The following is a 71,617-nucleotide window of genomic DNA, read 5'->3' as shown; positions in this document are numbered from 1 at the left end:
ATATATATATATATATATATCATATATATCATATTAAACAAAAAACAGGGGGCAGAGCAAAGAGAAACACGGCCACGAGTGATTTTCAAATCAGAAAAGTGCTCAGCTGACCCAAAACTCAAACTGTGAAAGTTTTCACAGATCAGAATCGATGTTAGTGACCCAGGGAAGGGTCAGCTGACCCAAAACTGAACTGTGAAAGTTTTCACAGATCAGAAAAGCGATTATGACCCAGGGAAGGGTCAGCTGACCAAAACTATTGAAAGTTTTCCAGATCAGAATCTGTTAGTGACGTCAGTGACCCTCATTGAAAGTTTTCAATAGACGTTAAACATGAAGAACGCCTTTCTTTCACATTCCTTACTGGCGGACTTACCAAGGGGTTTACGGACAAGAGCTTTGCTGTGAAAAAATTCACAGATCAAGCTGGTGAAGATGACACCAGTTTCATTCCTCTAAGTGTCCAACATTTGGAGCTATAGCCATTATAAAATTAAGAGTCGCTACGAAAAAAAACCCTGATTTCGGCCCAAAGGACAGCGTCACCTTAATTCACAAATCATGGAGAACGATATTTGGTATTATTTGCATGTCTATGACAGCGCACTGCGTAATTATAGCCAAAAGAAATCTGAATATCAAACCGCAAACTATCTTTACTGCGGTACGTTTTACCATGTTTTGATCTGTTTCCCTGTTGTATTGTTCTCCTGTCTGTGAAATTCATTCATTCTTACCAATTTATTTTGTCACTATTTAGTTAAAAAAAAAAAAAAAAAAAAAAAAAGTACTTATAAGCCACGGTCAGTATAGAATTCGATCACTTTCTTTTGGGTTTTGTTGGAGTGGGCGGGTTTTGGAGAGGTTTGGCCGGATCAATCTGGCAACACGGAATGGGTGTGAACAAAACATTAGTGCAAAACATAAAAGCTCGTAGTTTCCCGACTGTTTGAGTGATGTGATTCCTCTTCCAGTTCGATAAAATAACCATGAACAGTTAGTAAAACTCAGTCGTTTTTAACTATCTGTTTTTAGAGCTGTTATTCGGTTTTATGTGCGGCTCAGAGACGGGAGCAGATTCCTTCACTGCAATCTCATGCTTATTAAAGCAGATATGACGGAACTCTACAGCGAAACGAGGAACATTGTTTTACTCTCTGTCTTTCTGACAGTTTTAAATGGTAAGTTAGACATTTAACTCTTCGACACTTTTGGTTTTACTTAGTCTTGCGCATGCGCTCTGACAAGATGCAAACCACAGACAGCCTGCGTCTCAATGTGCATATTCATATATAGGCCTACTATTTAGGGCGGATAGTATGTACATTGGGATGCAGGGAGAATCCTAAAAGAGCTGCAGATGAAATCTGCGCAGAACCGGTGTTACATTCGGTTCCTGAAATATTCTGTTCCACTGGATGGCGCTACCGCGAATATTAATGATATCATTCCTAGTGTGGGCAACTGTTTGATAGATTATTTCGAATAGGTGATAAAATATTCCTTTGGAATATAATCCTTTAGTTTTGATGACAGTCTTCATGCCAACAGCTACTTAAAGAATGTTATTTTTGTTTAAAATATTATAATTATGATAGGAAATTATAGTTTAGTTTCGTTTTATTTAAAGTTTGACAAGGCAGGATATTGCAGCTCAAAACCCTGAAATGTGTCAAACACAACAAATACTCAAACAACCTTATACCTGATTTAAAACAATTTAAAAAACAGTCAAATAAAATAATTCTGATAATAATATAATTTATTTCTGAGGTAATAAAGCACAAATGCAAAGAAAAAAGACAGCTACTTTACAAGATGATGTTATACTTGTTATTATCACCAGTGTCATAATATGGTTTCGTTTTGCTTTTGTGATTTTCCACATTTGTAAAGTCGCTGTCTGTTTCAGACTGGATGTGAGAGCTGAAATCTCAGATAGCTCTGGCAGTGTGTGATCTGGACATACATGAAGGCTGTTCCCGAGTGCCAAGGCCCTGTTTAAATATTTACCTCAGAACCTCACATTCAGCATTGCTTCTTTTCACACAGAGGTGTTGACTTTCACTTTTTTCAAGCACATGCAAATCTGTGCTGTAGGCTATTGGCCATTACAAGTATACTGTAGGGTTTGGTCAGAAACAAACCAAAATGGCAAGTTATTTATGAAAATCTTGCATTGCAATCCTGTGTGCAACTGTGCTGTGGTTCGAGCCGTGCACAAGGCAGGCGCAGTGCATCCTTTTGAGATAGCAATTAATTTTAATAAGACACAATAGCCTATAAACCTCAGAAGAGTATTGTGTTTTAATATGTGTTAATGTATAGGCCTTTACATACACCAGTCAATGCATTATTCTTTCCTTTTTGTGTTAGTGTTTAAAAATATTTAATTTACAACTAATTTAATCATTTATATCTTCATTTAATATTTTTTTTAAAACTTACTGGGTGTCCAATGATGTACCCGGTGTAATAATTCATAATTTCATTGTTTCTGTCTGTTTCAGAAATATATAATAACCAGTACCACAGAATTATGACACACATCAAAGCGTGTGATATAGTCTTGTATGCGTAGGACATCATTTTTGTTTATTTATTGTGACTTTATAGGCTATAATTTCTTTTTTTAATTAAACAGTTTTATAAAACTTTGTTAAAACTGTCATTTTAAAACTTTGATCAAAACATTGTTAATTTTGATTCCTGTGTAAATGCATTAATGCCAATTCAAAATAGCATTTTCGTGGTTTTATGCCGCTTCAGATTTGCAGATTTTTCTGTTTGCAGGTGTGTCTGGTGAGGTGGGTGAAACTAAGAAGCTGTCCATTTTGGAGGGAAATTCCATTACTTTACACTCTGACCTTACTGAAATACACAAGGTTGATCTGATGATGTGGATGTATGGAGCTCAGAAGTCTATTATCGCTAAACTCAGTGGAAAAAATCTGATGATTTCAATTTATGATGTTGATGACGGACGATTCGGAGACAGACTGCAGCTGGACAATCAGACCGGATCCCTGACCATCAGTGACATCAGGACCAAACACTCTGGAGATTATCAGCTAAGGATCATCAGCAACGAGACCTCATACAAGACATTCAGTGTGACCGTCCATGGTGAGTGGCTCAGGTCTAGATGTTTTATAGCCATAGGCGTAATTTGCGGGCGGGACGGGTGGGACATGTCCCTACCACTTTTTGAAAGGGTCGATATTGTCCCGACCACTTTTTGAAACCTCTACAAAAGAAACACCTCTAGTTGATTATCAGTTTGTGTTAATAATAGGCGATCTGGCGCTAGAATGTGTTGTTTTTGAAATCATGTTGAGTGCTCGTTGTCGCTGCTATCAGAGGCGCAACAGTGTTCTCTTGACGCTCGTGCACACTGAGCCGTGTTCACACGGACGAGCGCTTCAATCTGTCACTCTGTTGCAGAGACTCTCTATTTGTTAGGTTGAAATCACAAAACAAAATAGCTACACATAAACGTATCCCTGCTCTTGATATACAATCTTAATGAACATCTTTGGTTTTAATGAAAAAAAAAAAAAAAAAATCATACATGGTTGGGTTCGAACCCAGAACCTCTTGCACGCTAAACAAAAAATACTGCCACCAGTCCATCAGGACAATCCGATATCAACTACGGTTCCTCGTATTTTTTAACTAATATACATACTCTCGGGACTAATGGCACATACACATTCCTGTCCCACCCACTTTTTAAAACAAAGTTACGCCACTGTTTATAGCCCTGTTGTCTGTGTACAGAAACATTAATACCATGGTCTGTCTGTAAACTCAATTCTGATTGGCTATATAGGTGTGTAGTAAAACTGTTTAAAGGATAGGATCACTTTCAAATGAAACTTCAAACAGACATGAAGGTTTTTGATGAAAACATTCATTCATTTAGTGGACTTCAATGGGCACCAAACGGTTGAAGGTCAAAATTATAGTTTACAGTGATCCCAGTCGAGAAATAAGGGTCTTATCTAGAGAAACCATCACTCATTTTCTAAAAAAAATAAATACATTTTATACATTTTAACCATAAATGCTCATCTTGAACTAGCTCTCTTCTTCTTCTTCTCTATTAGAATTCCAGCAGTGTAGACGCTGCTAAGTGTATTACTGCCCTCCACAGGTCAAAGTTTGAACTAAATTGTCATACACAATATGCTAGTGCAAGTATATAACAATTATTTCAAACTATGATGATGATAGTTTCTCTAGATAAGACCCTTATTCCTCGTCTGGTATCGTTTAAAGCCCTTTGAAGCTGCACTGAAACTGTAATTTTGACCTTCAACCGCCTGGAGACCATTGAAGTCCACTATAAGGAGAATAATCCTGGAATGTTTTCATCAAAAACCTTCATTTCTTTTCGACTGAAGAATTGTGGTGGTTCTAATTAAGTGATAAAAAGCAGTAGATTTACAAAATAGACATATTTGCATCCACTCATCTTTGCATCAATAAAATGCACAACACATTATATTTTACTACAAAATTATATGTACTATATAATTAATTTAACTTACAGTCGTATGTTTTCCCTGACATCTCGCTATTTTGGGGCAAGTGAGTTCCAGAACATAATGCATGATGGGATACGCTTAGCTTCGAATGGCGATCAGAAGCGGTATTCAAGATAGTGTGGGTTTAGTGTGCATTAAGGGCACTGCACTTGGGCATTTTTAAGACATGGGACAGTCTTGCGCACTTTACTTCCTGTCATGTGCACATGCTCTGAAGTGGCCAAGACCGCAGGTGTGGGTATTTGGACAAGGCATATGTTTTGTATAAAATGGGGAAGTAGCAGAAGAATCAGATCCAGTTTAATTTGCCTCATGCTGTCTGCTGCTCTTGCTTCCTTGTTTGTTTGTTGCCCAAATGTACGTGTTGCTTTATTTCATGTTTTGCTTTTTGTATGTCTTTGTAGAGCATTTTTCTGTTATGCTTACTCTTGGATTATTTACTAGAGGACCTACTGTCTTGATTGCCTTTGGATGCAGTAATGTCATTGGCCAAAGGACTGTAAAAAAACATAACTTTTATATAAGAATGAAATCTATACACCATCCTACAAACTATAAAAACAAGAAGGATCTCATCCTCAGGAAACTGGCATTTGACATCTCGTGTACCCTTCCATACCTACCATTAACTCATTCTCCAGAATCCACTTATGATAGACTATTATCTCATTAAATATCTGATCAATCAGTGAAATTGGAAATCTGTTTTTGTTTTTTCTCCAGATGTGTTTTTTGCTGGGATAACAAACCAGAAAGAGGGAGAATCCATCACTCTACATCCTGGTGTTAATGAAATTCAGAAATATGATGTGATTCTGTGGATGTTGAGTCCAGACACTTTATTAGCAGAAATCGATATTACAATTCAGAGAATCTCATATGGTGAAGATTTGAGATTCAGAGACAGACTACAGCTGGATAATCAAACTGGATCTCTGACCATCACAAACAGCAGAACCACAGATTCTGGAGTTTATCAACTACAGATCAGCAACACTAAAGAGACCTTTTACAAGAGATTTGAAGTGTTAGTTGGTGAGTAGATCATGTTTTAATGATCATTTTTACATTGCAAATTATTATGCTTTAAAAAAAAAAACAATGAATTGTTCAAATTCTCTGGTAATGTTATTATAGAATGTGTGAAAATATTTATAATGTTTGAATTCATGATCAAACAGCAACTTTTTTGTCCGGGCATCAATGAGTTCTTTAATAAAACAGTACATAAATATGTATGATAGGCCTTTTTGTGTTTATGCATCAATGCAGAATCATTCACACCAGCATTGCAATGCATCGTAAAAACTATTATATTCCACAGCTGTAATATCCAACACACAGCCCTTTAACCTGAATCAGATTGAATCCCTCAGACTCATTTACACTAATGACTGTCTCTTTCTCCAGCTGTTCCTGAACCAAGTCTGTCTTCAGGTGTTTTAGCTGCACTGGTTTGTATCTCTGTGCTGCTGGTTGTGGCTGCTGCTGTAATCGTTGGTGTGTGTTACTATCGCCACAAGTACTCTCGACTGAAGGGTAAGGATTCAGGTTTCCTACTTGATCTGTTTAAGTCATTAAAAGGTTTCAAGGAAATAATTCAACACCATAAAAGTAAGAAACTGCAGGGTTCTTTAGAGAGATTGAGAGAACTGGGCATTCACAAGCTATTAAACTGCAGATTTTCAGAATAACATCAGTAGAGTTCTTGATTGCATTGTGTGTTTATTGTGTATATGATGGTTTCATTCAGTTTGTTCACTCACAAAATATATTTGTTTCCTTCTCTGGGTGCTATGAACAGATGAAATGAAGACCAAAGAAGTGACAGCGGGAGATTCTGTCACTCTACACACTGGTATAACTGAACTACAGAGATATGATAAAATACTCTGGAGTTTCGGACCTAGAGGCTCTGACATTGCTCAAATTAACGTACAGACCAAAGAGACCTCATTTGGAGATGACGAGAGATTCAGAGAGCGACTGCAGCTGAACAGCGAGACAGGAGATCTCACCATCAGAGATGTCAAAATCACACACTCTGGAGATTATCATCTGAAGCTCTTCATCAACAAAATGAGCAAATCCAAAAGATTCAGGGTTATTCTCTATGGTGAGCAGCTCCGTCACAATGTTGTTAATATTATCAGTGCTGCTACTCTAGACTTCTTGCTTTTAGTGCAGGTTATTAGAGGCCAATCACTGAAGGTGTGTTAGCTTACAGTCCTTAAATTCATGACGTTTGCAACTCATTTCACTAATGTGATGCATTTCTAAGTAAAACAGGCTGTTGAACCTGTCTGTTTCCCTGCAATATATCAACAGAAAGAGCCTCTGTGTTTACATGGAAACAGTGTGCTAAAAAGCAACATTTTGAACAAAAGAGAGCTGTGTTTTTGACCAACAGCTGGTCCAGATTCAGACTGATGATCAAAACACGGATGGAGTTGACAGAGTCCATCAACGCCCCCAAAGCCTCAGTTGTTTCCTCTTCATGGGTTCAACATTTCGTTCAGCTGTTTTGATCTATATGCTGTTTTAAAATCTGTTGATGGCGTTATTTTACATGTGCATCAGCAATGCTTCTATCACTGGTTTCTACTTCTTCTCATGTGTTTTGATCTGGAGATTCTGTTCTCTTTCAGAAGATGTGTAATAGCACCATATAACAGTCAAAACATGGATTGATGGAAAATAGAGTTAAAGGTGCAATATGTAATATTTTTGCAGTAAAATATCCAAAAACCACTAGGCCAGTGTTATATATTTTGTTCACTTGAGTACTTACTATATCCCAAATGTTTCCAACTATTTGTAAATCGTGAGAAAATTGCAATTTTAACCAAGGCTCCAGGACGTATGAGGAGTCGCCTGTCAATGGACTATATGCACGGAGTGTTCATTAGAACTTCTGTATTAATATAAGCCAGCTCGAAAACCTCCGGTGAGAGTCATTTGCTGGTGTGTTGAGCATCAGTAGTCTAATACTTAGTTTATAATCAGAATATAGTCACTTAAATAGAAAGGCATAGCATTAATTTAGTTATTCAAACATAACACGCATAAAAAAAAAAAAAATAAAGACATACCTCAGTGTTCCTCCTCGGCTAAATTCAATTCGACCATCGGTTTTCACACTTTTATGTGAAAAAAAGCTTCATTTTATTTTGTAGAAACATGGAAACACCAAAGACGCTTTAATATATTACATGTTTTAATAGACAAGGGAACAACTGTTTGGTTACATCTATAGACAGAAAACTAATTGTTGTTATATAGCTCAACACGTTTAGTCTTATTGTTTAAATCTAATTTTCTAGATTTTTTTGCGAGTACCATGCTTTACCATGCCTCAGAGAAAAACACTATTTTGTGAAGTAGCTAACATAGCATAATCAGATGCAGCTTTATTTTTAGTAACAGCATTTTCTCCATCATACAATACGTTTTAAAATTCATTCATGCCATTTATCAACACAAGCCATCCAGCATTTAATATGATACTCTAAAATCGATCTATCTTACTGCAGTGTGTAACAGTGTCTTACAGCAGCCGCCGAGCGAACGCACAGAGTAACGTTATAACATCATTTTCAACACTCTCAAATGTATCTAATATGATAAACAGAGCTGCGTTACCTCATACTCATGACTGGAAAAGCGGAAGCAGCGCCGGCGACTGTGTCATAATAAAAGTCCCGCTGCTCGTGAGGCGTGTGTTGATCAATCGCTCCAGCTCCTCATTCAGCTCCACAACACTCGGTCCTGCTGTGCTTCACACTACAGTAACGTTAATAATCACATCCATGAACATAATTTCTGCCCAACTCCAATCCCTATACCTATTCTTTTCCACCGTCCGTTGAGATGGAGACCACGGCTGCGTTCAGCTCCGACAAAACGTTTTTTAAACGGAAACGGTGGCGCGTTGAACACCCTGTTCTGATGACGCAAGAGTTGCATCTATGGCAGCTGAGAAGGCCATTCTTTGCTTAATACTACAAAATACGCTCGATGTTACAGGCACTGCCCTTGCCATCCAGAATAAAAGAGAACATCCCAATTGAGTGAAGGGATTTGTGGAAACTTCTATTATTGTTATACAACATTTGACTTGCACTTCATGATGAAAAGACAAACATTTCAGGTGAAGGATAATCCACTTCTTACCTCCGTGACTGTGTTGATCTATATTATTTTTATTGCTTGTATTAGGCTTATCAATATTGCTGATCACTGTTGTTGTGCTATATATATGATATTGTAATATTTACCAACTATTCTCCTCTGATTATAGAAAACTTTATTAAAGTGTCACATCACAATACAATAGCAAAATATATAAGTATAGTATTTTTATGTTACATTAAGCTGTCTCTTACCGCGCGGTTTATATACATCTTGCCACTGATTAGGCTGACATTTCTGACACACCCACCAAACAAGAGAAAACATATCTCAAACCCGTTGCACACCGTTGCAGACCGTTTCCAGGAAACATGTCGTTCAACCCGGAAAACGTAGCAAAGCGTTGCGCACCGGTTTGAGCTTGAACGTGCCCCACATGTCCCAATATTCCTCAATAAAACCTGATGTCATCAAGCTACGCCTTGGTTTTGAATAGACCTCTAGTGACCTCTAGTGAACAGAAATATTACATATTGCAGCTTTAACGTGAAAAATGTAGGGTGTGATTAGGGGTGTGCATTATTGACAAATTTATAGATCTATATTTTCTGAAATTTTGTCACAGTATAATGAAATATAAGCAGTGTAAAATATTGTTTGCTCATTGAGATTCAGGTTAGAAACCGGTCGGTGTGTCACATCATGATCCTGTTCCCTCCTCTCCCCTTAATTTCCTGTCTTCCTGCGCATTCCTATAACAGAAATATGTGAATTAATCAAATATTAAGCTGAATGTGCTTAATGTTGCATGTATACCTCATATTCCGGATTCAGATTTTCACCAGCTCACTCTTATTTGTTCTCATGTTCATATTTCTTCATGTTCAGTGGACTCACTGCGGTTCTCAGAGGGAGAAAGCTTCACTCTAAACACTGGTGTTCCTGAACTACAGACAGATGATAAGGTGCTCTGGAGGTTTGGATCTGAAGAAGCCATTATAGCTAAAAGAGATAGAAACACCAATCATATCTCATATAATGATGCTGATGATGAGAGATTCAGAGGAAGACTGAATATGGATAATAAGACTGGATCTCTCAGTATCTCAAACACCAAAAGCACAGACTCTGGAGTTTATCACCTACAAATCAGCAGCAGAAATAACGTCTCATATAGGAAATTTAGAGTTACAGTATGGTGTGAGTAGCTAAAGTTTTTAATGAAATTATATTGAGTATTCAGAGAGTTGTTCACCTGCACGTTCTTATGATCATAATTTTCTGTTGCATGTGGTGCCGTGACATGAAGTGGATACACTGAAAGTGAACGCGGGAGACTCCGTCACTCTAAACACTGGTATTACTGAACTAGATGGAGACAGTAAGATACTGTGGACACATGGAGACAATGACACTTGCATTGCTGAAATCAACAAAGCCACCAGTAAGATCTCACTGTATCGAGGTAATGATGTGAGATTCAGAGACAGACTGCAGCTGGATCACCGGACCGGATCTCTGACCATCTGGAACATCAGCATCGCACATTCTGATGTTTATAAGCTGCAGATCAGCAGCAGCAGAGGGAACACATGCAAAAGATTTGTGGTTATTGTCAAAGGTGAGTATTTCATGTCTTTTAATCTAATAATGATTTGTTTCAGTCTACATAACTACAGTTTAGATAATCTGAAATGAACCTCAAAGACAAACATGCTTTTTCAGAATAGAGATTCTTGAAAGTAAAGAGTAAGATGAGAAAGAAAAACAAGTACATTTTACTTGCAGATTGTAAGATCAAACATCAAACTGTTCAAAAGTTCATCAAAAGTTGATAAATAAAACTCTTAAAGCAGGACTTAAATAAGAAGACAGAAATGATCATGAAATTAATCTAAATTTTCTCTTTCTCTTCCATATGATGCTGTAACAAATTAAGAAAACAAAGAGCAAGTGAAGGAGGGAGGTTGTGCCGTACTAAACAATGATATTAGTGAACTACAGGGAGATGCTCTGGTACTGTGGATGTTCGGCCCCGACGACAATCTTATCGCTAAAGCTGATATAGAGAATAAGAGGACATGTACATATGATGGTTCTGGTGGGAGATTCAGGGACAGATTGGAGCTGGACCATCAGACTGGATCTCTGACCATCACAAACTTCACAAACACTGACTCTGGACTGTATAAACTCAAGATCATCAGCAGCAGAGAGACCAAATATAAGCGATTCAGAGTTACTGTGCGTGGTGAGTATTGATTATTGATCAGGGGCCGTATTCACAAAACATCTTAAGGCTAAAAGTAGCTCCTAACTTGCTGATTTAGGAGAAACTCTTAAAAATAATGGGCGTGTCAGTTCTAATTTTAGGAGTCCTACATTTTTGCTCTAAAAGTATTTCACAAAGCATTTTAGCGCTAAATCTAGCTCCTAAGTCTGTGAAACGTTAGGAGTAGTCAAGAGGACTCCTAAATCACTAAGACCAAATCACAAACAGTCCTAATCCACCCAAAGACACTGAACACCATTGAGACAATAGTGATAGAGCCTTGGGTGCTCAACTTTTTCTTCATAAATGCAATACATTTTGATTTATAGATTTGAATCTACGATGAGACGCAAAAAAAAAAAAAACTTTAACAAATAAATAAATATTGTCTGATTACCTGTGGCAATGGTTTTCATGAGTTCACACTTACAAATGATTGAATAGAGTAAAAAAAAAAAAAAAAAAAAAAAAAAAAAAATATATATATATATATATATATATACGGTATATAATAAGCGTATTTGGTGTGCTGTCCAAGGGGATTGAGGGATCTGAGCTTGGAATTTAGCCCAAACCCAAAGTTCTCCCCATATCCCCAGCCGAGAGTGAGGAGCGGGGTGGCGGAGGGATGCAGAAAACTGTCGAAGTAACTATAGGCGAGTCGGCTCTCATCTGTGTATATATTCCTCTTCTCAAGCTGATTAGAAAGACCATTTGAATATGTTCCTCACAAACTTTGTTTATAAAACATAATTTGTTGCTTGAATTCTGCAATCTATTGAGATGCAGACATACAAGAGGACAATTAACTGTATACTAGTTTAATTAGTGACACTTAGCCTACATTTTAAAACCTTTATGGCAACATTTTATTTTGACTATGGCAACATTTTTATTAAAAAATATTTATTTGAATAGGGCAACATTTGTATTTTAAAACCTTTATTTTAATGTGGAAACATGACACCTCATTCTACAATATTTCTATGATTAAATTGCTGACTCCTCCCCATCAGCCAATCACTGTGTGTTTACTCCATAGCAACGAGGTCAACCCCGCCCTTACTCTTAGCTTAAGACTTCAGTCTATTCCTTAGTAAAAGTTTGTCTCAGCATCTTTCTGAATAGGTTTTAAGAGAAAACTCTTAGCTAAGAACTTTTACTGCTATTTAGGAGAACTCTTAGTGGTAAGATAAAATGTTTTGTGAATACGGCCCCAGATCTCTGTGAAGAATACTACACAACTTTCCACTAAATGAAATCCATTTTCAGTAGTTAAGCTGCAAGCAGCAGTTATCTAGCCTGGTAATACCAGACTCTGCTACTTCACTTTGCTTCGTAGACAGAGTCTGGAATGGCATAATAGAGAAGTGTTTTCTCTCTCGCTAGGGGGCGCTTGTCTGAAGTTTAAAATCATTGGTTACCCGTAAGCCAATCAGATAAGTTTAGTTATGACGTATGTTATGCGCCTGTACAGCCGCATCGAAGCACAGACATCATGCATCGAACTCAAATCTATGATTGAACTTCCACTGTAAACCTGTTGTAAACACATGATGATGCGAGCGAAATACCAGAGTGAACATGGCTGTAAACGACTTTTGCAGATTATGCGAAGTTAATCTACGCATACACGGTACAATCACGGCCTCTAAACTTATTTTTGACAGAGTGAAACAAGAAAAAGTTTGTAGCCAACTCTCAAACTTAGGATTAGATCTTTTAAACACAGCTCTTTGTTCCTCACGAGTTTGTCGGAAATGCTGCAACGTAATTTCAAGATTATATCATGAGAAGAGTTGAATGTTCTCCATAACAGAGCGAATTGCATCCCGTGTCTCGTTTCCCATTTCCGCGGTCGTTTCGGTTTTCGATTTCTCTAACCTACAATGTAAAACTCGGCGCTTAGCATCTACGTCACGGCTCTCAGCCCGCCCTCTGTTCGTTGATTGGCCCGGCTGTTTCCAGACCGGTGGCAAACAGAAAGCTCTGACGCTGTATCAGACTGAGTACAGAAGCGAAATGAAATTGAGCGGAAGTAGGATGTCTGACGTAGTCAGGCTAGCAGTTATCGGGGCCAAGCGAAAAGAAGGCACAACACGTCATCCCAGCACAGCTGGGAGCATCAGACTTACTGCAACATTGAGCAATCAAAGACATATTTAGGCAAAATGACAGAAAAATCATAAATACCTTCAATAATAATGATTTAATGATTCATCACTTTCAACCAATAGGTGGCACTGTGACCGAATTTGGTGTCAATATGTCAAAGCATTGCAGAGATACAGCTTCAAGAGTGGGTTTTGCATCATGCCTCAAATTCGTTGCTCCGGTATATGAAAACAGTTTGACGCATCGACTTGAAATCCATAACTTTTTGTCTGCATGGTCTAAAGATGATACGGTTTGATTTTTGTGAAAATCGGAGGAAGGGCCTAGGAGGAGTTCGAAAAAAATTTTAGGTTTTTAAAGAAAAACGATATGGCGGACAGGAAGTTCAGCCGACTATGGCAAATTTGATATCTATGTTGTCAGCGTGACCCAAGAAATCTACTGAGACCAGTTTCACAGTCACCAGTTTACAATCGGTTAATATAGTCAAAACTTATTAGCATTTTTGTAAATTTCGTTATAACTTTTGACCACAAGGTGCGCCAAAACTTTTAGTGTACTGTCAGGGCATTGTGCCAAAGACCCATACCGAGTTTTGTAATGATACGCTAATGCATTCATAAAATACAGCATTTTAGCACAAAATTCAAAATGGCGATATGGGAAAATTGGATATCATTCGACTCGGAATGGTGCCCTGAAATTTATGATTTTTGGACAAACCCATCAGGAGCTATAAGCAAAAATAGACATTTTTTGTATCTCTGCACCAGTAGGTGGCGCTGCTCCGAAATGCTGCATGTTGCCTCAGGTCATGCTTGTGATGACGTGTACCAAGTTTGGTCTGAATACGATAAAGCGTTGTGGAGATACAGTCTTACGTCTATTTTCACAAGCACTACGTAAAATTCATTCGCATATTTTTCGAAAACTGTTTGAGAAATCAACTTGAATTCCATAACTTTTTTGTCTGCATGGTCTGAAGATGAACTGGTTCAGTTTTTGTGAAAATCGGAGTAACGGCCTAGGAGAAGTTTGAAAAAGTAGGTTTTTCAGAAAATTCAAAATGGCGGAAAATTTTTCAACTTTGGACAGCTGGTGGCGCTAGAGGGATTGAGTCAGAGACTCTAAATTAGCTATGGACACAGGTCAGACTGTCCTCTAACTGTGTGCCAAATTTCACAACTTTCCCACGAGAGGTTCTATGGGCTGCCATAGACTCACAGAGCGGAAGAAGAAGAAATGGAAGAATAATTAAAAAGAACGTAATGTTTAGTACAAATTATAAAAATAAAGTTAGAAGTCCTACTTCCATTCCCCAGTATTAAAAAGAAAATGTATAGTATAAACATATAGCAAAAACAAAGCCCATATAAAAAAGACTGATATTTGACATATTTATTTATTTATTTATTTATTTAAGGATAGCCCCTTGAGATGATCCATCTCTTTTTCGAGGGGGTCCTAAAGCACAAGGATAGCTGTTACATGTACAACATCACAATACATCCCACATTATACAACAAACACATAACAAAAACACATATCCAATAAATGACTAACAATTGTCCTGCTTAACACATCTCCAACCCTGTTCCCTCAGAATCATAAACATAAATTAACAAATTAAACATAAACATAAATTTGTCTTTGATCATATAAAAATCTCTGATATTTACACTCTGTGTATTGCAGATTTATAGAAACACTAAAACGCTCCATGTAGTTTCAACATCAACAGTCATTCACCATCTGTGGTTCTTTCTGTGTTCTTACAGGGAACAGTGTGACAGAGACAGACAGTGGAGATGCTGGGGGATCCCATCAGAGAGAGAACCCAGAGGGGATACCCTTGCTTCCAGTGAACAGCAGCAGTAGTGTTTGACAAATTCATCTTATTCCCATTATTTTTATTTATTTATTTTTAATGAAGCACTAAGATCCACCCCACATACAAACACTATCTGTTCTTTGCTGTTGAGCTGTGAAATTACTAAAAGATCATTTTGATTTGTAGTTATTACACCAGTATCCCCTGCCTAATTTATGTGATGAAATGAAAAGCAGGTTAATTTGCATGTTTAACTAGTGGCAGCTGGTGCCAAATCATTTTTTGAGGTGGTGTAACAAACTAAAAAAATCACACCGTCAGAAGCAAGGGATTGAATGTAATTGTTAAATAGCCATTTGACAGTTGATATAATGGTGCTTAGCTAAAATAATGGACGATTCGACTGTTAAAGCACGTAATACGGTACCACTAATGAGTGAATTTGAGTTGATTGTGGGTTTATTTTTAGCACTAAAGTGCCAGGACTTTGAGATGCCAAACAGTGGGATGATCTCTTGCATTCTCGAGCTTCTGAAACAGAAAGAGATTCATTGACAAGTGTTGAGAATGTAAGCAGTGATCATTGCACTCACCATTAGGCTGGACTCATTTTTAGCAGTGGCTTGTTAAAGGCGATAAAATAATCGTATTAGATTTGAGGACGCTGATTGGCTAAATATAATGTCATATCATGAACAGGTTCATCAGCAATATACTGAACTGCTAGATAGACCTGCCTCCTGTTGGCGATCTGATCATATCATATCTAAAAATCAATTTGTATAAATTATTATTATTTTGTGTGTGTGTGTGTGTGGCTCAGGGAGGACGGCACCCGAGCGCCCTCTATTGGCCAGCCATCACTGTGTTTAACCTTGAGGTCAGAACATGTTTCTGTCTTTATAGGGAAACGGTGTGTTAGGTGCTTTAACACTATCCTCTGGGACTTGGGTCTAGATTTTCCAGTATTTTCATGACACTTTTATTGCCAAAACGTATCAATCTACAAGAGTAAATTCCAAACTGTGACACTAGAGATCTAGTAAATTACAAAGGTAGCAAGAGAGAGTGTTTGTGCTTAAAAACGGCACAATATATTATTGACACTGATGTGTTTGAGTCTGTGAATCCACATGTGGTACTGATTCAGTAACAGTCAGGCTTAATCTGGTAATGAAACATGATTTTTATGATGCCAACATACTTGAACTAGAGCACAATGAAAAGGATTGTTGATAGCAGCAATATGAAGGACTTCAGTGTAATCGTATACTAAAATGTATAGGATGTTTTTTTTTTTTTTTTAATTATGCATTTCAGTCATTTTTTTTTACAACCCTCAGGGCTGAATCTTCACTTATTTCTGTCTAAAACGTAAGAAATGTAACAAATGTATCTATGTATGTACTTTAATAAATACATTGTATTCTAATTCATGTGTATGTATTTATGATTATTATAGAGTTAATTTCGTTTAACTATTAGCACATTTATGTCATTTTGCCTGTACAGTAGTTTCCATTTTTAATTATACAATGTCATTATTTTGCTGTCTTGCCGCCAGTCAATCACCATTGCTGATCGTAGTTTAGAGTATAGATACAGTTGTAAGAAAAAGTATGTGAACCACTTGCAGAATCTATGAAGATGTGAAACATTTAACAAAATAAGAGAGATCATACAAAATGCATGTTATGTTTTATTTAGCACTGTCCTGAGTAAGATATTTTACATAAAATATGTTTACATATTGTCCACAAAAAAAAAAAAAAAAGCTGAATTTATTCAAATGACCCCATTCAAAAGTTTTGGTTAATACTGTGTGTGGTTACCTGGATGATCTATGACTGTTTGTTTTGTGATGGTTGTTCATGAGACTCTTGTTTGTTCTGAGCAGTTAAACTGAGCTCTGTTCTTCAGAAAAATCCTCTAGCTCCTGCAGATTCATCAGTTTTCCAGCATTTTTTTTGTATATTTGAACCCTTTCCAGCAGTGACTGAATGATTTTGAGATCCATTTTATCACACTGAGGACAATTGAGGGACTCAAACTCAACTATTAAAAAAGTTTCAAACATTCACTGATGCTCCAGAAGGAAACGCAATGCATTGGGAGTGGGGGGGGGGGGGACTTTTGAACAGGATGAAGATGTCACAATTTTTCTTATTTTATTGAAATATCATTGTTTTTCATTTAGTACTGCCCTCTGGAAGCAACAGAAGATACTTGCATGTTTCCCGGAAGAAAAAATAAGTACATTTTACCTTGATATTTGAATTCAAAAGTTTTCACCCCCCAACACTTAATGCATCGTGTTAATCTGCAATCTGGGCTCCGAAAATTTATAGGAATTACACTACAGCTTGGTTCACAGTCACTATGAAATTTCACAAGGTCCATTCACAAAAGCATCCATGCATACAACTGTGTTTTCTTTTCATTGTCCTTCTCTAGGTGAGAATGTCCTTGTACTCATCACTGTCCTGTTCAGAGAGATAAACAAATAATGGAATGATTAATTCATGTTTATAATTCATAAACATGTTTCCGTATAAAGATATTTGCTCACACCACACACACTGTGTGTTAATACAATATAACTCTACAATAAATGTTATACAGGCAAAGTCTGGCGCTCTAATTGTTTATTAAAGAAGCATAACTTATTCCATTGCATTGTTAACTCAAAAAAGATAGAGTTGAATTCCGTGCAGCACTTAAAGAAAGAAGAGGAAGTGTCATCAGAATGATTGAGAACTCATTTCATCATCAGTCTAAACTGGGTTCAGAGATGTTCTGAGTAACATGTTTCCTAACCACAACAGTGATATCACAGCTCTGAAAACATTACAACTGCTATAATTAAATCACTATTTTAGTTATGGAAGCGTAGAGCAGCTATCAGCCATCTCAGTATTTTTTATTTATTTAATTTTTTTGTCTTGACTCTGGAATAGATGCAAAATGTCACTGTAAAACTTAATATACAGAGTTTGTTTGACTTAATTCTGATTATAGACTGAATAATGATGATTCCTTAATCACATTTATCATAATAATTTGCAGAGATGCAACAAACAAATGACCTTATATGTAATGTCCACTCATTATTTTATGCTTAGACAGTGATTCACTTTCTTGTCAGTTGCTGTACAGTTTTTTGTTAATGCATCTTTGGAAATTGTATTGTATTGTAAAACATTATTTTCCCCATTAGGGGCAATTTGTTCTGCAGCATGATATATTTTTTTTTACACCACATACAAGACAGACAAATACACAACATTAATAGCAAATTAAGAAAAAAACAAGATTGAAACTACCTCTCCCTATTTGAATTAAGCAAATGAATAGCACATGGTACAAATGAAAACCAGGGGAGGGGAGGGTCTGAAATGAATTATAAAGAGGGTGAGATATGTTAGATATAATGTGATGTGTTTTCTTTATCACCTGAATATCAAACAAATCTGACAACCTGTCACAGACATGTCAGGTTCCACCATCCACCAATCACAGCGCACTCAATCACCCGAGTACCCGAGAATATATCTGCTGGTTCTGGAGGAATCCACCTCTGACGTGGTTCTAGGGTGCCCGTGGTTGGAGCAGCATAAACCCACCATCTCATGGAGCACCGGTGACATCCTGAAGTGGGGCGATAACTGTTTCTCTAATTGTTTCTCTGAGTTTCCTGTTTCCAAGTCTCCTCGTTCCAAAGATATCTCCATCTGTGCTACCTCCATCGAAAGTCCTGTAGAGAAACGTTCCGTGGACATTCCATCCTGTTACGCCCCCTTCAGTGACGTCTTCTGCCCACAAAGAGCCTCCAAGCTGCATCCACACCGGCCATGGGACTGTGCCATTGATCTGCTTCCGGGTGAGCTAGTGCCCAGGGGAAGGATCTACCCCCTGTCAATACTGGAGGAGAAGGCCATGGAGGAATACATCAAAGAGGCCCTAGACCAAGGTTACATCCACCCGTCTACTTCCCCTGCTGCTTCGAGTTTCTTCTTTGTGGCAAAAAAGGACAGAGGCTTGAGGCCCTGCATAGATTACCGTGCTCTCAACAAGATAACTGTGAAGTTCCGTTATCCCCTTCCTCTCGTCCCAGCGGCTCTAGAACATCTCCGTGGTGCCACTGTGTTCACCAAACTGGACCTCCGCAGCGAGTACAACCTCATCCGGATACGCGAGGGGGGCGAGTGGGGCGAGTGGAAGACCGCCTTCGTCACGCCCACCGGCCACTATGAATACCTAGTTATGCCTTATGGCCTGGTCAACGCCCCCTCCGTATTCCAGGATTTCATCCATGAGGTGCTCCGGGAGTTCCTTCACAAGTTTGTACTGGTCTACATAGATGACATCCTCATATACTCCCGGAGCCTGGCCGAACATCGCCACCACGTTGCGGAGGTCCTCCAACGCCTGAGACAGTTCCACCTCTTCCTGAAAGCTGAAAAGTGCTCATTCCATCAACCATCTGTACATTTCCTGGGTTACATCATCGATCACAGTGGCATCGGGATGGACGAGGGGAAGGTGGAAGCCATCAGGTCCTGGTCCACTACATCTACCATCAAAGAACTCCAACACTTCCTTGGCTTCGCGAACTTCTACCGCCGTTTTATCAAGAATTACAGCTCCATCGTTCATCCACTCACCAATCTGCTCCGAAACCAGCCCAAGTCTCTGTCCTGGACTCCAGCTGCCACCAACGCCTTCAACGCCCTCAAAGAAGCCTTCACCACCGCTCCCCTCCTCGTCCACCCCAATCCAGACTTGCCCTTCGTCGTGGAAGTGGACGCCTCCACCACTGGAGTGGGAGCGGTGCTATCTCAGCAGCAGGGGACACCAAGTAGACTCTATCCATGCGCCTTCTCCCGCAAGCTCAACCCGGCAGAGGTCAACTACAACATCGGTGACCGCGAACTCCTAGCAGTCAAGTTGGCCCTGGAAGAATGGAGGCATTGGTTGGAGGGAGCCAAGCATCCCTTCCTGGTCCTTACTGATCATAAAAACTTGGAATACCTGCGAGCTGCTAAAAGACTGAATCCTCGACAAGCACGCTGGGCTATGTTCTTCTCCCGCTTTGACTTTATGATCTCCTACCGTCCTGGCCCCAAAAATGTCAAAGCGGATGCCTTATCTCGTCTCCATGCTCCAGAGGAAAGTAATGAAGAACCAGAAACTATCCTCCCTGAATCTATCTTCGTGAGCCCTATCGACTGGTCAGAAGAGACCTTACCCTCCTCCAATGCCTCCACCAACGCTCCGCCGGGTTGTCCAGCAGGCTTGCAGTACATCAACAGGACACAACGCACTCCACTCATCCACTCTGCCCACACGTCACTTGGCACTGGCCACCCGGGGGTCAATGAGACCCTCTCGCTGCTGAAAGAGCGCTTCTGGTGGCCGAACATGGCAACGGATGTCAGAAGGTACGTGCAGAGCTGCAGGGAGTGCACCATCTCCAAAAGCCCTCGCCATCTTCCAGCCGGCAAGCTCAATCCTTTGCCCGTTCCTGAGCGACCCTGGTCACACCTGGGAGTGGACTTCATCACTGACCTGCCTGCCTCCGATGGTCACACATGCATCCTGGTAGTCGTAGACCGTTTCTCCAAGTTATGCTGTCTGATTCCCCTGAGAGGTCTATCTACCGCCATGGAAACTGCTGAACTCATGTTTAATCACGTTGTAGTACAATCAGAGTTCATGGGGAAGGAAGGGGACAGGGTCGGCTTTTAACTGCTGACTGAGCTTTATTCAATAAATCATAAATGTCCAACAGAAAAACTGTGCAACGCACAACAGCAAAACAAATAATCCACAAAGGGCTTCTCTCCAGTCTCGGTATACACAATCCACAATGGGCTTCACTCCAGCAGTGTTGTCATGCACCAGTGGCTCAGTCAGCAGTTCCCCTCTCTCTCACACACTCCTGCTTCTCGCGGCGTTTTATCCTGTCTCCACGCCAATTACTGGAATGAGAAACAGGTGTTCATGATTTACATTTAACCCGCTCACTCACCAAGGATCTCCCGACTCTCTCTCCTGTTGCAGACCTCGCTGAACGTATTCCGATACTATGGTATTCCCGAAGACATCGTCTCAGACAGAGGACCCCAGTTCATCTCTCGAGTATGGAAGGCCTTCCTGTCCCTCCTGGGTGTGACCGTCAGTCTCTCCTCCGGCTACCATCCTCAGTCGAATGGGCAGACGGAGAGGAAGATCCAGGAGATCAGCCGCTTCCTCCGTACCTTCTGTCATGGCCACCAGGACTCTTGGAACCAGTACCTGGGTTGGGCCAAGTACGCACAGAACTCCCTACATCAGCCATCTACTGGACTCACTCCATTCCAGTGTGTACTCGGTTACCAACCCCCACTGTTCCTCTGGGACGGGGAACCAGCTAACATTCCAGCGGTAGACTACTGGTTCCGAGAGAGCGAGAGGGTCTGGGACTTAGCACACCACCAGCTGCAACGAGCCCTGCGCAGACACAGGATGACAGCCGACCTTCGTTGCTCCCACGCTCCCTCCTATCAACCGGGACAGAAGGTCTGGCTGTCGACACGGGACATCAGACTGCGTCTGCCCTGCAAGAAGCTGAGTCCCAGGTTCATTGGCCCATTCACCATCCTGGAGCAGATCAACCCAGTCACCTACAAACTTCAGCTACCTCCTGAGTATCACATTCACCCCACTTTCCATGTGTCACTCCTAAAACCTCACTACCCTTCTGTCTCTGTTTCCACAGAACCTGACGTGGCAGCCGCCGAGCCCCCCTTTCCACTCATCCTGGACGACGGTACAGCCTACGAGGTTCGTGAGATCTCGGACTCCCGGCGCCGTGGTGGTCTACTGGAATATCTGGTGGACTGGGAAGGCTACGGTCCCGAGGAGCGCTCTTGGGTCCCTAAAAATGACATCCTCGATCTCAATCTTCATCAAGAATTCCACGCCAATCATCCCCACAGACCTGCCCCACGAGGAAGAGGATGACCACCACGACGCCGGGGTCCTCGGCCCTCAGGAGCGGGCCGTGGGAGGGGGAGTACTGTCACAGACACGTCAGGTTCCACCATCCACCAATCACAGCGCACTCAATCACCTGAGTACTGATCACCGCCACCTGCACCTCATCATCACTGCAATCACCAGCACTATAAAGGACCCACACTCACACACAGTCTTCGTCCGGCCTTGTTTGCATTAAGACTTACCTGTATGCTTACTTCAAGGACTCCCAGTGATCTACTTACCTGTCTCCAGCGTCTCCCGTTCTCCTTGTGTGAAATCCTTCTGTCTGTGAGTGTTTCCAATCTCCTTCGTCCAGTTACTCCAGCGATATCCAAGAGCTTCATCACTGCAATCAGCTAAGGACAGTATTACCTCTCTGCATACCATTCATCATCTATATACCGCTATTCATTCACCTGCACTGCTGTTACTCCTCTGTTGGTATCAATAAACATCATTGTTTGTGTATTCCTGTCTCCGACCTATCTGTACTGTAACACAACCCAGGCAATTTCAGGATCTGATATGTTTTCTCAGGGCTGGAGAGAGAAAGCACCATGTTATAATCAATGTGTACAAACTCTCCCTTATGACAGTTAATATCTGCTTTAGAGACGTTCATGTAGTGTGAATAGTGTGTATATACTTTCTGTTTGACCAAACTGAAGCTGATGCTAATAATTACTTTAAAATACTTTTAAAACTGTTTTACAATTCATGAATCATGATAGTGGAAACCTCTTCAGTAACAAACCAATTTTATCACTAATAATTTAATGATTTTATTTGTAGAATTTGATGGCATGCTAAAAGAAATAACTAAAACTAACAATAATGCTCTTGTGTGCAGAAGTATAGCCTATAAACTGTTCAAAGCAGATGTGGGTTGACAGTGTGGTTTACAATATGCACTTCTTGCACTGAAGAACAACCGCTGTCCTGTCAAAGTCTGTTCCCCTTTGGTTAGTGGTTAGTGGTTATATTTAGGGATAGTTCTTAGGAAACATGGTGGGGTTAGGTTAGGGTCAGCGCTCGGCTCTCTAGAGGGAAGTTTTGAGTGAAGTGCTGTAACTATATATAAAGAAAAGAGAAAAGAGAGACTGTCAGAAACAGAACATGTCTGATAAGTGTGATCTGTGTCTGCTGGGATTGATAATTTTCTCTTCACTTCTCACAGGTAAAGAAATCTGGATTTTCTCTAAAGACATTTAGTGGAATTAGCCTGGAAAAAGTTGATTTGAACATGCTCAGTTTATTCTTGCACACATTCACGTTGTGATCTCAGAGTTGTGTATTGATACATACAGATCATACTGTATTATTCCTGATACTGGACACAGAGTCACTCAAATTCAATGATTATCTTCATATTAAGAGATTTCAACAGCTGAGAGAGTGTTGTTTGCATTAAGTGAGAAAAAAGGACTGTAGGATTTGAATTGTCTGATTTTTCTGCTGGTATGATTTATGTTTTCATTTATTAATATATAATGGTCACTCAGATGTACTTTGTTTCAGGTACTGGTGGAGTGAATGAGACACATGAGTTCATCAGTTCTGGTGAAAATGTCCGTCTGCCCTGTAACAATGCTCTTTCTGACTGCAACTCAACTACATGGATCTATAACAGTATCAGACATTCAGCAGCAGTTGAACTGATTAATTTAGGGATAAAGAAGAAAGACACAGAGAGCCATGAGAGACTGAGCCTGGGGTCTGACTGCTCTCTGAACATCAAGAACGTCACAAAAGATGATTATGGATCTTACACCTGCCAACAATTTGTGAATGACAAACAACAAGGAACTGATGCACTTGTTTTTCTGCATGTTCTTCATGGTAAGTTTATGATTATGTGGTCAGTGTAAAAAGGGCAAATTCTTCATTTAAACTCTCAAGATTATTGAAGAGTCTGTGATTTGTGTCTTGTGTTCAGTTTCAGTCTCTCCATCATCCTCATCATCATCCTCATCATCATCCTCACAGACTGAGATCAGTCCAGGTTGCTCTGTGACTTTCTCCTGCCAGTTATATGCTAGATTCTCCTGTGATGATTTGGTTCATCATGAGGGACTTAAGTTGTTGTGGGTGAATCAGGCTGGTGTTGATCTGAAGACAGACTCCAGATACCAGATATCATCAGATCACTGTATCATCAATCTGACTACAACACTCCTGAATGAAGATGACAACAGAGAATGGAGATGTCAGCTTACTCACAGAAATCAACTCCAGACCTCAGTCAGATACACTGTCAAGAATTCAGGTGAGAAAATAATCTCATGAATCAGTTCTGGAAGACTCTCCGTTAGACATGCTATTTATAATAATAGATAATGCTAAAGTTATCTTGTATCTAAAGGTACATCATCACTGTCTTTCTCACATCAGTGCTTTGCAGTGACTTTTCTTCTGAAATCAGTCCCTAGACATAATTGATTCCTCTGTGAAGACATTATGAGATGGAGTACAGGGGATCAGGAACTTTGTGCAAACTGACTATAATTAAATTTGTCAAAGTGCTAAAGAATTTTTTTTTCATTTTGTTCAAGAAATATTAAAATGAATGTCCAGTACAGTCTACATTCTAATGAAAGTTCTATAATGATAATAATGTCTGCAGTTCACTGTGATTGACTGAACTCAAAGAAGAAAGAGCTTCATGTGATTAAATGTTTACAGATGTTTTCAAACCTGCACTGTAAATAATGATGAATGAACAAATTGTCAAAGTCCAAAAATATAGGCTCAAGTGTTATTTGCTGCATTATGTTTGAATTGAACTAACAGATGTGATCCACAGCTGATACAGCATCAGAAACTGTCATCTGTGTGACTGCTAGAACATTATTCAGAGGTACGACACGTCAGTCAATAAATGCTTGTGAATAATTATTCATAGTTTAATACCCTTGACTTCAGTCATGTCCAGTTTCTCTTCTTCTTCTTCTTCTTCTTCTTCCAAACGTGTTTCCTGCAGTGATTGTGACCATTGTTGAGATGGCAGTGTTTGCTGCTGCTACTGTGATTCTTCTTCAGATCATCTGGGCAAGAAGAGCTGGTGAGTTTGAGCTTCACACAATCTGATGATTCACTCTCATCTGATCTGGAACAATCATGGTAAAAACACATACAAGAGGTCAGTCAATGCTTTTATTTTGCAGGGAGGAAGGACTTGCAGCACCCAGAGGAAAGAGCGATGCCTACAGTATTACAATAAAATACTGCTGAGTTACAAGAGCAAAGTTACAGTTTTGTTTCAGTTGCTAACATACTTTTGTCCAATCTGTAGTCACATTTTCAAAACTCTAAACACATTTAGTAGAACATCCGTCTGTTGTGACCATACCATTAACACAATTCATGTCGTTGTAACGAGGTCAGTAGATGTGGGAAGAAGGAGGCGGGAACCGGCGAACGTTCAACAAAAGTTTAATTCAAAATAAACAAAGAACAAAACGAAAGTAATGCCGGCAGACCCTCGCGGACGTCTGCCGGCCACACAAACATAATAAAACATAACGTAAAGTCCAGGCCTGGTCCTCTCTCGTCCTTCACTGATGTCGCTCCTCCTTTTATGCCTCTGGAGCTCCTCCGTGAGAGACTCGAGGCCGGCGCGCCTCGCAGGTGATGCTCATTATCACTCGCGTCACCGGCCTCGTGCCTTTCCTTACGGCTCTCGCCCGCCCTGCTCGTCACAGTCGTTTTCACCATAATACAGTCATTTAACATGTTTCTAAAATGCTTACATTTTCTTTTCAAATAAGCTAACTCCATACCAAAATCATGGATCTTTCTCATCTTATTTGCAAATGCTTAAAGTCAGAAATGAAGACCTAATGTTCCAATCTTTAAATATAGGATAAAACCTCTACTTCTGTAACAACAGCGGTACTGAAAAAGTACTGAAAAAATATAAAACAAATACTGAAACAATTGATGAGCATTTTAAATTAGCAGATCACTTAAATATTTAGAAATAGCAGATTCATCAGCTGGAGGCACAGTCAGGTGTTTAATTTATTTTCATTACATGGACACAGTAAAATAGGACTCCTTTGAATCCGACTTGTTCAATGTGGATGAAGAACAACACAGAGGAACAGAGAGAAAATAATATCTGGGTGAAGGAGAGGAATAGATGAAGGAGAATAGGAGGAGTTGGATCAGGACAAGGGAGAAGAAGAGGTAGAGGAGAGGAGGAAGAATGTGTGCTGGATTGTGCATCTCTATGGTTTTCCCCTTCACACATGTAGAACCTGTGAAAGCTTATTTCTGCCATGAATAGAAAATAAAAAAAGGGAATTGTGACTTTTTTCTCTCAATTCCTAGTTTATAATCACAATTCTGAGAAAAAAAGTCAGAATTGTGAGATGTAAACTCACAAATGCAAAATAAAAAATGTTTTTGATAAAAAGTCACAAATCAAGCATTCTGCGTCAGTTCAGGCAGGCCTCGTAGTCAAGCTCTGCTATCAGCTGATTCGCAAATTCCAACCCCACCCATATCAGCTGATCCGATTTCTATGGACTCCATTGGCAACTCTAAAATAAGGCACATTACTTAAACACAGCTTCCGTCTCTCTGCCTGCTCGGCTGCTTCCACTGCACACTGCTTGAAACCCACCTCCTCCCCAGCTCCTCCTGAAACTTGTGTCTAACTAATCAGTGTAATTCTGTTGTCATTGATGCATGCTCTGCTCTCAATAGGGGGATCTTCTGCTGCTCTCCCAGTTAAAAAAAATGGGAGGTTGTCCCCAGAAGCTGCTGCTGTTCCCGGTCTTAGCTTTCATGGAGCTCATGAAAAGGACGGGGAATTTAGAACAGAGCCGTACCGCCAAATGTAACTTTTGCAAAATATGACAATAAAAATTTGACTAAAGTTTATCTCTTGTAATTTTTGACTTAAGTGGTCCTAACTGAATTACCTTTTACAGTTTTTTCCAACTGCTTACACACAAAATCTTTTCATGTCACACGATTTTTGAAACCCGACACTCAGCAGAACCACACACCAAATCTGCAAAACCACACAATATTTCTTGGCCTTTGACTCATTTTTCAATTTCATAAAACACTTTTTGCAAAACACAACACACAATTCTCTATGTAACACACAAAAATCTAACAGGAAGTATATTGATTTCCTTTTTCAAACACAACCAATCAAAATGCCACACTAATTCATCAGTGCCTCACACTAACTCCTCACATGCACAAACACTTATTGCTTTACTTAACACCGTCTAATTGTGGCTTTAGAATAAGCCTATAAATAGGCCAAAGGTCAATTTATAGTTTTTGAACAACTATTCTGTTGTCTATTTGCTTCCATATTCATCATTTCTAAACCCTATTGAGGATTTTTTTTTCTCCACATGGTGTTGGAAAGAGCATGATCGTTGTCCCTATGTCAACATAACATTCTTTAGGCAATGGAGGAGGCATGTGGAGACACTGATGCTGCTTCCATGTGAGTTTCATGTTTTATGGGGACATTCCATTGGCATAATGATTTTATACTGTACAAACTGTATATTGTATTCCCCTACACTAACCTTACCACTAGACCTACCCATGACAGAAAACATTCTGCTCTTTAGATAAATCTTTAGATGTTCAGAAAACATAATTCTGTATGATTTATGTATAAGCTTGTTTCCTCATGAGGACTTTAAAAGTGTCCCCACAAAGTCAAAATGCACCGGTATTACTTTAACTGTGGGGACATACACACTATTGTCACAGTTCCCACTGTTCCCGGGCTCCATTACCCATCATCCTCCTTGTTTCATCACCTGCACTCACTTCCTCGTCATCTCCCCATCATCACTCATCACCTGCACCTGGACATCATCATCTGCACACCCCTTATAATGGACTCACTCCCTTCACTCCTTGTCTGTCCTTATTGTTAGTTTATGTGTGTATGTTGTATCTTTACTCCTTCGTTGATTAAAATACCTGTTATTGTGGAAGTCCGTGTTTGCCTCGTCTCTACAGCAACCTCACACGTAACAGAAGAACAGACCGCTACCGACAGGACTTCTGCAACTAAACATGGGTATCTTCCTAGTTCCTGTGCCCCCAAAGAGCCGCGGATGCAAGCTCTCAGTGGAGGACCGTCTTTGGACTTTCAGGCAGGACGGCCGCCCGCTGGAGAAGTACGTGGAGGAATTCGCTGAGCTGTTTTCTGAGGGGTCTGGACGAGGAGACGATTCGATATATTGAACCTGAATGCCTCTTTTCTAGTGTTGTTTTTGGCAGCCTGTTTTAATTTTAGTTTTAGTCTAGTCTTTGTGTCAAGCTGTCATTTTAGTTTTTATTAGTTTTAGTCATGTTCATACTCTTTTTAGTCTAGTCAAGTTTCAGTCGACTAAAAGTCTGAGCATTTTAGTCTTATTTTAGTCAGAATTATCCATGACTATTTTAGTCTAGTTTTAGTCAACGAAAACTGATGACATTTAGTCTAATTTTAGTCAATGAAAATTGTATTTTAGTTTCTTTAGTAATGTAATTATATTTAACCCAGTCAATGTAGTATAAGTACCTAGTAGTATACCAGGTACTCTTATTCTCTTTTAGCCAAACCCATTTCAAACAAGGTTATCTTATTATATTATTGTTAAGTATTGTTAGATAATACTTTATAATGCCTTGAGATGTCTCTTATAGTAAAGACTCATAACTCCAAAACTGTAGCAAGGAGAGTTAAAGGTATGTATCATTTGATAGAACACTTTTTAATTTTTTAGAAAATATAAATTACATTTACATTCAGACATTTTCATGCTGAAAAAATGCTGATAAAAGACAAAAAAAAAAAATATTTTTTAATATATTTTTTATTTTTTTTATTGACATGGAATAACTCAGGACGGCAATAAGATCAGAGAAAAATTATTTTTTGGTGATGCGCTCCTACATGTGAGCTGCATCTGGTTCAAATTTTGTGGAAATAGCATATAAAATATAGTTTAATAAAGTGTTATTAATTTTTTCGCAGCCAGATGGCGCCCACGGGCGGTAAACTCCGGTTTAGAGGCACTTCTCAGCACTCGTTAGGAGTTTTTCAAAATGGTTAGATGCATTAAAAAGCTGAGCTTCTAAGCTTTAAGGTTATACCTATTTTGTGTTATTCCACTTTGGAAAATGAACATGGATGGTTCCAGGAACATTGGATACACACTGCATCCCGGAAAGATGAGAGACATGTTTTTAGCCAAGTATGTTAAATCATTCCGTGAGTAATATCTTGTGATCAATCCAATATATTATGTTGATTTTGGATTCATTTTAATCGTGAGAATCTGCTTTATGATGTGCTTTTTCTATGATCTGTGCATTTTACGCATACTCCAATTTGGGAACCACTGTTCTAAATAATGCTGTGAGTGGGGCTTGAGAAAGTGACGTCGCTCTTCGCAGTGCGACCTGATGCAGCTCCTGAAGTGAGACACAGGAAACAGAAATACTGCAAAATAATAATATCGCGACTAAACGAGACGAAATAACGCTATAACATTTCGTCTCGTCTCGTTTTAGTCAACAAAATGAAGAGACATTTTAGCATAGTTTTTAATTTGTAAACCACAATTAGTCTCGTTTTTATTCGTCAACAATATTGCATTACACATTTAATTTTAGTCATCGTCACATGACCAGCATTTACATTGCGTCACGTCTTGTTTTCGTCACATGATAAAGGTTTGTTGACGACGATATTTAGTCATAATTTTCGTTGACGAAAGCAACACTACTCTTTTCCCTAGTCGAGTCTATTAATCTGATTCTCTTTCTAAATGGTTCCAAGTTCGAAATTGAAGAGGTTCAAATGAAATCGTATTCTCCTCGTCCGGTCCTCTCATAGACAGAGGCGGCCTGGCCAGTTCACCAGGCATTGATTTCCTCCACCTACCGCTCCAGTGGGCATTCCCCGGTGGTCCTGTCAGACCCGCAGCCCAAGCCGCCTAAAAAGAGGGCCACCGTGAAGTCCAGATGGCCCAAAAGGATGACCGCTGCCTCACCTGAGCCTCCTATTGAGCCTGCCTCCAAGCCTGAGCCCTCACCTAAGGAGGATGGATGGCTCATAGACTTTTGGGCGGAACCAGCGGTTCCAGCCTTCCTCGAGCCCGCTCCAGCCTTCCACGAGCCCACTCCAGCAGCCTACGAGCCCGCTCCAGCCTTCCACGGGCCCGCTCCAGCCTTCCTTGAGCCCGCTCCAGCCTTCCACGAGCCCGCTCCAGCCTTCCTCGAGCCCGCTCCAGCCTTCCTCGAGCCCACTCCAGGATTCCACGAGCCCGCTCTTATTCTCCTCGAGCCCACTCAACCGCTGGGCTCAACCGCTCCAGCCTTCCACGAGCCCGCTCCAGCCTTCCACGAGCCCGCTCCAGCCTTCCACAAGCCCACTCCAGGATTCCACGAGCCCGCTCTTATTCTACTCGAGCCCACTCCAGCCTTCCACGGGCCCGCTCCAGCCTTCCACGAGCCCACTCTTATTCTCCTCGAGCCCACTCTTATTCTACTCGGGCCCGCTCCAGCCTTCCACGAGCCCGCTCCAGCCTTCCACAGGCCCGCTCCAGCCTTCCTTGAGCCAGCTCCAGCCTTCCACGAGCCCGCTCCAGCCTTCCTCGAGCCCACTCCAGGATTCCACGAGCCCGCTCTTATTCTCCTCGAGCCCACTCAACCGCTGGGCTCAACCGCTCCAGCCTTCCACGAGCCCGCTCCAGCCTTCCACGAGCCCGCTCCAGCCTTCCTCGAGCCCGCTCCAGCCTTCCACAAGCCCACTCCAGGACTCCACGAGCCCGCTCTTATTCTCCTCGAGCCCACTCTTATTCTACTCGAGCCCACTCCAGCCTTCCACGGGCCCGCTCCAGCCTTCCACGAGCGTGGGGGTGGGGGGGGGTGTACCCATACCCGTACCCATACCCGTACCCGTGGGTGGGGAACTCATGGGCAGGGTTTCGGCATTGCCATGGCCTTCCAAGGCTCCAGACCCGCCATGGCCTTCCAAGGCTCCAGACCTGCCATGGCCTGCCAAGGCTCCTGACTCTCCTGACCCGCCATGGCCACCCACAGCCTTTGACCCACCCTGGAGACCTCCGTTCCCGTCTGTGTCTCTCCCCGCATCTGCGTGAACGTCTCCAGGGCACCCACCCCCTGCCCCGGTTGTTCCATCAACAGCACGGGGAGGGGGAGGTAATGTCACAGTTCCCTCTGTTTCCGGACTCCATTACCCATCATCCTCATTGTTTCATCACCTGCACACACTTCCTCGTCATCTCCCCATCATCACTCATTACCTGCACCTGGACATCATCATCTGCACACCCTTTATAATGGACTCACTCCCTTCACTCCTTGTCTGTTCTTGTTGTTAGTTTATGTGTGTTTGTTGTATCTTTACTCCTTCATTGATTTAAAATACCCGTTATTGTGTGTGGAAGTCCATGTTTGCCTTGTCTCTACAGCAACCTCACACGTAACCACCACTCCCTTTTTTTTTGTACAGTCTTTTATACTGTGCAATACAAATGCTTGCAATAAAAAAAAAAGTTTCAATCTTGCTTTCATCCTTACCATGAATTTTCTTAACATTTCTCTGCTAATTACTTTCAATCTTGTACAGAAATGTACATAGAAGCTTATGAAGAGCTTTAACTTTGAATAACTGTGTATATGATATATCCAAAAATAGAATATTATGGCAAATGTTTGCTTTTGAGATGTGTTTGTGATAGTTTGCAGTGTTTTATTTTGCAAGAGATGTGAAGCATTTTGTGTGTGCAATTCTTGGATTTGTGTGTAAAGTTTTGAAAAAAAAAAAGAGACAAAGTTTTGAAAATGTGTGTAAGCAGTTGGAGTTGGAGTTGTTTTTTTTTTTTGTTTTTTTTTTTTTTTATTCTGTGGTGGGGAAAAAAGCTCCCATAATTACCAAAGACCATGTGTGTTGGATTTGTTGTTGATCAATGGCAGCAATTTTATGTTTTCATAAAATCTTTACAATTAGAGTCTGACGCTCTATTTGTTTATTAAAGTAGCATAACTTATGCCATTGCATTGTTAACTCAAAAAAGATAGAGTTGAATTCCATGCAGCACTTAAAGAAAGAAGAGGAAGTGTCATCAGAACGACTGAGAATCCATTTCATCATCAGTCTAAACTGGGTTCAGAGATGTTCTGAGTAACATGTTTCCTAACCACAACAGTGAGATCACAGCTCTGAAAACATTACAACTGCTATAATTAAATCACTATTTTAGTTATGGAAGTGTAGAACAGCTATCAGCCATCTCTCTCTCTCTGTTTGTTTTAGCTAAAGGGAAAGATCCTGAGGGTCTGAAATGAATCATAAAGAGGGTCAGATATGTTAGATATAATGTGATGTGTTTTCTTCATCACCAGAATATCAAACAAATCTGACAACCCAGGCAATTTCACAATCAATACTTTACTGCAGTCATTTACAACTTTTGATTCTTTTGTTTGACCTTTAAAGAGGCAAACCAACAAATCAAAGAAAATGTTCAAATCAATTTAATAGGATATGCTTTATAAAAAGCAGTTATCAATGTCATGTCAATATTAAACTTCCACAGACAATTAAGTCTTTGTTTGCTCATCTTACACAGTCTGTCAGTATTCTCTACAAAATGTAATTTATTATAGCAGGTACTTATATCTAACCAATCGAATGATTATTGACAATCACACATGGGACTTCTGCATGATTTTGCCACAGATCGATGCACATGTAATTGGTTTTCTCAGCATTCAGAAGTAGACCAGCCTCTCCACACAAATTTACAAAATACTCGACAATAGGCCATGTTCCCTTTCCTCACCAACCAACAAACTTACAGTAACTATGTCATCAGCAAACTAAAAATAGCAATCATGAGTCTCATTTAGTCATTTATACCTGATGAAATGTTTTAGAGTTTTACATGACTACTAAAAATAATATTCATTATAGAAATTTCCATGACTTTTTAAGATTTTAATTTCCAGCTCTAGAAACCACATTTAATATTCCCTCATATATCCAGGCTCCCAGTTTTGAAGTGAAACTGTGTGATGGTGTTGATGCTATGGCAACACTCCGTGTGAACCGGTGTCTGAAGCACATTGGCTACGGCAGTCCATGAACATCATCAGCTCTTTTGTCTTCAGAAATCCGTTTATCTGTCTGTGCGTGTGGATTTAACCTGCATGCTGTTTTTAAGACAAAGTGTCAAACAGATGGCTAGTTGGTTTAAATGTGCGTCACATCAAGGAAATGCTTTATTACAGTGATGAAACACACGATGTGTGTCGTGTTTAGGAGCAGAGCACGCTCGGTCAGCTCTCGATGGATCTGGCTGCTCAATGTGATCAGTTCACAGGAGTTGAGACGGATGTTTTAGGTAAGCTTGTCTCCTCCCTCTCTCCAGGAGTTGATGGATGTGATGACCAGTGCCATGGCCAGATTTAAACTGGTCGATGGAAAAGAGGAGTCTCCTCCTGCTAGATCTGTGTCTCTGCCACAGTCAGGGTGTTAGCAGTGTTAATAAAGGAGCCTGGATCTGATATGTTTTCTCAGGGCTGGAGAGAGAAAGCACCATGTTATAATTGATGTTTACAAACTCTCTGAAGACAGTTAATATCTGCTTTAGAGACACTTGACCAAACTGGAGCTGATGCTATTAATTACTTTAAAATACTTTTAAAACTGTTTTTGAAATTATGAGTCATGATAGTGGATACCTTTTCAGTAACAAATCAATTTTATCACCGATAATTTAATTATTTTATTTGTAGAATTTGACAGCATGCTAAAAGAAATAACTAAAACTAACAATGATGCTCTCGTGTGCAGAAGTATAGCCTATAAACTGTTCAGAGCAGATGTGGGTTGACAGTGTGGTTTACAATATGCACTCCTCTCAATGAAGACCAACTGTCCTGTCAAAGTCTGTTCCCCTTTGGTTAGTGGTTAGTGGTTATATTTAGGGATAGTTCTTAGGAAACATGGTGAGGTTAAGTTAGGGTCAGCGCTCGGCTCTCTAGAGGGAGTTTTGAGTGAAGTGCTGTAACTATATATAAAGAAAAGAGAAAAGAGAGACTGTCAGAAACAGAACATGTCTGATAAGTGTGATCTGTGTCTGCTGGGAATGATCATTCTCTCTTCACTTCTCACAGGTAAAGACATCTGGATTTTCTCTAAAGACATTTAGTGGATTTAGTCTGGAAAGAGTTGATTTGAACATGCTCCGTTTATTCTTGCACACATTCACGTTGTGATCTCAGAGTTGTGTATTGATACATACAGATCATACTGTATTATTCCTGATACTGGACAAAGAGTCACTCAAACATCTGATTATCTTCATATTCAGAGATTTCAACAGCTGAGAGCGTGTTGTTTGCATTAAGTGAGGAAAAAGGACTGTATGATTTGAATTGTTTGATTTTTCTGCTGGTGTGATTTATGTCTTCATTTATTAATATATAATGGTCACTCAGATGTACTTTGTTTCAGGTACTGGTGGAGTGAATGAGACACATGAGTTCATCAGTTCTGGTGAAAATGTCCGTCTGTCCTGTAACAATGCTCTTTCTGACTGCAACTCAACTACATGGATCTATAACAGTATCAGACATTCAGCAGCAGTTGAACTGATTAATTTAGGGATAAAGAAGAAAGACACAGAGAGCCATGAGAGACTGAGCCTGGGGTATGACTGCTCTCTGAACATCAAGAACGTCACAAAAGAAGATTATGGATCTTACACCTGCCAACAATTTGTGAATGACAAACAACAAGGAACTGATGCACGTGTTAATCTGCATGTTCTTCATGGTAAGTTTATGATTATGTGGTCAGTGTTAAAAGGGCAAATTTAAACTCAGATGATGATTGAAGAGTCTGTGATTTGTGTCTTGTGTTCAGTTTCAGTGTCTCCATCATCATCATCATCATCATCATCATCATCATCTTCATCATCATCATCATCATCATCATCATCTTCACAGACTGAGATCAGTCCAGGTCGCTCTGTGACTCTCTCCTGTCAGTTGTATTCATATTCTGGATTCTCCTGTGATGATTTGGTTCGTTTTGAGGGACTTCAGCTGTTGTGGGTGAATCAGGCTGGTGTTGATCTGAAGACAGACTCCAGATATCAGATATTATTCTCATCAGATCGCTGTATCATCACTCTGACTACAACACTCCTGAATGAAGATGACAACAGAGAGTGGAGATGTCAGCTTACTCTCAGAAATCAACTCAAGACCTCAGTCAGATACACTGTCAAGTATTCAGGTGAGAAAACAATCTCATGAATCAGTTTCAGACCCTCATAATGTCAGTAACACTAAGAACTATTAGCATCACTGAAGCAGAACAAACTGAGGGAACAAAAGCTTCTTTGACAGAAGAGTAACTCAAAGCATCGCTTCAAATTAATAAACTGCAGTCAAGTTTAAACAGTCAAAAAAGTGCTGCTGGAAATAATGAAGGAACTGAAACTTGAGTCCTCTAGTTAGGAATGTGGGAAAATAGCCATTCTTCTTGTTTAATTGGCTATTTAAAAAAAAAAAAAAAAAAAAAAAAAAACTTGCAGTCTGTGTCAATGCAAAATCACTTGTTTTAGATAGTGCCTGATTTTTGAAAACTTTGTGAAAACACATTTTTTAAAAAAATATTTCATTGTTTCTCACAGCTCTGTCCTCTATATCTTGTGAAATAATGACATACAAGCTGTGCTGATGAATGAACAGTCCAAGCCATCAGATAAATCAGCTTTATAAGACAAAAAACTGACATCTACCTGGGCCATATTAGGCTCAAAGACTATTTGGGGTGCGTTTCCCAAAAGCATTGTTAACCAAATATAGTCAGCTGGTAATGACGAAACTACAGAAGAAAAGGCTTTTAAAAGTCAAACTGGTTTGTAATAAGTGAAGCTGGTAATGCTGGTTTTGGAGCTGGTTATAAAATCCGCATCACACATGCCTCAAAAGTATTAATTTTCTTCATGACAAATAATAATAATTATGCTATTAAATGTGCCATTTATCATTTCATTTGTAGTAGTTGTTGAATGTAATGCTGAATGTGTCTCTCTATAGGCTCTCTCTCAGTGATTGTGATTGCGATTGCGATTGTTGCCGCTTCATTCGCTGTTCTCCTTCTTGTTCTTATTCTCTGGATGATTCGTGAAAAAAGAGCAGGTGAGTTTTATAATTCTTCTAGACATCAAATGTCATCCCCATTAGAGACTGTTTGTCTGGTTGATCATAAATTTTCTCATGACATTATGTTTCAGATAACAGAAGAGGGACTGATGACTCTGTGGTGAGTATTGTAGGTTGATCCATGAGATATTAGTGTATATAAGCTCTGCTCCACAGTGGATTTGAACTTTGTTTCTGGTCTAAAGTCACAAATAAGAATAAATAAGATGGAACCAATTAAGCAGTCAACATTTCCATTCATCCTACTGCCAGTGAACAATATGATTAATCTTCAATAATTTATGTTTTCTTATGTGTTTCAGTTACTGTTGTAATTTTCCTAACATTATATAATATGACAACAGGATCTGTCATCATAACCTCATGTCTGTATAATAAATTTTCACAAAACTTACAGATGAAGTTTTACACATATTTTACCTGAAACATTTACAGCACCTGTGTAAAGCAGTAGTGATGGAAGGGCCTTTAATAGTTTGGTTTGTCATATTTCCATTGATGTTTAGGAGCAGACAGATGATCATGTGACTTATGCTGTGGTCACTGCGTACAGTAAAAACCAAGACAAAAAGAAGAAGGTGAGAAACACTTCCTTGAATTTCTCCAGCTTCTCTCAACATGATAGTTTGTGTTTTCTTCTTATATGCAGTTCTTCATGAATTAAGCTCAAACATCATGCTGTAATAACTGTATGTTGAAACAATAACTGTGATATTCATTCAGGTTCACCGCAATGATAACATGACTTATGCTTCCATTGGAGGAGTGACAGCTGGAGCTCAGGAAAACTACAGTGAACTTTATGCCTCTGTGAACAAGATCCATCACAAATCAGTCAAATAATTATACAAAAACCACATGAGCAGAAGAATATAAATTAATATAGTCAACTTCTAATGGTTTCATTCAGCGCCATTATAAATACTTTTATGTTAACAAACAAGTTCTGATTTATTTGCAGTTATTGGTTATTTTGGTCAGTTTGACATGTTTTTTGTATAGTTTCTGTCTGCTTGTTGATCAGTTAAAGCCAGTGTCTTTATTATTAATACAGAGCTACAGGTTTGTACAAAGTCTAGAAAACCAGGACAGTTTTACTCTCTTAGATGATTCTCATTAAATCATGTATTTTCTTGAGCAGCTAATTAACAGTCAGCTTGCATTAATTATGAGTACAGGCAGAGCTTTATGATGTAAGCATTTATCACAGTATGACAAGAATGATAATTTGCCGTTTGAACCGTTTGAGCAGCTGCTTTCAGCAGTGCTTAGATTTTATTTGTCAATAATAAAATAGCCTATGTCAAATGTGTATTTGGTGAAATATATTTTGCATCATTACACATATTTTCTTGTGCAGACTCAGTAGACGTAACAACCTCCTGAGGAACCTCAGATTGTACGGACTCAAAGCTTTACAGATACAGATGCAATGGATTCTGACAGTTTCTAGATGTGAGTTTTAGCAAATCTCTGTCAGTGAGCAGAATGATCCCATGAATTTCAATCATCATTACATTATTAAACAGTCAGCACATACTATGCAAAAGCCCTTCCTGCACACTCAGTGTCTGAATTCATTCACTTATTTTCATTTACTCCTTCAAGTGTACTAATGTTGGGAATAGTGAATGAGTGTATATACCATTAAAATAAGCTAAAACAACAACAATCCTCTACAACTTTTGGACAATCTGGATATATGAGGTATCCTAACTTGGGGTATAACTAAATTGGGTTTTTCTTGACCTGGTTAAGTCATGTAACTAATCTTTGAGGTTATACCAAGTTCTAAATTATTTTTATGGGTAGAAATTGTGAGTGATTGTGTGTTTATATTAAGGTTTTCAATAAAATTCACAATGTCATACAGAAAGCTTGACCAACTACGGCCTAAGTGGTATCTTTGTTCTCTATATTACTAACAAGACCAATGTCATGACAAAAGCAGGCAAAAGTTATAAGCAGTTTTAAAAATGTCATTATATTTTCTGACCACAAAGTGGCACTCTCCTGAAACATTCTGAGTATCTTCACAGATGTGTTGATGACACATTCAGATTTTCATAACAACATGCCAAGGCATTTATTATTGTTCTACAGATGGGCAGTAAAATTTATTACAGTACATTATTATGCAAATCATGATATATTTTCAATTGTAATTTTACTTTTCTAAATTAAATCCTAAATAATAATAAAAAAAAAACTTTAACAGAAGGTTTCTTAAACTTTATTAACAGTGAATTTGTAACAGTTTGACTGGAGATGATACAGCTTTTGTTGGGGAAAAATCAAAATTCAAGCTGCAAACTCTCTACTAAATGTAACTCTACATTAATTTCATCATATAATAATCAGTAATTTAATTACAAAACATGTGGATTCATTCTGGATGCTATGCTAAATGAGTCTCTCTCATACTGTACCCCCATAAAAGTACCCCATGGGGCCGGCGTCCATAGAGTAACTCGAATGTGGGAAAACCCGTGGAGCTTTGGGGGATCCCTCACATAGCAAAAACAGGGGCTCCAGCCATTTATCCCAATTTTTGGCATCCTCGTGAATGAACCTCCAAATCATGGTTTTTAACGTGCAATTAAATAGTTCGACCAGACCATCTGTTTGTGGGTGATAGAGGCTGGTGCAAACTTATTTAATGCCCAATAATTCATAAAGTTTACACAAAGTGTATGACATGATTGCCGTTCCCTACGAGAGATTATGCAAAACAGCATACCCACTAACATCCGCAGGCTTCTTTGTACAGAATATGTGCTGTGTCACGGGTGCACTGGGCTCTCCCTCACCAGCGTACTCAATCGCTCCCTCTCTCCTCCACTTGCAATCATCTGAATCACCTGTTCAGTTCAGCATTGTCTGATATTCGTGAAGGATTATAGACCTGTTTTCCCTTGAGAACAACTTACATGATGCTTATTTGGACATTCGTTTCCTCAGTATGTGGGTTAGCAGTCAGTTGAAAGATTATCAAGGATTTACCTTTAACTTTATCTGCTTTTCCCTGCTCACTGCTAGTTGAGTATTTATGTTATTTATTTGAGCTTCTTGGAAATCGTATTTCTGTTAATCTGTTATTCTAATAGTGCTTTCTGTTTTCTTTACAGACTCCTTGTGCACTTTGTCCACTACCTGTAATTAAAAGTTTCTGATTGTACATGATGAAACACTTGGAGTGTGAAATCTGAATATGTGTCTGTTTTTGTTTAATGAATAAACTCCTGCACTTGGGTCCATATCCTTCTCTGTGTTTTCTACATCATTACACTGTGAGAAACTTGCTTTGCTTGATGTTACACTTACATTATGTGGACTTGGCCACCGGTATTTTCCTTACAAATGCTCTATGAAGGCATCATTTATGTAGTTTGACATGCTATGAAACTCACTGACAAAAGGCTTCTTTCAATTTCAAATGCTCAAGTGCGCTACGTGAAGAGTGCTTGTGCATTTGACTCGAAATGAATGTGAACACAGTTATGTCTTTTTTTATGTAATTATTTTAAAAAGTACTTATAATTAAAAAAAGATTTTAAGTTTTTCAAGTCAATAAACTTATTAATAAGAAAAAAAAGTAGATCAAGAATTGCTTTGGAATCGGATGATCGTGGCTCCCAGAATTGGAATCGGATCAGATCCAACCCCTAGTACCAGTTCTGCTGGTACCAGCTCTCCCAAGTCCATTGAGATCAACAAACTTGGTACCAACAGACTTGGGAATGCTGGGGCCAATAGGTACCAAGTCTGTTGATCTCAGGTCCAGTGGTCCCAGTGTATCCAAGTCAAGTGGTCCTTCCACTATCATCATTGCTCCCTGTGATGGCAACCACCATCTTGTGTGCTTGGGACGTACATATGTCTGCACCTCTTTCTGAGGTGGCAGCGTCCACTGCAGCTCCCTCTGCACTCTCTGTCTGTCCTGTCATGGCCAAGGAGGCTGTCCCTGAACTCTCTGTGCTCCTTGTCATGGCTACAGAACCATCTCTGAACTCTATGTGTCCCCTGTCATGACCACTGAGTACATACCTGAACTCTCTGAGCTCCCTGTCTTAACTCCAGCTCTGTCAGCCACACTGTGGTGGTCTTTTTTCCTGTCATGCTGGGCTCTGCTCTGGCTCCCCACTCTGCCTGCTCCAGCCAGCTCTCCAGCTACACTGGCACCTCCCTGGTCTTCAGGCCCATTTCCACCTCACAGGCCTGGCCCTCTTTGAAAAAAATGGAACTGAAGCCGTGTTCATTCCGTAAGTAGAATAGGTAAAGGCGTAGGACATACAGCGTAAGCATTTTGAAGAATACGGAAAGCGGAAACACGTGCAAGGCGATCATTTGTGTTTATAAAGCATATACAGTTGTATTTTTTTTTGAAAATTACCAATGGTTTCTCTAGATAAGTCTCTTATTTCTCGTCTGGTATCCTTTAAAGCCCTTTGAAGCTGCACTGAAACTGTAATTTTGACCTTCAACCATTTGGAGGCCATTGAAGTCCACTATAAGGAGAATAATCCTGGAATGTTTTCATCAAAAACCTTCATTTCTTTTCGACTGAAGAAAGAAAGACTTGAACATCTTGGATGACATGGAGTGAGTAAATTATCAGGAAATTTTAATTTGAAAGTGGACTAATCCTTTAAACTCTTTTTCCTTTAGGACTTATTCCTTTTAAATCTTTTTTGAAATCAAGACTTGTAGTATATTATTTCTAGTTTAATTTTCTTTTTACCTATTTATCTTTTAGTGTTCTAATTATTTATTTGAAATGTTTTAGATTTTAGGTTCCTTAATTGAAATCTACACTGGCCGTGAATCCGCTGAAATTGTTCAATGGTTTCATTGTAATTATCCGTTTGCTTCATGTTCTCTCTCTCCTGATAGGTTGGCAGTGAACTCCACCTCACATTCTCTTAAAGGCAACGTAACATTCCACTATGTACATTTCTTACATTCACAACATAAGAAAAATAACAACAAAAAAAGAAAATATACTCTTTTTGATCATTTATGAAAAGTTTTAACTTTGCATTTATGAATTCAGTTATTAACTTACTTTTTTTTTTAGTAACCCCTCTGGCTTACCTTTTTTTGTTCTTATTTTATTTGTAATCACTCTGGGTTACACTAGAGCACCTCAGTGATTTCAGAAGAATGCTCAGTGATTTGATTGTGGAACTGGATCTGCGTCAATGTTTTCAGTTCTGCTCCCCTTTTCTCCTGGTTTGTTTTATTTTGGTTGCTGTTACTAAATAAAATTCACCTGCACTTGAATCTTGTTTTCTCTTGTCTGTGAAAGCACCAGATGTTACAATTCCATAATCACCATTATAATCATTGGCAGAGATACAACCAACAAATGACCTTTATATGTTCACTCATTATTTTATGGTGGTGATTTCCTTTATTCTTTTATTTGTTCAGTTGCTGTGTGGTTTTTTGTCAATGCATCTTTGAAAATAGCAATCATGAGTCTTATGGTCCCTCTCCAAGTGAGATTCAGAGCAAATATAACTGGTGCAGTGTGAAGGTCAGACAGAAAACAGAAACACTGATATATCAACATTGATTTGTCAAGAGAATATGATGCCGATTCAACACTTTTCCATCATGAACTGTGATACAGTGTCAGTGAAATGTCAGGCTAAACACTCGTCAGATAGGAAGAGGTTAACAACCACAGGAGGGGCTAATAGTGTTTAAAGATAGAGCTGTAACTATATTTAATGAAGAGAAAGACTCCAGAAACAGAAAATGGCTGATAAGTGTGATTTGTGTCTGCTGGGACTGATCATTCTCTACTCATTTCTCACAGGTAAAGAAATATGTTTATGATCTATAATACATCATAAATGATCTTTATGATGTGAACATATATTCAAAAACTGATCAGTTCTTTATATTATTCTGACATAGTGTTTAATAAAGAGTTTAAACATAGGCTACTACGTGTTATTTTGAAATTCATGTCATGGTGTTAATACTGTTTTATTCCTGAATGCATTGATATAATGTGTGTCATAATTGTCATTCAAAAATCTTTAATTTGATCAGTTTTTTTTTTTCCTGCCATTTCTACCTTAGTAAAATTCTATTAATTAGAAATTTCCAATACTTCTATTTTTTTTTTTTTTTTTTTTTTTTAGTTTTTAGTTTTTATTCATTTTAATGACTTTTCAAGCTCTAGAAATCAAACTTTTTATATTCTCTCATATATCCAGGTTTTCAAAGCTTGTGGGAACCCTCGGTCTTAAATAAAATGACAGTTGTTTAGAGAATGAATTAAAATAAGAAATAAAATGCCAGTTTACATCTTGGTTTTGAGCTGGTTTGCCTCATTTTAAAACACAATTGTCTCATTTTAAGGCTGAGGCAGAACCATTGCATTAGAGGCTAGTTCATCCCACAATGGAGTTGGAGATTACAACACACTGCTCATATATTTGTTTTGGATTTTCTTTATTTCTTTATTTCTAGATTTTAATGGCATGCAGGAAACTGCTAAAAGAAAGAAGCAAAACTAACAGTAATGTACTCGTGTGCAATAAACTGTGCTCAGACCAAATATGGGTTGACAGAATGGTTTTCAATATGCACTTCTCGCACTGAAGAACATGTTTTTACACCCGCTGTTGTGTCAAAGTGTGTTCCACCATAGATTAGTGGTTATGGTTAGGGTTAGACAGTGAAACATTCAACACAACCAACAGCAGTCCTCGCTCGGCTTTCTAGAGGAAAGGTTTGACCTGATGTGGTGGTTACAGAATGACTAGGTTAAAACTGCCTGAGTTGTTATTTTTGAACACTTCACCATAAGTTGCTCTTGATGGACAGTTCCTATTACAGTAAAAGTGTACTGTAAATTACATTTGAGCATCAATGAATAAGAATTTGAGTGATATTAATAAGAGAGCTGTGAAGCAACACGTCCATTATGCATTGGCACAGTGTCACTGTATATATCAAGGATTTAAACACTCAGTCTGTCAGATCAGAGGAAGTTCACAAACAGAGGAAGGGCTAATGATGTTTAAAGATAGAGCTGTAACTATATAAAGAAGAGAAAGACTGACAGAAACAGAAAATGCCTGATAAGTGTTATTTGTGTCTGCTGGGACTGATCATTCTCTGCTCACTTCTCACAGGTAAAGAAAAACTGTTTATTCTGGAGAGTGTTGTTTGCATTAAGTGAGAAAAAAGGTTTTGAATCTTCTGCTTTTTGTACTTGTATGATTTATGTCTTCATTTATTAATAATGAATGTACTGTGTTTCAGGTACCGGTGGAATGGATGATGCTCATGTGTTCATCAGTTCTGATGAAAATGTCCGTCTGCCCTGTAATAATGCTCTTTCTGACTGCAAATCAACTACATGGATCTATAGCACATCCAGGCATTCAAAGGCAGCTGAACTGACTTTTTTAGGGATAAAGAATGAAGACACAGGGAGACATGAGAGACTGTTTCTGGGGTCTGACTGCTCTCTGAACATCAAGAATGTCACAAAAGAAGATTATGGATTTTACACCTGCAGACAATATGTAAATAAACAAAAACAAGGAACTGATGCACATATTTATCTGCATGTTCTTCATGGTCAGTGTTTCTGTGAATTATTTGATTATATGTTCATTTTAAAAAGACACCATTCTCCCTTTAACCGCACATGTTTGCTGAAAAGTCTAAAGTCAGTTAAGTGATTTGTGTCTTGTGTTCAGTTTCACTGTCTCCATCATCATCATCATCATCATCATCATCATCATCATCATCATCCTCACAGACTGAGATCAGTTCAGGTCGCTCTGTGACTCTCTCCTGCCAGTTGTATTCATATACTGGATTCTCCTGTGATGATTGGTCCCATTCTAAGGGACTTCAGCTGTTGTGGGTGAATCAGGCTGGTGTTGATCTGAAGACAGACTCCAGATATCAGATATTATTCTCATCAAATCGCTGTATCATCACTCTGACCACAACACTCCTGAATGAAGATGACAACAGAGAGTTGAGATGTCAGCTTACTCTCAGAAATCAAGTTAAGACCTCAGTCAGATACACTGTCAAGTATTCAGGTGAGAAAATCTCATGAGTCAGTTTCAGACCCTCATAATGTCAGTAACACTAAGAACTATTAGCATCGCTGAAGCAGAACAAACTGAGGGAACAAAAGCTTCTTTGACAGAAGAGTTACTCAAAGCATTGCTTCAAATGAAGTTTTAACAGTTCAACAAGTGCTGCTGGAAATAATGAAGGAATTAAAACTTGACAGCAAAAATTTAAACTTTTTATGTAATGTGATGATCAAAGTTAAAATATGATTGTCATATTCTACATTATGAATCATCTGAACTAACATTCATCCTTTACATTTCAAAATAATTCAACAACAGAAGTGAATCCAGTCCACATCACAAACTCAACTATACAAGGTAAAAAAATACGCTGTTGCGAGTTTTACTAAATCCTCTCTTGTCAATGTTACTTAACAAATGCATGTAATTACTTTATGCATGTCATAGTTGATATGAGCAATGAAGGCCAAGAACAACATGATTCTGTCTTCTAACTTTATCTGATTATGAAGCTACAGCTGCAGTTTTTTCAAGGTCTTTATTGATTCTTATTTTTCATGAAAATTGATGGAAGACTGAAAAATGCATTTTTTTTTTTTTTTTTTTTTTTTTTTTTTTTGCTACTTGTTCAACTGAATGTACTGGAATCTACTCAATATAATTGAGCTGATATTACTTAAGTTCAAACAGAACTTTTACTTTTAATTCTAACATAACATTATCAAGTAGAAAAAAAAGTAGGGCTGCTGTAAGGGATGGGAGTGGGACAACAGAGTTGGAGATCCACGTGCAGGCTTTAATAAACAGAATGAGCGTAGTCGAACAGGCAGAGGGTCAAACATCAGCAAACAGATACAGGAAGGCAAGGCAAAAGAGTAATCCAAACACAGGCTATGGTCAAGGCAGGCAGCAAACGATCATCAAACAAGGAAAACAGTCCAGGGTCAAAAACACAGGCAAGGCTAGGCAAGGACAAGGAAACAAGGCAGGAATACACGGAAAACCGTAATCACAAAGCACAAGGTAGAATACAGGCAAAAGTAATACTCAGCAATGTGTGTGTGTATGAGTGCAGATTCATGGACTGGTGCGGTCACTGATGGGAAACAGGTGTGAGTGCATGATTGGTTCCTAGATGGGTATTTGTTAGGGGTGTGACGAGACCAGTATCTCACGAGACGAGACGAGACTCGAGATTGAGTTCACGAGACGAGACAAGATGGCGAAATACATGACTAGAAAAAATATTCTGCAGGTGTATTTGAAATGTTTTAACTAATCATTTTGTAATGAATGTCATTTCAGTTCTACTTTCTGAGACTGAATTATCATATGCAGTAAAAGACAACAATACTCAAGCACTGTAAAAGGTTTTGCCACTAACTCAACTGACTGGCTTCTCTTCAGATCTTACTGTACATGATTTATGAGCTTCTACAGCTTTTGACCTCCTAACTGAACTCCTCTCCACAAACTGATCACAGAAATAAAAACAGTATAAATAAAAATGGTAACACTTTACAATAAGGTCTCATTTATTAACATTAATGTATTAACCAACATCAACTAACAACAAGCAATAGCCTATATTTGCTACAGTATTTATTAATCTTTGTTTGTTAGTTGATAAAAATAGTCATTCATTGTTAGTTCATGATAGTTCACAGTGCATTAACTAATGTTAACAAATGAAACCTTATTGTTTGTACTAGTAAATAATAAGAAGAGAAAACTGTTATTCATTTTTATGGTAACACTTTACAATAAGTGCAACCATAATCGCACTCTCTCAATATTCAAAGATCAAATAAGACCAAATTTTTCTTTGATACAGAGCTAGGAGATGGTTACAACTACACTGCCCAGCCTAAAATAGGTTTCATATTGAGAGATATTTGCATTCATCAGGGAGCCGCTTTCAAATGCGGGGTATTGAAATCACGTTTGAATGCGCGCGCGCGTTTACTTTCACTTTCAACGGTCGCGCGTACTCTGTAAATATGGAGCGGCGGCGACCGTTATCCAACTGAATTAAATGTTTTTTTAATTTAAATACAAAGCAAAACGACAGTGGAGGCATAATGTAAACGTAGCGGTGGCATATTCTTTCCTAATCATCCTAACACTCTGTCATGGCAACATCACGAGACTACTTTTCGCCTCGACGAGAAATCTCGTCACAGTTTAGTCTCGCGAGATCTCGTGCCACGAGATCTCGTCACACCCCTAGTATTTGTGGGAAATGGAGTCCATATGATGAAAATAGAACACTGACCCAGGGCACATGAATCAGAGCCCCCCTCAAAGGAGTGGCTTCCAGACACTCCTAAACAGTCCAGGAGGGAGGTGGAGTGGAGGTGGACCAGGGCAGATGACCAGGGCAAAGAAGGCAGGGGAGACAGCCAGGGCGAAGGAGGCTGAACAGACGACCAGGGCGACAGACTTGAAGACCACCATGGTTGAGTAGATGACCACCACTGCAGCTCATATGGGCTTGAAGACCCCCACAGCGAAGCAGACGACCACCAATGGTAAAGATCTGGTAAAACTGGAGACCACCATTTCTTATTAGGTGAAACCGAAACATGAAGCCCTAGGGCCATGACAGTGCAGGCAGGGAGCTCAGAAAAGCCCTCCAGGGCTCTGACTGGAACATCCTCTCTGGTCATGTAGCGGCGAGCAGGCAGTTCAGGAACAAACTTTGCGGTTGCGCGGGACAAATGGACAGTTCTGGTACAACCTCTGTGGTCATGTCGAGGAAGACAAGAAACTCAGAGACCACCTCCATAGTCGTGTCAAGGCAGACAGGGAACTTAGGGACGACCTCCGTGGTCGTGTCAAGGCAGACAGGAAACTCAGGGACGACCTCCGTGGTCATGTCAAGACAGACAGAAAACTCAGGGACGACCACGAGGCTGGATTCTAGGACTGGGACAGACACTGGACTGGACTCATGGACAGAGGTGGACTCAGGAATGTACTCATAGATTGAAGCAAGCTCAGGAGCAGATTCATGGACTGGTGCGGGCTATGGAACTGGAGCTGATAGAGCTGACACAGCAAATGGCTGTGGCCATAATGGCCAATGCTGAAATCTCTGAGGGCTCAGGCGTAGCAGTCATCTCGGCTGAGGGCTCAGGCGTGGCAGCCATCTTGGCTGAGGGCTCAGGCGTGACAGCCATCTTGGCTGAGGGCTCAGGCATGGCAGCCATCTCAGCTGAGGTCTCTGGAAGCTCTGCTGAGACGTGACGAGGCTCTGGAAGATCTGCTGAGACATGACAAGGTTCAGGAACATCTGCTGAGACGTGACGAGGCTCAGGAATGGTTGCAAATACAGGAATGGACTCCGATGCAGCCAGCACGTGAACAGGCTCTGGTGAGGGAATTACTGGGTTTGGAAGTGCAGAGATTATCAGGGTCGCGATAATCTGGGTGGAAGGCATAGAACCTTGTAACGGTACAAACTCCGCTGCCACCAGAGTTCTTTGGACTCTTAAAGTTCTCTTCTTCCAAGACAGTGAATGATGAACCACACAAAATTAAGGCATAATACATAAAGTCCCTTAGACTGCAATTGAACTTCACTTCAGGATTTCAGGATTTTATGGGCTCATTTAGTCCAAAACAGAAAATGTCTTTCAAAGACACATCGTCAACTGGAACTTGAAACAATAACATAACATAAACGATGAACATATTCCTAACTCTTTGTGCTGAAGGCGTAGTAGCTGGGTGACTGGATCCATGGTTGGACTGGAAATGCTCATAAAAGCTGCTGGATCTTGGTATGGCTGAGTATTCTGTAACGGATGGGAGTGGGACAACAGAGTTGGAGATCCATGTGCAGGCTTTAATAAACAGAATGAGCATAGTCGTACAGGCAGAGGGTCAAACACCAGCAAACAGATACAGGAAGTCAAGGCAAAAGAGTAATACAAACACAGGCTATGGTCAAGGCAGGCAGCAAACGATCATCAAACAAGGAAAACAGTCCAGGGTCAAAAACATAGGCAAGGCTAGGCAAGGACAAGGGAACAAGGCAGGAATATACGGAAAACCGGAATCACAAAACACAAAGTAGAATACAGGCAAAAGTAATACTCAGCAATGTGTGTGTGTATGAGTGCAGCTTATAAAGGGTCACTGATGGGAAACAGGTGTGAGTGCATGATTGGTTCCTATGATGAAAATCCATATGATGAAAATAGAACATGGACCCAGGGCACATGTAACAGCTGCAACTAACGATTATTTTGATAATCGATTAGTTAGCCGATTATTTTTTCGATTAATTGATTAACATCCTGCCCAATGTACTTCAAACAAATGTGCCAACTGAATGAATGAAAGCATACAGTCCTTAATTTATTAGACTACCTGTCATAATAAAGAGAGAACACAAATATTTTAGGAATTATTAAAAACTTGTTAAAAACTCAAAAATGTTATTGCCATTTATTAAAGGGTTAGTTCACCCCAAAATTAAAATTCTGTCATTTATTACTTACCCTCATGCCGTTTCACACCTGTAAGACCTTTGTTAATCTTCGGAACACAAATTAAGATATTTTGGTTGAAATCCGATGGCTCCGTGAGGCCTTCATAGGGAGTAATGACACTTCCTCTCTCAAGATCCATTAATGTACGGAAAACATATTTAATTTAAATCAGTTCATGTGAGTACAGTGGTTCAATATTAATATTATAAAGCGACGAGAATATTTTTGATGCACCAAAAAAAAAAAAAAAACGACTTATTTAGTGATGGCCGATTTCAAAACACTGCTTCAGGAAGCATCGGAGCATAATAAATCAGCGTGTCGAATCAGCAGTTTGGTGTAATTTGACATCACTGTAAGAAGATTTCTGTACATGGTGGGCCGACCTGACTAATCGATAATGAGAATCGCCGCCAATGATTTTCATTATCAATTTTATCAATAGTTGTTGCAGCCCTAAAAAAAGTGCAGTAAAATACACTTTATGTTAGTACACTTAGTACACTTCCATAAAGAACTTAAAGTGCTCTATTTTCGTGCACTTATTTTGTACTTAATATACTAAAAATTCTTCTTTAGTGCTTCTTAAGACAATCTTAAGAGCATCTAAGTGTACTCAACTGTGCTATTTTGAGACACCATGAATATGACTTAAATGTATTTAGTTACCACTTGTAGTACACTTGAACCCATCTTTCATACACTTTTAAATATATTCAGACATAAAATAGACTTACAATGTATTTCAAATATAAGATTAATATATAATAAATATATACAAATGTATTGATAATGTTGTAGGCAATACATTCTAAATACATGTTGTATATATTTTATTATATATTTAAAAGTGTATAAAGCAGTACATTATGGAAGTGTACTAAAATAGAGTTGTCTCTCTATCGTCTCTCTCTCAGTGATTGTGATTGTGATTGTGATTGCGATTGTTGCTGCTTCATTCGCTGTTCTCCTTCCTGCTCTTATTCTCTGGATGATTCGTAAAAAAGGAGTAGGTGAGTTTTTACAGTTTATTATATTATGTAACAACAGACAAATAGTCTAAAACATCTGACTAAGTATTTACATATTAAATAAACGTGTAATTTAGACAGAATTCCTCAGCAAAAATCATGTTTCTATTCTACAGCTCTACAGTTCTTTTAGACTCTTTAGAGACTGTTTGTCTGTTTGATCATAACTGTCCCATGAAATTATGTTTCAGATAACAGAAGAGGGACTGATGACTCTGTGGTGAGTATTGTAGGTTGATCCATGAGATATTAGTGTATATAAGCTCTGCTCCGCAGTGTATTTGTACTTTGTTTCTGGTCTAAAGTCACAAATAAGAATTAATAAGATGGAACCAATTATACAGTCAACATTTCCATTCATCCTACTGCCAGTGAACAATGTGATTAATCTTCAATAATTTATGTTCCCTTTCAAATGGGAACTCGCACTGCGTCAAAGACACTTTGGGGACTGCCTTGGTATGATGATGTCTGAAGTAAGAATAGAAACTCAACAATGACAATGGCCTGCAACAGCCAGTGACGTCGCTCTAGTGCTACCGGAAGTATAAAAGGAGCACCTGGAGTATACATCATCAGCTTTTTTGTCTTCAGGTGACCCTTTGTTTGAATTGTGTTTAGGCGACTGTTACCATGGCATGCTCCTCTGACAAGCACTTTAGGAAGTGTGTTCCCCCGTGTCAGCGCTATCTGACACCGGACGATACACATCACATGTGCATTATTGTTTTGGTGAGGATCATAAGCATTCTGTTCTTTAAGAAACTGTCAGATTGTGAGGGCTTTTCCATGAAAAAGCTCCATTTGCACATGGCCCTTTTCTCGAGGGTGTCGGTCCCTGGGGGATCAGGACCTGCTGCAGCTGAGGCACAGAAGAGACTGAGATCCTGGGGTTCTCAGGTCAAGCTAGCGGAGGATTTTGAACGTCTCTTTCTCATTCCTCTGCTGTCAATGCAAGTGCTGAGCCAGATGAGGATGTTCTTTCATTAGAATCATCCGATCTGGTCGATAGCACTCTTCTGGCTTCAAGCCAGGAAGAGCAGGATGTTGCTGCGCAGGGTGAAGACATGTGGAGCCTAATCGCTGTGTCGTGCGAGCCATAACATCCAGCAGCTCATTTCTTCTCAATGCACCAGTCTCGCCCTCTCAACTGTTTGGCACATCTGTTAAGCGGTGGTTGATAAGTTTAGAGAGGCAAGGGTATGATCTGCAGTTTTTAAGAAATTCACACCTTAAACCTCAGGGGGTCCTAGGCCGCCTGAGTCTGCGGGCTATAGACAGGCCCAGAAGCAGAGTGTCGCCTCTCGGGCTCCTCCTAGTTCGCCCCTCTTTGAGTCGTCTTGGTGAGCTGTTTCATTTCTGAGGGTGTTCGGCTGAGGCCCCACTCTCTGGAGTCTCGGTAAGACAGTGACATAAGGTATTCAGCTCCCTTGTGGCCATCTTGGTGAACTGTTGGTAAAAATACAGTGGGCTGAGGCCTTTTGTTCTGGCAGCTACTTTTATTTAAAAAAAATAAACTTGTCTGAGCTCCCTTTAGACACTGATTATCAAGTGTTGGCCCTTTTGTGGCCATCCTGCTTCTTGGCATCTCTTCTCAGTGCTGTCACCTGAACCCTAAACTAAACAGTACACCAAGTGTCTGTTTCACAGCATTATAACAGTCTGTCGAGTGTTCTGCCCTGTTTCGGGCCATCTTGACAATCTGTCCCTAAAGGGGGGCACTGTTGGTTGAAGCCACTGCTCATCTGGATTTATTTAGACAGTGTTATTTTCTGTTGGCTCCTTTAGGCCACCTTGATAACCTGTCTCTTGGGTTCAGCATGGTTGACGCAATCTGACAGCAATGTCAAATGTTCGGCTTTTTGTCAAGCCACCTTGGTCATTGAATTGAGTGTGTTTGGTCTCCTCTCACTATGGAGAGTCTTTCTGCTTAGGCCACCACTTTTCACAGTTTTCTGTCTCTCATCTCTGCTGAGATTGTAGGGGTGGAACTAGATCCCCCTCATATAGTGAAAAGGCGATGGAACTTGTTTCCTTGCCTGTATTCCCTTAAAGGTATACTTATCTTTTTGTTTTGTATTACCAGACCTGAGCTCTGCTCCGTTCTTGGTTATAAGCTAAGGTTTTTGGCCTTTGGGAAGAGTGTCACTGACAGCCGTGGTGACCTGGTGAGGAAACTGGCTTCCGGTACTTTTCCATTAGCCTTCTTGTGCTTGTCATTCCTATTAGGCGGTTATTCCCTCAACATGGCGGCATGGGTATTTTGTTCCCTAAAGTATCTTTGATGCAGTGAGAGTTCCCATTCAAAAGGGAATGTCTCAGCTTACGCATGTAACCATGGTTCCCTGAGAAGGGGAACGAGACACTGTGTCTCACTGCCATGCTTCGGTTTACCCGGCCAGGTCACCTTCAGACAAATGCTAATGACGTGTACTCCAGGTGCTCCTTTTATACTCCGGGTTGCACTAGAGTGACGTCATGGGCTGTCGCAGGCCAATGTCATTGTTGCGTTTCTATTCTTACTTCAGACATTGTCACGTCAAGGCATTCCCCAAAGTGTCTTTGATGCAGTGTCTCATTCCCCTTCTCAGGGAACTATGGTTACATGCGTAACCTAGATTTTCACAAAACTTGTAGATGAAGTTGTCATATCACGCTCGTTTTACAAATATTTTACCTGAAACTTTTACAGCACCTGTGTAAAGCATTAGTGATGGAAGGGCCATCTCATAGCTTGGTTTGTCATATTTCCATTGATGTTTAGGAGCAGACAGATGATCATGTGACTTATACTGTGGTCACTGCATACAGTAAAAACCAAGACAAAAAGAACAAGGTGAGAAACACTTCCTTGATGTTGTCTAACTTCTATCAACATGATAGTTTGTATTCTCTTCTTATATATGCAGTTCTTCTAAATGTATGTCATGAATTAAGCTCAAACATCATGCTGTAATAATTGTGTGTTGAAACAATAACTGTGATATTCATTCAGGTTCGCCGCGATGATAACGTGACTTATGCTTCCATCAGAGGAGCAACAGCTGGAGTTCAGGAAAACTGCAGTGAACTTCATGCCTCTTTGAACAAGATCCATCACAAATCAGTCAAGTAATTATACAAAAACCACATGAGCAGAGGAATATGAATCTAATATAGTCGACTTCTAATGGTTTCATTCAACGCCATTATAAAGACTTGTACATGTTAACGAACAAGCTCTGACTTATTTGCAGTTATTGGTTATATTGGTCAGTTCAAGTATGTTTTTTTTTTTTTTTTTGTATAGTTTCTATCTGGTTGTTGATCAGTTAATGTATCTTTATTATTAATTCAGGACAGTTTTACTCTCTATGTCAAATGTGTATTTGGTGAAATATAATATATTTTCCATCATTACACATATTTTCTTGTGCAGACTCAGTAGATGTGACATATGTAGTGCCTTCTTCAGATCACCAGGGTACTGCTGCTTAAAGGATGCCCAGGTGAGTCATACAAAAGGAAAACGTAGGCCAGTGTTCTATTCGTAGGGAGCAGCAGTGGGAGATTAAACAAACAGACAGACAACAAAGGTAAATTCAAATTATGTTGAGAAATTTATATTAAGGAAAATATGATTCATTAAATGATTTAAAGAGTTGTATCTCTTTCAGGAAAAAAAAAAAAAAAAAAAAAAAAAAAAAACAGCAGAAAAGAAGATCAATGCAATAACAATGAGTAAAAAAACACTGAGTATCAATAAATGCAAGAAAAATAAAAAAAAATGTCAAAAATAACTTTGTTTCTGAATTTCTTCTTTTGTTTCTAAATTGTTTATCTCTTTTTAATTCCTTTTTGAGATTTAGATTTTAATATACTAGTTTAACTTTATAGTGTTCTTGTTCTAATTATTTATTTAAACTAATTTTAGGGTTTAGGTTTCTTAATTTAAATCTACAATGGTTTAAATACACTCCTTTATGTACCCATTAGCTTTAAATTTAATTTTGATATTCAAATCAGCAGTTCAAATCAGAAAAAAAAAAACACTGAAAAATACACCTTAAATAACAGAAATATTTTTTCATTTTTTTCAGACAATAAAACCCTACAGTATTTTATTACAGTTTTTCCGCTATATATAGATGGGAGACATCCTGTCTGAGAACCATTAACCTCATTCACTTCTGGTAGGATGGAACCGATTCTAAAAAAAAATCAACATATTAATTCCATTATTTCAATATTCTCTGAGACCTCAGATTATTCATAAACATTTGTATGCCTGATGAGTTTTCATACATAACATTTTGTACTGTTTAGATGCTGTCAATAGATATTTTACATTTTAATTTATGTTCCAGCGGTTCTTTGGGCTTCCAAATTCTAAACAACTATAAAAAACAATACAAAATAATATGTATGAAGACAAAACTACCAGTAAAAAAAGCTTAAACAACAACAACAACAACAACAACAACAACAAAATAATTTGCCCCTCCCTCTACAACTTATGGACAACCTGACCATTTTCTAGACCTGGTAATGTAATTATTAATCTTTCTAGTTATGCCAAGTTATAAGCTTTCTTCATGAATTTTTATGCCACCTAACACCCCGTTCATTTCCGGGTGTTGGAGATAATGTGTTTGTTAGCACTGTGCCCGCTCAAGTTCCCGCGCCCATGCAACTATTTGCTGTTATAGCAACAAGATAAAACAAACATATCACGAGTGACTCATCGCTCAAAACAATTTAACCCCTTGCCACATGAGCCGAGGCCTGGCTGGCCATCCCCGGAATGTCAAAGTGGATTATGGGGATTATAAATCGAGGTTATCTACTTCAATTCGCTCGAGAACCCCCGCGTTTCCGTGGTGTGATCCCCACCTAGGGAACACGAATGCTCGCATTCTATGTTCTGAGAAAAGTGAGGCTTTTACAGCCATTACTTCCTCGTCCCCAAAAAGGATGACAGCCTCAGGCCCATCCTTGATCTCAGGGTTTTGAACTGCGCCCTAGTAAAGTGCGCGTTCAAAGTGACCACTTTGAAACAGATCCTCTTGCTAATTCGTCCAGGGGACTGGTTCTTCTGTCTGGATCTGAAAGACACTTACTTTCACATCCAAATAGCCCCCCGCCACAGGTGCTTCTTGAAATTCGCCTTCGAGGGAGTGGCATATCGACATACGGTCCTGCCCAGTCAGAGGTCGAGCTAATATCCCACAGATCCATCCTCCTCAGCCACTTAGAGTGCTTGGGGCTCAGGGTCAGTTATGCCAAAAGCACGATGATTCCCAGCTAGCGAGTCTCATCTGGGGGCTGTCTTCGACTCAACCTAAATGAGAGCTGTAGCCTCGACAGAACGTGTCCTGGCTATACAGCAGCTTACGACCGCCTTCACGATTGGTGCGTCTCTTCCTCTCAGAATGTTTCAGAGGATGCTGGGCCTTATGGCCTCTGGACTGCCAGTACTGCAGTTAGGTCTCCTTCGCGTGAAGCCCCTTCAGCACTTGCTAAAACTCCTGGTTCCGCCCCGAGCTTGGCATCACAGACACCTTCATATCAAGGTGGATCATGCTTGCGTCGCAGCCCTTGCCCCTTGGAAGGACCCTTCTTGGTTCGAATAGGGTGTCCCCCTGGGGATAATGCACAAAAGGAAGGTCATCTTCACAGATGCGGCCTTTCCTCCCAACGCCTATTCAAGATGGCAAAAAGCCTACTGGAGTGGGCACATTGCCACCTGTGCTCTCTAAAAGCAGTGTACGTGCCGGGCAAACTGAACCAGGGAGCGGACAGACTGTCTTGGAGCAACATTCCCTCTGGCGAGTGGATGCTCCACCCCCAGACAGTTCGGAGAATATGGGAGATCTTCAGGGAGGCAGAAGTTGACCTCTTTGCTTCAGAAGACAACTCTCACTGCCCAATCTATTTTTCGAAGGAAGGGGGATGCGCTGGCCCACAATTGGCCCAGCCTTCTCTTTTACACTTTCCCCCTGATCGCTGGAGAAACCTCAGCTGCTCACAGCTGCCCCGTGGCTCATTCCCCTGAGATGGGACCTCCTCTCTCAGGCAAACATGACGACACTTATGGCCTCTCGATGGGAGCCTATGAACCTTCCAGAGGGTGTCTTAAATACCTCTCAAAAAATTTCTCTCAAATGGTATTTAAATACCATTCTCTCATGCTCTCAAATGGTCAGTCTTCACCGCTTGGTGCACAAACAGCTGTGAAGATCCACCACATGCAACATGTCAAAAGCTGTTGGATAAGGGTCACACCCCCTCCACTCTTAAGGTCTATGTGGCGGCTATAGCAGCCTTGCATGCCCCTATAGACAGCATATCAGTTGGCAAGAACAACCTCATTGTTCGATTTTTAAAAGGGTCTAGGATGTTGAACCCCCCTTGCCCTTTTACTATCCCTATGTGGGATCTGTCTACGGTTCTAAAGTTCCCCCTTTGAACCACTGCAATCCGCCGATATTCGACCCCTATCGCTCAAAACTGCTCTGCTATTAGCTTTGGCATTGGTTAAGCGAGTTGGAGATTTGCAGGTGCTCTCTGTGAGCTTTTTGTTTGCATATTTTATATTTCATATATCTTAAAAGTTTTTACAATCTTTATTACAATTACATCAAGCTCTACAATCTGGAAATATCGCGTGCGTCATAACACTAACAGCAGAACGGTTATCCAAACAACAAAGAAATGTACAACACTCGCGTTACAGTGTGTGTATTCACACACATACTAAATGCTAACTACCTTTACATTAGTGACAGTAACTGGGCTGTATTGGCCCACGCTGAGGGAACAGTCGTCGGTGAAATGTTTGGCACAGATATACAAAACTGTGAAGCACAATTATATGAGGCCAGGCACGACCTCTGTGAGTTAGCCCATTTTTTCGCCTTCTCTTGACCCCGATAAAATCCGGGTCTCTGGCTATGGCCTAATTCATTGTAGCTGATCTACGGGGCCCCCTTCTGGACGTCCCGGACAATTACTTATAAGTCATTCATCTACAATAGCACGGTGTGATTGAAGAGGTTCCCCACCCTGTCTAGCAACGCAGTACAAGTAAAGTATCAAAAGGGAATGTACTCGGTTACTAACGTAACCACAGTTCCCTGAGATACGGGAACGAGTACTGTGTAGCTAACCGTGCTATGACACTGCACGACTCTGTCGTTGCATCAGTGACCCTATGCCGAGCAACTGCTTATATAACCAGATGCCCCGCCCAATTTGGCGGGCTCTGGCGCGCTGCTTAAGAAAAATTTGCGCTGGGTGCTCAGCCAGAATATTGTAAACTTACGTGTGAAAGGGTTACATTAGAAATGTGTAAAGGCAGACTAATAGATTAATGGAAAAATATTAATATCAAAATATGGTAACACTTTACTTGAAGGGGTGTGCATAAGACTGACATGACACCTTCATAATCATGACATGACACATGTCATGAATATGAAGGAGGTTTTATGCATGTTTATGACAACTGTCATTAAGTGTCATTCGCTCAATTATGTCATTTTTAATGCAAAGATTACATTGTTTGAGATGTCCGAGTTATGACAACTTGACATAAACCAATACATCATAACCTGTCAGTGTCTTTGTCATGACAACTTGACATTATTTAGCTTTATGGGTTAACATTACATTAAACTGTCATGTAGTTGGTTTTGACATTGGCTGTCATGAGGCCATTATAATAGTGTCATAAATATGTATCTTGAGCTCAAGTACAGTGGTACAAATTGAACTTGTCATTAAAATGTCATTAAGTGACAATACTCTGACAAATAATTTTATAACAATAATTTCAGTAATTTCATTTTTTTTTTTTTTTTTTTTTTTAAGTTTCCTCCAACAGAAGGTCAGATAATAGACAATTTCAAATTTCGTAAAAAAGATGACACTGTTATAAAATAATGGTAACACTTTATTTTAGGGTCTTTTAACTAGTTGCTTATTACTATTAGCATTCATATGGCTAAAATATTGGCTATTTATTAGTACTTATAAAGCACATATTAATGCCTTATTCTGCATGACCTTATTCTACATTCTTAATCCTACCCAATACCTAAACCTAACAATTAACTATAATAAGCAGTAAATTAAGAGTTTATTGAGGGAAAAGTCATAGTTAATCGTTTATATATGTGTTCCCTATACTGAAATGTTACCAAAATAATGTAATGTAATGTTAACCCATAAAGCTAAGTAGTTTTTTTAAAGCTGCTGTAGGTAACCTTTGTAAAAAATTTTTTTTTACATATTTGTTAAACCTGACATTATGTCCTGACAGTAGAATATGAGACAGATAATCTGTGAAAAAATCAAGCTCCTCTAGCTCCTCCCAGTGGTCATATTGCCATTTGCAGAAATACACCGCTCCCGGTAAGAAACAACCAATCAGAGCCAGGAGGAGTGTCTTAGCAGTGTCAATCAATCAAGCTCGCGTGCGCGCTGATCACACCCCTCTCATGCACAGCGCCAGCGCATACAGGCTTCAAGATTACCGGTGTGCCGCAGCTTTGCTTATGGCGGAAAAACAATCCAAACTGTCAATTCCTCGAGTGGCACCTGCTCATAAAATAAAGACGGGTAAACGGAAAAAGACAGATGACGATGATAAAAAAGCCAAAAAGAAAGAATTAGATAGAGCCCGAAATAAAACGAGGGTAGATATCGGAGCGGCTTTTCCGAGGTGGAGGGAGCTGGAGCTATCCCTGCTTGATTTGTTTAATTTTTTAAGAACTACACAACTAAGATGATTTCAAAACAGGACTGACAAATTATGTATGGCATGGTTTCTTATAGATTTCAGGGTGATCCTTTGCATATAACATCGTTTTATTTCGCCATAAGCAAAGCTGCGGCACACCGGTAATCTTGAAGCCTGTATGCGCTGGCGCTGTGCATGAGAGGGGTGTGATCAGCGCGCACGCGAGCTTGATTGATTGACACTGCTAAGACACTCCTCCTGGCTCTGATTGGTTGTTTCTTACCGGGAGCGGTGTATTTCTGCAAATGGCAATAGGACCACTGGAAGGAGCTAGAGGAGCTTGATTTTTTCACAGATTATCTGTCTCATATTCTACTGTCAGGACATAATGTCAGGTTTAACAAATATGTAAAAAATATTTTTTTACAAAAGTTACCTACAGCAGCTTTAAGTTTGATAATTAATCGGCTATGTCATGTTTATGACAGGTTATGATGTTTTGCTAATGTCAAGTTGTCATGACAAAGACACTGACAGGTTATGATGTGTTGGTTTATGTCAAGTTGTCGTAACAAAGACATCTCAAACAATGTCATCTTTGCATTAAAAATGACATAATTGAGTGAATGACATTTAATGACAGTTGTCATAAACATGCATAAAACCTCCTTCATATTCATGACATGTGTCATGTCAAGATTATGAAGGTGTCATGTCAGTCTTATGCACACCCCTTCAAGTAAAGTGTTACCCAAAATATTTTTTAAATTCTATACCAATTTGTAAAAGTGATGACTTAATAATCTTAAATAATCTTAAACTCTGTCTCACTGCTATGGTGGAGCCGTTGCTTAGCCTACATCTGCACTTTACTAGAGTACCTCAGTGATTTCAAAAGAACGCTCAGTGAATTGATTCTGGAACTGGGCCTGCGTCAATGTTTTCAGTTCTGCTCCCTTTTTCTCCTGGTTTGTTTTATTTTGGTTGCTGTTACTAAATAAAATTTAATCTCTCCAGATGAGATTCAGAGCAAATATAACTGGTACAGTGTGAAGGTCAGACAGAAAACAGAAACACTGATATATCAACATTGATTCGTCAAGAGAATATGATGCCGATTCAACACTTCTCCATCATGAACTGTGATACAGTGTCAGTGAAATGTCAGGCTAAACACTCGTCAGAGGTTAACAACCACAGGAGGGGCTAATAGTGTTTAAAGATAGAGCTGTAACTATATATTTAATGAAGAGAAAGACTCCAGAAACAGAAAATGGCTGATAAGTGTGATTTGTGTCTGCTGGGACTGATCATTCTCTGCTCATTTCTCACAGGTAAAGAAATATGTTTATGATCTATAATATGTCATAAATGATCTGTATGATGTGAACATATATTCAAAAACTGATCAGTTCTTTATATTACTCTGACAGTGTTTAGTAAAGAGTTTAAACATATGCTACTCAGCGTTATCTTGTTGAAATTTATGTCATGGTGTTAATTCCTGAATGCATTGTCACAAATGTCATTCAAAAATCATTAATTAGATTTTTTTTCTGCCGTTTCTACCCAAGTAAAAATTCTATTAATTAGAAATTTCCATTACTTTTTATTTTTTTATTTTTAGATTTTATTCATTTTAATGACTTTTCAAGTTGATGACAGTTGTTTAGAGAACGAATTAAAATAAGAAATACTATGTCAGATTGCATCTTGATTTTGAGACGTTTTTCCTTATTTTAAAGCACATTTGTCTTGTTTTATACCATTTTAAGTCATCCTGAGGCAGAACCACTGCAGTTCATCCCACAATGGAGTTGGAGGTTACAGCACACTGCTCATATATTTGTTTTACCATTATTTTATTTGAGATATACTGTATATTTACCTGCCACTGCTTTCTCAGAGTGGCTTGGATTGGATCATTATTTCTAGATTTTAATGGCATGCAGGAAACTGCTAAAAAAGAAGTGAAACTAACAGTAGTGCAAACTTATAGCCTATAAACTGTGTTCAGACCAAATATGGGTTGACTGTATGGTTTTCAATATGCACTTCTCGCACTGAAGAACATGTTTTTACACCCGCTGTTGTGTCAAAGTGTGTTCCACCATAGATTAGTGGTTATGGTTAGGGTTAGACAGTGAAACATTCAACACAACCAACAGCAGTCCTCGCTCGGCTTTCTAGAGGAAAGGTTTGACCTGATGTGGTGGTTACAGAATGACTAGGTTAAAACTGCCTGAGTTGTTATTTTTGAACACTTCACCATAAGTTGCTCTTGATGGACAGTTCCTATTACAGTAAAAGTGTACTGTAAGTTACATTTGAGCATCAATGAATAAGAATTTGAGTGATATTAATAAGAGAGCTGTGAAGCAACACGTCCATTATGCATTGGCACAGTGTCACTGTATATATCAAGGATTTAAACACTCAGTCTGTCAGATCAGAGGAAGTTCACAAACAGAGGAAGGGCTAATGATGTTTAAAGATAGAGCTGTAACTATATAAAGAAGAGAAAGACTGACAGAAACAGAAAATGGCTGATAAGTGTTATTTGTGTCTGCTGGGACTGATCATTCTCTGCTCACTTCTCACAGGTAAAGAAAAACTGTTTATTCTGGAGAGTGTTGTTTGCATTAAGTGAGAAAAAAGGTTTTGAATCTTCTGCTTTTTATACTTGTATGATTTATGTCTTCATTTTTTAATAATGAATGTACTGTGTTTCAGGTACCAGTGGAGTGGATGATCCTCATGTGTTCATCAGTTCTGATGAAAATGTCCGTCTGTCCTGTAATAATGCTCTTTCTGATTGCAACTCAACTACATGGATCTATGGCACATCCAGACATTCAGAGGCAGCTGAACTGACTTTTTTAGGGATAAAGAATAAAAACACAGGGAGACATGAGAGACTGAGTCTGGGGTCTGACTGCTCTCTGAACATCAAGAACATCACAAAAAAAGATTATGGATTTTACACCTGCAGACAATATGTGAATGGTCAAAAACAAAGAACTGATGCACGTGTTTATCTGCATGTTCTTCATGGTCAGTGTTTCTGTGAATTATTTGATTATATGTTCATTTTAAAAAGACACCATTCTTCCCTTTAACCGCACATGTTTGCTGAAATGTCTAAAGTCAGTTAAGTGATTTGTGTCTTGTGTTCAGTTTCACTGTCTCCATCATCATCATCATCATCATCATCATCATCATCATCATCATCATCATCCTCACAGACTGAGATCAGTCCAGGTCGCTCTGTGACTCTCTCCTGTCAGTTGTATTCATATACTGGATTCTCCTGTGATTCTGAGGGTCTTCAGCTGTTGTGGGTGAATCAGGCTGGTGTTGATCTGAAGACAGACTCCAGATATCAGATATTATTCTCGTCATATTACTGTATCATCACTCTGACTACAACACTCCTGAATGAAGATGACAACAGAGAGTGGAGATGTCAGCTTACTCTCAGAAATCAACTCAAGACCTCAGTCAGATACACTGTGAAGTATTTAGGTGAACAATCAGTTTCAGACCCTCATAATGTCAGTAACACTAAGAATTATTAGCATCACTGAAGCAGAACAAACTGAGGGAACAAAAGCTTCTTTGACTTTGACAGAAGAGTAACTCAAAGTTTTAACAGTTCAACAAGTACTGCTGGAAATAATGAAAGAACTGAAACTTGACAGCAAAAAAAAAAAAATACTTTTTATGCAATGTGATGATCAAAGTTAAAATATGATTGTCATATTCTTCAGTATGATCCAGCTGAACTAACATTCATCCTTTACAGTTCAAGATGATTCAACGACAGCAGTGATTCCAGTCCACATCACAAACTCTCAGGATCCTTCAACTATAAACACACATGTATCTAAAGGTACATCATCACTGTCTTTCTCACATCAATGCTTTGCAGTGCATAAAGCTAGAGTTATCTTGTGTGATAACCAATTGTCATATATAGTATGAATCATCTAAACTAACATTCACCCTTTACAGCTCAAGATGATTCAATGACAGCAGTGAATCGAGTTCACATCACGGTCTTAACAATAAACACACCAGAAATTTCAAGACAAGGTACAGTTGAAATAATGAACTGTCACTGTTATGAGTTTTACTGAATCTTCTCTTGTCCATGTTACTTAAATGCATGAAATCACTTGAACTTTTTTTGAAAGAGTTGTTTCAATTAAATAAAGTGTCTTGTCATCCTTACTTGACAAGTGTTGTTCTGTCAAAGAGTAAAACTGAAACACAATGCAGGATGTCCTTCTATGCACACCATAATTCAGGGGTGCCCAATCCTGTTCCTGGAGATCTACCTTCCTGCAGAGTTCAGATCCATCCCGGATCAAACACATCTGTCTGTAATTAATAAGTGCTCTTATAGATCTTAATGAGCTGCTTCAGGTGTGTTTGATCCTAAACTTTGCAGGAAGGTAGATCTCCAGGAACAGGATTGGACAACCTGCCATAGTTGATATGAGCAACTGAAGACAACATGGATAAGATGGTCTATATTGATGAACTTTTCAATTCTTCAGTTGTTTGATGACTATGGTGTTCCCTTTCGATACGGTTCACTCACATTGCGTCAGTTTTTTTTTCTCTGAATACCGAACCTGATTGGTTCACATCTGTGCACCTGCTCTGACAAATAACATTTTAGCCCACCAAAATGGGTGGGCCGACTGCCTATTTAAGTCGTGATAAAAGCTACTTTTGTCTGACTTTTTCACCTTCAAGCACAAAGATTGACCTCCTACATGGGTCAAACAGGCTCAAACAGCCTATTCTCATTAGTGAAATATTTAAAATCAAAATAGTCTATTAAAGCCATGACCTATGTAGGAGGTCAATTCTAGGAATTATAGAGATTAAATGATTAGTTCACTTTCAAATAAACTTTTCCTGATAATTTACTTACCCCTATGTCATCCAAGATGTTCATGTCTTTCTTTCTTCAGTCGAAAAGAAATTAAGGTTTTTGATGAAAACATTCCAGGATTATTATCCTTATAGTGGACTTCAATGGGCACCAAATGGTTGAAGGTCAAAATTACAGTTTCAGTGCAGCTTCAAAGGGCTTTAAACGATACCAGACGAGGAATAAGGGTCTTATCTAGTGAAACCATCTGCCATTTTCTAAAAAAAAAAAAGCAAATGTATATGCTTTATAAACACAAATGATTGCCTTGCACGTGCTTCCGCCAAAACCGCACTTTCGTATTCTTCAAAAAGTTTACGCTGTATGTCCTACGCCTTCCCTATTCTACTTACAGAACGAACGTGGCGCCAGTTCAGAATAGGGAAGGCGTAGGACATACGGCGTAAGCTTTTTGAAGAATACGAAAGTGCGGTTTTGGCGGAAGCACATGCAAGGCAATCATTTGTGTTTATAAAGCATATACATTTGCATTTTTTTTTAGAAAATGGCAGATGGTTTCTCTAGATAAGACCCTTATTCTTCGTCTGTTATCGTTTAAAGCTCTTTTTAAGCTTTTAAGCTGCACTGAAACTGTAATTATGACCTTCAACCCTTTGGAGGCCATTGAAGTCCACTATATGGAGAATAATCCTGGAATGTTTTCATCAAAAACCTTAATTTCTTTTCGACAGAAGAAAGAAAGACATGGACATCTTGGATGACATGGGGGTGAGTAAATTATCAGGAAAATTTTATTTGAAAGTTATTTGAACTAATCCTTTAATAATGCCATTCAGGACAAACTGAAGGTTTAGCTCACTGTGTTTAACTCTCATATAAACAAGGCATACATTATATAGTAACACCTCTCCTCTCAACTACTGCCACTGTAAACTGTGATGAAACATAAACTGCATGTCATGGTCAAGTATGAAAATATGATGTTAATGTCCTGCAGATGAAGCATCTGAACATTCATCTTCTGCAGTCGATTCAACAACACTGATTCCAGTCAGCAGCTCAAACTCTGAGAAGAAATCAAGCCAAACGACAGCAGCAGGTTCATGATCACATGATCACTGTCACACATCATCAGTCTCTCACTTCAGCGGTTTGCACTGGCTCTTAAAAACTGGTTTATCATCACAAAATATATCTACAATAAGAAGCTCTTTAATCAGATTTGTCAGTGAGTCTATGACATTTTGATTCATATGACCAGTCTTGTTCAGTCTGTTCTCAGATGCGTGTATACATAACTCTTTAAACAATCATAACATACATCTAGTGTATCCTATGATATAGTGAACAGATGTGCAATGAACAAAATTCAGCTGAGAAAACATAATTTGTCTTAGGGTGAAACTGTTAGGAGCTGCTTTTTTCTCTTTCGTCATATATATGTGAATAATGGAACTGAGTTTTTGATCTTAAAGGGTTAGTTCACCCAAAAATGAAAATTCTGTCATTTATTACTCACCCTCATGCCGTTTCACACCCGTAAGACCTTCATTGACCTTCAGAACACAAATTAAGATATTTTAGTTGAAATCCGATGGCTCAGTGAGGCCTTCATAGGGAGCAATGACATTTCCTCTCTCAAGATCCATTAATGTACTAAAAACATATTTAAATCAGTTCATGTGAGTACAGTGGTTCAATATTAATATTATAAAGCCACAAGAATATTTCTGGAGCAGCAAAAAAACAAAATAACGACTTATATAGTGATGGCCGATTTCAAAACACTGCTTCAGGAAGCATCAGAGCCCAAATGAATCAGCGTATCGAATCTGCTGTTCAGAGCGCCAAAGTCACGTGATTTCAGCCGTTGGCAGTTTGACACGTGATCTGACTGATTTGACACACTGATTCATTGTGCTCCAAATCTTCCTGAAGCAGTGTTTTGAAATCGGCCATCACTATATAAGTCGTTATTTTGTTTTTTTGGTGCACTAAAAATATTTTCGTTGCTTTATAATATTAATATTGAACCACTGTACTCACATGAACTGATTTAAATATGTTTTTAGTACCTTTATGGATCTTGAGAGAGGAAATGTCATTGCTCCCTATGAAGGCTTCACGGAGTCATCGGATTTCAACTAAAATATCTTAATTTGTCCTCCGAAGGTCAACGAAGGTCTTACAGGTGTGGAACGGCATGAGGGTAAGTCATAAATGACAGAATTTTTATTTTTGGGTGAACTAACCCTTTAAATGATTTAAATCATACTGAGCATTTATTAAACACACAAGTCATCCCATGTTAGGCTACCTTCAGACTGTCAGTCCAAATTCGATTTTTGAGCATATCCGATTGAAATCCGATCACTTTCTGGAAATTTCAGTCTGACTGCTCTGATTGGATTTCGCGTGGTTTATGTGACTTTCTCATGTGACCTAAAATGTAAATGCCAGACATTGTTATGGGAAACATGCTGACAGTCGCTACAGAAACAAGGTTGTGTTGTTGCAAGAACCAGACGAGCAGAAAATGACAATATAATGGAAACATGTTTTGAAACCGGCGAAGACGACAGTCAAGTTAAGTCATCTTCATTTATATAGCGCTTTTCACAATACATAATTAAACAGATGTGTTTTTAGTCTAGACAGTACAGAGTAAAGCCACACCAGCCCTTTTCTGCCACTGCCTCATAAAACGCAATAGTTCAGCGTGGCGGCTACATAATATCATGTTGTAAATTAGACAATATCTGTATTGCAAACTGCTCCATGTTGCAGTTGTTGTCGTAGTTTTTGGCGTATACCTACCAACGCAACATCATTGCCATAGAAACCAATGCAGATATTCTGGAAAATGAAAGAGCAAATCGGATCTGAACCGTTGTGATACACAGTGTGGACATCAATAAATTTGAGACCAGATTCCAATTGGATGCACAAATAATTGGATTTGGACTGACAGTCTGAACGTAGCCTTAGTGTGAACAGCTTTCAGCACAATAACTGAGGATTGCACTGATATATGGAGCTGCTCTGGACTACAGCAGTCTTCATTGTGTTCATGCATTAAAATATAAAATATTTTGCATTTCCATTTTGTTTTTAATTGTTGTAGCATCAACTACAGCACCAGCACTGATTCCAGATGTCACTCAAAACCCTCTGAAACCAGGTGTGTATGTCCATCATCCTCATTGCAGTGGCTGTTTTCACACTCTGGAGCTTTTCTTGAATCAGTTTCTGAATGTAATAAATCATCTGTGAGTTGTTTGAGCAGCTGATCAATGAACTTTGACTCAAGCCATGTTTAATTTGTAATACACATCACTTTCTAATGTCATTCTCTTGTGCATCACCTACAATCCTTAAACAAGAAAACTGTGTGACAGCAGTATCTCAGAGGACCATCACAGCTATAATAAACATACTGAACTTTCTATAAAATCCTCATCACAAGTACCTCACAAGTGTCAATTTTGCTATTAACTGTGCCATATATAATTTTATTTGTAGTAGTTGTTTTTATATATTTAGTTAAATACAGTAATGCTGAATGTGTCTCTCTATAGGCTCTGAGAGAGTGATTGTGATTGCCATTGTTGCCGCTTCATTTGTTGTTCTCCTTTTTGCTCTTATTCTCTGGATGATTCGTGAAAAAAGAGCAGGTGAGTTTTTGCAGTTTCTCGTATTATGTAACAACAGACAAAAAGTCCAAAACATCTGACTAATTATTTACAGATAAAATAATTGTGTAATTTAGACAGAATTCCTCTTAGACAGATTTTAATGTTTCTATTCAACCACATTATAATTCTTCTAGACACCGATTGTCATCTGCATCAGTTTGATCATGAATATTCTCATGACATTAAGTTTCAGATAACAGAAGATGGACTGATAACTCTGTGGTGAGTATCTTAGGTTGATTCATGAGATATTAGTGTTTATAAGCTCTGCTCCACAGTGGATTTGAACTTTGTTTCTGGTCTAAAGTCACAGATAAGAATAAACATGATGGAACCAATTCTGCAGTCAACACTTCCATTCATCCTACTGCCAGTGAACAATATGATCATATTCAATAATTTATGTTTTCTTATGTGTTTATATTTCAGTTACTGTTGTAATTTTCCTAACATTATATAATACTACAATAGGATCTGTCATCATAACCTCATGTATGAATAATAGATTTTCACAAAACTTGTAGATGAAGTTGTCACATGATGCTCGTTTTACACACATTTTACCTGAAACTTTTACAGCACCTGTGTAAAGCAGTAGTGATGGAAGGGCCTTTAATAGTTTGGTTTGTCATATTTCCATTGATGTTTAGGAGCAGACAGATGATCATGTGACTTATGCTGAGGTCATACACAGTAAAAACCAAGACCAAAAGAAGAAGGTGAGAAACACTTCCTTGATGTTGTCCAGCTTCTCTCAACATGATAGCTTGTGTTTTCTTCTGAATTTGTGTCATGAATTAAGCTCAAACATCATGCTGTAATAATTGTGTGTTGAAACAATAACTGTGATATTCATTCAGGTTCGCTGTGATGATAAAGTGACTTATGCTTCCATCAGAGGAGCGACAGCTGGTGCTCAGGAAAACTACAGTGAACTTTATGCCTCTGTGAACAAGATCCATCACAAATCACATGAGCAGAAGAATAATGAACTTTGTATAATTAACTTCTAATGGTTTTATTCATTGTACATACTTTTAATGTCTTTTATATTTTAAGAAACAAACCACCCACAAAAGTGGAGCTCTGATTTATCTGTAGTTATTATTGGTATTTTGGTCAGTTTGATGTTTTATAGTATCTGTCTGCTTGTTGGTCAGTCAATTCTAATGCCTTTATTATTAATTCAGGGTCTGCAGGATAGAAAATAGAGGACAGTTTTACTGACGTAGATGATTCTCATTAAATCGTGTATTTTCTCGAGCAGCTTATCACAGTATGACAGGAATGATAATTTGGTATTTGAACCATTTGAGCAGCTGCTTTCAGCAATGCTTGTAGTATTATATTTGTCAATAACAAAATAGCCTGTCAAATGTGTGTATTTATAGTGAAATATATTTTTCATCAGTACACATATTTTCTTGTGCAGACTCTGTAGACGTGAAACGTGACCTCCTGAGGATCCTTTGATTGCAGTGTTTCCTAATCTGGGGGTCGCTAAAGATTGACGAGGGGTCGTCAAGCTCACTCTAGCTTGAGGGTTTGGGATGAAACGGTTTCTATGGGGTTTGGGATGAAACGGTTTCCATAGAAACTACCTTTTAGCTAGTTGTCTAAAGGTGTGTTCACACCAGACGCGAATGAAGTGTTAAGCGTGAGTGATTTACATGTTAAGTCAATGCAAAGAAGCAAATAGACATCCGGCGGCGCTAATGAAGCGATTCACGCGAATGATGCAGAACGAATTGAGCATTTCAGGCGTTTGACGCGCGAAACGTGCAAGTTGAAAAAAACTGAACTTTGGCGAAAATTCGCGCCGCGTTAACCAATTAGGAGCTTGCTCTTGTGACGTGACGTAACGAGCTGAGGCAGAAATCCGAAACAACAATGGAGGACAAAATCACCGTCGCTGTACATCTTCATATTTTTGTAGAAACAGGAATAAAAAGAGGTCGGGTAAGTTGTAAAAAACGGTCTTTACTCAATTTGAGCTATATATATATATATATATATATATATATATATATATATATACACACTTTACTGTGTTTGACCCCCTTTCGCCTTCAGAACTGCCTTAATTCTACGTGGCATTGATTCAACAAGGTGCTGAAAGCATTCTTTAGAAATGTTGGCCCATATTGATAGGATAGCATCTTGCAGTTGATGGAGATTTGTGGGATGCACATCCAGGGCACGAAGCTCCCGTTCCACCACATCCCAAAGATGCTCTATTGGGTTGAGATCTGGTGACTGTGGGGGCCATTTTAGTACAGTGAACTCATTGTCATGTTCAAGAAACCAATTTGAAATGATTCGAGCTTTGTGACATGATGCATTATCCTGCTGGAAGTAGCCATCAGAGGATGGGTACATGGTGGTCATAAAGGGATGGACATGGTCAGAAACAATGCTCAGGTAGGCCGTGGCATTTAAACGATGCCCAATTGGCACTAAGGGGCCTAAAGTGTGCCAAGAAAACATCCCTCACACAATTACACCACCACCACCAGCCTCCTGCACAGTGGTAACAAGGCATGATGGATCCATATTCTCATTCTGTTTATGCCAAATTCTGACTCTACCATCTGAATGTCTCAACAGAAATCGAGACTCATCAGACCAGGCAACATTTTTCCAGTCGTCAACTGTCCAATTTTGGTGAGCTTGTGCAAATTGTAGCCTCTTTTTCCTATTTGTAGTGGAGATGAGTGGTACCCGGTGGGGTCTTCTGCTGTTGTAGCCCATCCGCCTCAAGGTTGTGCGTGTTGTGGCTTCACAAATGCTTTGCTGCATACCTTGGTTGTAACGAGTGGTTATTTCAGTCAAAGTTGCTCTTCTATCAGCTTGAATCAGTCGGCCCATTCTCCTCTGACCTCTAGCATCAACAAGGCATTTTCACCCACAGGACTGCCACATACTGGATGTTTTTCCCTTTTCACACCATTCTTTGTAAACCCTAGAAATGGTTGTGCGTGAAAATCCCAGTAACTGAGCAGATTGTGAAATACTCAGACCGGCCCGTCTGGCACCAACAACCATGCCACGCTCAAAATTGCTTAAATCACCTTTCTTTCCCATTCTGACATTCAGTTTGGAGTTCAGGAGATTGTCTTGACCAGGACCACACCCCTAAATGCATTGAAGCAACTGCCATGTGATTGGTTGATTAGATAATTGCATTAATGAGAAATTGAACAGGTGTTCCTAATAATCCTTTAGGTGAGTGTATATATATATATATATATATATATATATATAGACTACAAGCTAGCTAAAGCCGACCAATTGAGCTTATTCACTGTAATTTACAACTATTTCCCTGCTGACGAGTTGTGTTTATTCAGAAGAAGTGTGCAGAAAGAAGTGGAAGAGTCTGAACACATAAAGGAGCAGGAGAGCCCCTCTCAGGAAACGAATTTGCGTCTGTTGTGAAGTGAATTTCACACGTGAATGAAGCCAGTAAACTCAAAATGTCCAAGCATCCAACTACGCGCAAATAGCGCGTTTTATTTGCACAAGTCGCGTCTGGTGTGAACGCCCCATAAGGCCTGCAACACAGGGACTTGCCCACAGGAAGGCCTGCTAACCTTCAGGGAGGCAATATTAGCCAGCTATCCAGGGCCTGAAACACTGGGGCTCACCCACAGGGAGGCCTGTTAATTCTCAGAGAGGTCTGCAACCAGCAACTGAGAACAGGTATTCGCTAGAAGTTAGATACCCACACTGTGTCAACAGAGAAGCCTGCTAAGTTTGCAAATGTCTCGTCTATCTGTGGCATTGACATATACCCACGCTCCTCCAATCCCTTGACATCAGCTAAAGCCTGCTGATTTACATGGATTCGAGCTGAGTATGGGTTTTTCCATGCCTTCTCGACCTCAGTGTACAGGTCAGGAAGCAATGGAAGTCACACTAGAACTAGAGAATTATGGTCGGAGAGAAACCGTAACCTCCTGTAATTCAGTATATGCAGGCAGGGTAGCTGAGAAGATTCAGGAAACTCATCCTCTCTATCCTCCTCAGCCATCTCCTGCTCTTCTGGAAGAGCACATGCTCTTGGACCTGAAGATGCAGATGAAAATGCATCCTCTACCAGCAGCTTTCTCTCACGAGCCGCCGAATCGCTCGAAAGATCCACGCCCCTTTCGAACTGTTCGGCGAGCTCCATCTGAGAACCCCATGACCTGAGTCTTCGCTTTGCCTCAGCACTGGCGGGACCAGAGCCACTGGGTCCAGATGCTGAACTCTCTTTCCTTGAGAAGAGTGCCAGACGAGAACAGAGTAGAATGGCCAAAATTCTCAAAGGAAAACGTGCATGTCATCTGGTGTCAGATAACGCGGACACTGATCCACACACTTAGTAAACCTTTTTGACTTGTCTGTGCGTTTCATAATTGCCTGATAGTGCTTCATACAAAACTGTCCCTGAAGACAAAAAAGAGGATGACATGTTATCTTGGCACCCGTTATATACTTGCAGGTCGCACCGTTAAAAAATGGAACTGCAGCGCGTA

At 39.4% G+C, this 71,617-nt stretch overlaps 4 protein-coding genes and 1 long non-coding RNA gene across 8 annotated transcripts; all 5 read left to right on the top strand.

The window, feature by feature from the left end:
* The first annotated feature begins 857 nt into the window (after window positions 1-857).
* Window positions 858-16,331, top strand: LOC125280573. Of its 2 annotated transcripts, none has more exons than XM_048211206.1 (9): window positions 858-1,181; window positions 2,794-3,126; window positions 5,274-5,585; window positions 5,961-6,089; window positions 6,355-6,666; window positions 9,570-9,881; window positions 9,991-10,302; window positions 10,621-10,932; window positions 14,847-16,331. In XM_048211206.1, the coding sequence occupies exons 1-9, from the start codon at window positions 1,097-1,099 to the stop codon at window positions 14,951-14,953; spliced, it is 2,214 nt and encodes a 737-aa protein (XP_048067163.1). In that variant the 5' UTR covers window positions 858-1,096; the 3' UTR covers window positions 14,954-16,331. The 2 variants fall into 2 exon arrangements, with proteins under 2 accessions (XP_048067163.1, XP_048067169.1); XM_048211212.1 differs by having other exon boundaries at window positions 859-1,181; window positions 1,913-3,126.
* Window positions 16,332-22,863: 6,532 nt separating this feature from the next.
* LOC125280785 lies at window positions 22,864-25,167 on the top strand. Of its 2 annotated transcripts, XM_048211523.1 has the most exons (6): window positions 22,864-23,099; window positions 23,441-23,761; window positions 23,859-24,188; window positions 24,726-24,779; window positions 24,903-24,983; window positions 25,087-25,167. In XM_048211523.1, the coding sequence occupies exons 1-6, from the start codon at window positions 23,039-23,041 to the stop codon at window positions 25,140-25,142; spliced, it is 903 nt and encodes a 300-aa protein (XP_048067480.1). In that variant the 5' UTR covers window positions 22,864-23,038; the 3' UTR covers window positions 25,143-25,167. The 2 variants fall into 2 exon arrangements, with proteins under 2 accessions (XP_048067480.1, XP_048067487.1); XM_048211530.1 differs by lacking the exons at window positions 24,903-24,983; window positions 25,087-25,167 and having other exon boundaries at window positions 24,713-24,753.
* An 8,691-nt stretch (window positions 25,168-33,858) lies between these two features.
* LOC125280753 lies at window positions 33,859-37,832 on the top strand. Its single transcript, XM_048211509.1, has 7 exons — window positions 33,859-34,102; window positions 34,443-34,763; window positions 34,854-35,228; window positions 36,038-36,139; window positions 36,235-36,263; window positions 36,670-36,741; window positions 36,887-37,832. The coding sequence occupies exons 1-7, from the start codon at window positions 34,042-34,044 to the stop codon at window positions 37,004-37,006; spliced, it is 1,080 nt and encodes a 359-aa protein (XP_048067466.1). The 5' UTR covers window positions 33,859-34,041; the 3' UTR covers window positions 37,007-37,832.
* Window positions 37,833-43,201: 5,369 nt separating this feature from the next.
* Window positions 43,202-64,592, top strand: LOC125280763 (uncharacterized protein DDB_G0271670-like). 2 transcript variants are annotated; one of them, XM_048211514.1, is made up of 5 exons: window positions 43,202-43,768; window positions 43,891-44,244; window positions 62,302-62,388; window positions 62,511-62,591; window positions 64,400-64,592. In XM_048211514.1, the coding sequence occupies exons 1-5, from the start codon at window positions 43,432-43,434 to the stop codon at window positions 64,507-64,509; spliced, it is 969 nt and encodes a 322-aa protein (XP_048067471.1). In that variant the 5' UTR covers window positions 43,202-43,431; the 3' UTR covers window positions 64,510-64,592. The 2 variants fall into 2 exon arrangements, with proteins under 2 accessions (XP_048067471.1, XP_048067472.1); XM_048211515.1 differs by lacking the exons at window positions 43,202-43,768; window positions 43,891-44,244 and adding exons at window positions 61,199-61,550; window positions 61,674-62,021 and having other exon boundaries at window positions 64,400-64,576.
* A 2,710-nt stretch (window positions 64,593-67,302) lies between these two features.
* On the top strand, window positions 67,303-69,051 carry LOC125280839. Its single transcript, XR_007187762.1, has 3 exons — window positions 67,303-67,319; window positions 67,748-67,816; window positions 67,958-69,051. It is a non-coding gene; the product is annotated as an uncharacterized LOC125280839 (long non-coding RNA).
* Window positions 69,052-71,617: the final 2,566 nt, after the last annotated feature.

The sequence above is a fragment of the Megalobrama amblycephala genome, linkage group LG1 (genome assembly GCF_018812025.1).
Source record: "Megalobrama amblycephala isolate DHTTF-2021 linkage group LG1, ASM1881202v1, whole genome shotgun sequence".
Taxonomy (NCBI): Eukaryota; Metazoa; Chordata; class Actinopteri; order Cypriniformes; family Xenocyprididae; genus Megalobrama; species Megalobrama amblycephala.
Note: the sequence above shows the minus strand (reverse complement) of the source record. Positions and strands in the feature narration are given on the sequence as shown.

What these genes read in the sequence shown, in the direction of transcription:
- LOC125280573 (XM_048211206.1), top strand. Translation starts at nt 1,097, where the DNA reads ATGCTTATTAAAGCAGATATGACGGAACTCTACAGCGAAACGAGGAAC. An exon ending in ATTCAGTGTGACCGTCCATG is followed by an intron (nt 3,127 to 5,273) that starts GTGAGTGGCTCA and finishes TTTTTTCTCCAG; the next exon opens with ATGTGTTTTTTGCTGGGATA. An exon ending in ATTCAGGGTTATTCTCTATG is followed by an intron (nt 6,667 to 9,569) that starts GTGAGCAGCTCC and finishes CTTCATGTTCAG; the next exon opens with TGGACTCACTGCGGTTCTCA.
- LOC125280785 (XM_048211523.1), top strand. Translation starts at nt 23,039, where the DNA reads ATGTCTGATAAGTGTGATCTGTGTCTGCTGGGATTGATAATTTTCTCT. An exon ending in TTTCTCTTCACTTCTCACAG is followed by an intron (nt 23,100 to 23,440) that starts GTAAAGAAATCT and finishes ACTTTGTTTCAG; the next exon opens with GTACTGGTGGAGTGAATGAG. An exon ending in TGCTAGAACATTATTCAGAG is followed by an intron (nt 24,780 to 24,902) that starts GTACGACACGTC and finishes TGTTTCCTGCAG; the next exon opens with TGATTGTGACCATTGTTGAG.
- LOC125280753 (XM_048211509.1), top strand. Translation starts at nt 34,042, where the DNA reads ATGTCTGATAAGTGTGATCTGTGTCTGCTGGGAATGATCATTCTCTCT. An exon ending in TCTCTCTTCACTTCTCACAG is followed by an intron (nt 34,103 to 34,442) that starts GTAAAGACATCT and finishes ACTTTGTTTCAG; the next exon opens with GTACTGGTGGAGTGAATGAG. An exon ending in GAGGGACTGATGACTCTGTG is followed by an intron (nt 36,264 to 36,669) that starts GTGAGTATTGTA and finishes ATTGATGTTTAG; the next exon opens with GAGCAGACAGATGATCATGT.
- LOC125280763 (XM_048211514.1), top strand. Translation starts at nt 43,432, where the DNA reads ATGTACTGTGTTTCAGGTACCGGTGGAATGGATGATGCTCATGTGTTC. An exon ending in ATACACTGTCAAGTATTCAG is followed by an intron (nt 44,245 to 62,301) that starts GTGAGAAAATCT and finishes CATCCTTTACAG; the next exon opens with TTCAAGATGATTCAACGACA. An exon ending in AAACACACATGTATCTAAAG is followed by an intron (nt 62,389 to 62,510) that starts GTACATCATCAC and finishes CACCCTTTACAG; the next exon opens with CTCAAGATGATTCAATGACA.